The following is a 55,810-nucleotide window of genomic DNA, read 5'->3' as shown; positions in this document are numbered from 1 at the left end:
ACTTCAAGCAGAATGAACAGTCTTTCTGGGCTGAGGACTCATTTGGGACTTGTAAAACAGCTAGAAATTAGGAGGGAAATCTTAAGAGTTTTAGATATAAGCCCCAGGATATGCCTACAAATTTCTTTCAAATCCTTAGTGGACTCCAAAATTGTACCTGCGTAGTGTAATATTCAAAGGAACCTACCAGAAAGCAATAGTTGAAATCTAACGAACTGTAGAGGAACTGTATTCTGGGGGAATACAGAGTTTGAAATTCAAATTCCACTAAAAGGGGTTTAATAAATATGATGGGTTTTCCACTGAAACCCAAAAAGGACCATAATAAGGAAGAAGGACAACATCCTAGATGTAAGGGCCATACTTTAGTTAGGACTGTGGGCAAAAGGATAAACTCACTGTAACAAAGCTTAAAATCAAGTTTTCACAGCATCAAGATTATCCATTGTAATTTCACAGCTAGCCAGAAGAGAACACATTTTTTTAAAGATTTTATTTTATTTGACAGAGACTCAGCTAGAGAGGGAACACACGCAGGGTAATGGAAGAAGGAGAAGCAGGGTTTCCGCTGAGCAGGGAGCCCGATGCCGGGCTTGATCCCTGGACCCTGGATCATGACCTGAGTCGAAGGCACACACTTAATGACTGAGCCACCCAGGCACCCCAAGAACACATTTTTTTAGAAGAAAATAGAATCCAGAGTTTTCACAACACATCCACAAAGTCCAGTACACAATAAAAAAAATTACTAAACATACCATGAAGAAGTATATCCATAATCAATAGAAAACATGTAGAAGCAAATGCAGAGATGATTCACAAGTTGGAATTAACAAATTTTTTTTTTCAAAATTATTTTAAAACCGCTTTAAAACTTGTAAAACAATAGGAAAAAAAGATGAATGAACAGATTAGGATTTTTGGTGGAGAAACAGATACTGAAAACCAAAGGGAAAGTCTGGTAATGAAAAAAAACTGAAATGAAACATAGTATCTGAAATAAATTTCACTGGATGGGCTTCAGAGTGAACTGGACACAGCAGAGGAAAGACAACGGGAAGACAAGCTGATACAATTATCAAACTCAAGCACAGAGAGAAAGAAAAAATAGCAAAGGTTTGATACCTGTGGGAAAATACCAATCTAATTTACCTCTCGTTTGAGGCCCAAAAGGAGAGGAGAGGAGAAGAATGGGGGAAAATAAACATTTGATGCAGTAATGCCCAATGTTTCCCTTAAACTGTTGAAAGACATCAACTTACAGATCCAAAAAGTTCAGTAAACCCCAGGCATGATAAATACAGAAAAGACCATGTCTGGATACATCAGATTGCCAAAAAATAGAAAAGTGAAAAGAAAAATCTATAAGCAGTCAGAAAGGGGAAATGACATTATATTCAAACAAACAATCATTGACCTCAGAATATGGACTAATCAAAATGGTAAGTGGACAAGACAGGGAATGTCCTCACGGAGGCCCAGGGTAACTAAAGCAAAGCTTGACCAGTCACTTTTTTAACCATTGATTGCCAGTCTAATGGAACTTCCAACTGTTAGGCCTTAGGGCTTGCCTGAATTGAAGGTTTATCACGTTTATACTTAACATGTTTCCTTTGGAATGTTCCCTTATATATTAAATAGAAATAATACAATAGAAACAAAACAGAACAAGACTTTATAGTACAGATAAAGAATAGCAAAAGCAGCTGGAAGGAGAATAATGGCAAAAATACTTTCAAAATAAAAGTCTAATGATTTGGGCGCCTGGGTGGCTCAGTTGGTTAGGCGACTGCCTTCAGCTCAGGTCATGATCCTGGAGTCCTGGGATCGAGTCCCGCATCAGGCTCCCAGCTCCACGGGGAGTCTGCTTCTCCCTCTGACCTTCTCCTCGCTCATGCTCTCTCTCACTGTCTCTCTCTTCTCTCAAATAAATAAATAAAATGTTTAAAAAAAAAAAAAAAGTCTAATGATTTTACACAAAGATCTAGATCTAATTGCAAAACAGTATACTTCCAAGCTAAAAGGGCTAATTATTCAACATAAACCATTTCCGTGATTTTATTCCTACTTTGTTGAGTGTGGGTTTTGTTTTGCTTTGTTTTGTTTCCAAATAGGGGTGTTTGAGTTGTCAAATGCTTTTTCTGCATCTGTTGAGATGATCATGTGATTTTTCCCCTTTATCAATATGCTGTATTGCATTGTTTGATTTTCATTTGTTAAGCCCACTTTGCATTCCTGTGATAATTCACACTCATTCACGGTGTATGATTCCTTTTATATGTTGGTGGATTTTTTTTTTTTTTTTGTTGGGGTTTTTTTTTTTTTTTTTTTTTTTTTTGCATCCATATTCACATGGGATGTTGATCTGTAGTTTTCTTGTCTTTTTCTAGTTTTGGTATCAGGGTAATTCTTTGTAGACTGAATTGGAAAGTGTTCCCTCCTATTTTGGGGAAGAGTTTGTGAACAGTTGGTGCTAATTCTTTAAATGTTTGGCAGAATTCACAAGTAAAGAAGCCATCCTTGTCTGAGTTTTGCTTTGTGGAAAGTTTTTTTTTTTTTTTTTTTTTTTTTTTAAGATATTCTTTATTTATTTGTCAAAGAGAGAGAGCCCAGGCAGGCAGAGTGGCAGGCAGAGGCAGAGGGAGAGAAGCAAGCTCCCTGCCGAGCAAGGAGCCCAATGTGGGACTTGATCCCAGGATGCTGGGATCATGACCTGAACTGAACTGACTAAGCCACCCTGGCATTCCTGTGGAAAGTTTTTAAAATTTTTAAAAATATTTTATTTATTTATTTGACAGAGAGAGAGATCACAAGTAGGCAGAGAGGCAGGCAGAGAGAGGAAGGGAAGCAGGCTCCCCACTAAGCAGAGAGCCCAATGCGGTACTTAATCCCAGGACCCTGGAATCATGACCTGAGCCGAAGGCAGAGGCTTTAACCCACTGAGCCACCTAGGCACCCAAGTTTTTAAATTATAAATTCAATCTTTTGTTAAACATTTAGTCAGATATTCTATTTATACTTGAGTCAGTTTCAGTAGTTTGTGTCTTTATAGAAAAGAGTCTGTTTCATCTGTTATTTAATTTGTTGATATGCAATTGTTTATAATATTCCCTATCCTCCTTATATCTGTAAGACCAGCAGTAACTTGTCCTCTTCTTCCTTTCCTGATTTTAGTAATTTCAGTATTCTTTTTTTTTTTTTTAAAGATTTTGTTTATTTATTTGACAGAGAGAGATCACAAGCAGGCAGAGAGGCAGGCAGAGAGAGAGGAGGAAGCAGGCTCCCCACTGAGCAGAGAGCCCGACGCGGGGCTCCATCCCAGGACCCTGGGATCATGACCTGAGCTGAAGGCAGAGGCTTTAACCCACTGAGCCACCCAGGCGCCCCTCAACATTCTTTCTTATGTCGTCAGTAAAGCTTTGTCAATTTTGTTGAACTTTTCAAAGGGCCAATATTTGGTTTTGTGAATTTTTCTCTATTGTTTTCCTATTCCCCAATTCATTTATTTCCTCTCCAAGATTTATTACTTCCTTTGCTTGCTCTAGTTTGCTCTTTTTCTACTATGATGAAAGGTTAGGGGTGCCTGGGTGGCTCATATGGGTTAAAGCCTCTACCTTCGGCTCAGGCCATGATCCCAGGGTCCTGGGATTGAGCCCTGCATCGGGCTCTCTGCTCAGTGGGAAGCCTGCTTCCCACTCCTTCTCTGCCTGCCTCTCTGCCTACTTGTGATCTCTGTCTGTCAAATAAATAAATAAAATCTTAAAAAAAAAGATTATTGACTTGAGATCTTTCTTCCTTTTAAAATGTAGGCATTTATAGCTTAAATTTCTGCCTGCAGGTTTTGCTGTATCCAATAAGTTTTAGTATATTGAGTTTTCATTTTCATTCATCTTAATGTATTTTCAAAGTTCTGTTGGAATTTCTTCTTTGACCCACTGACTATTAAAGACTATGTTTTTTAATTTCCATAAAATTTGAAAATCCCAAATTTCCTTTAATTATGGATTTCTAATTTCATTCCAGTATGTTTGGAGAACATACTGTCTATGATTTTAATGCTTTCAAATTTACTGATGATTCTTTTATGACCTAACATATGTACTCTCCTGGAAAATGCTTCATGTGCACCTGAGAAGAATGTGTATTCTGCTGTTGGGTGGTATATTCTAGATATGTTAGGTGTAATAGGTATATAGTATTGTTCAAGTCTTCCTTTTGTTGATCTCCTCTGTAGTTGTTTCCTATCATTTTATATCCAATTGCCTGTAGTATTTTTTTTTTCTTAAAATAGCTTGAGAGATTTCTTTTTGATGTCTAAACCCTGTTACACTCATCAGTAAGGAATTATGTAAAGGCACATGCCTACAATTGAATTCTTTAAGGTCATTAAAACAACATTCTGGAAAAATTAAGATATAGGGAAAAGTTAGAATACACCCTTACATGAAGTAGGCGGACTACAGTATATACTATTTGATTCCAATTTTAAAAAGACTGTAAAGAAACTTCAAAAATCAGGAATGATTTGCTCCGGGTAAATAAGGCAATAATGTCCTAACCTATTGCTTCCAATCTTGTCCAGGAGTAGTAAGCACAGAGTAGCAGGTAAGGTTTTAGAATTAGGTTCTGTGACACAGAATTCCAGTTCTGCCATTAAGTAACTATGTGATGTTTGCATACAATTTTCCAAGCAGGGGCTAATAACAGTACCTATACCAAATGCCGGTTAGGAGGATTAAATAAGCTAGTCCATGTTAAACTCATAAAACGTGTCTACCATGTAAGTGCTTAGTAAATGTTCATTATTACTATCCACCTACAATCCATTCTCCATACCACCATGTAAAGGTCACTCCTTTGTTAAAACCCTCCACAGGCTTCCTGTCTCACTTAGAAAACAAAACAAAACAAAATCGGTCTCCTTACCCCTACATTAGAAATTCCTGTTTGAGCTGATCCATTTGCCATTTAGATCTCTTCATTAGATCTCCAGACACACTGCCTTCTTTGAGACCTTGAAACACTTCTGCTTGTTTTTGACTTACGTATTTGGATTGTTTATCTTGCCTGGAATAATTTTCACAGAAAAACTTTGTCATTCAGAAGTCAAATTTACTTTCCTTAGAGAAGCTTCTTGGACTACTATGAATTAGCAACCCAGTCACTCTCTGTAGCATAACATTTTCTACATGACACTATCAATATATTAAACATTTTTTTCCTCCCTACTTGTTTTCTGTCTCCTTTAAGTAATTAAAGTTTTCTGTCTCTAAGTAATTAATATTACTTCCATTACAAAATTAATTTCATGGGTATTTAGGTAGTGTTTTAGGATAGTACATGGTATTCTATATTTGGTCTCAGTTCAAATTCAGCTACTGTGGAGAACCAGCTGTATGCCTTTGGGCAAATTTCTTATTCTTCCTGCTTCCTCAAAAGGGAATACTATTTATTTCACAAAGTATGGCAGAAGTTTAAATCACACAACATAGGTAAATGCACTTCAGCACTAAATGAAATTTTCCTAACATTACAAATAAACCCTAACCAAATACAAATCAAAACCACAATGAGATACCACCTCACAAACCGAATGGCTAAAATTAACAATTCAGAACACACAGATGTTGCTAAGGATGTGGAGAAAGGGAGACCCTCCTACACGATTTGTGGGAATGCAAGCTGGTGTAGCCACTCTGGAAAACAGTATGGAGGTTCCTCAAAAAGTTGAAAATACAGCTACCCTACTAACCAGCAATTGCACTACTGGGTATTTACCCCAAGATGCAAATGTAGTGATCTGAAGGGGCACTGCACCCCAATGTTTATAGCAGCAATGTCCACAATGGCCAAACTATGGAAAGAACCTAGACGTCCATCAACAGAAGAATGGATAAAGGGGATGTGGTATGTATATATACAATGGAATACTACTCAGCCACCCAAGGGGAAAAAAAAATGAAATCTTGCCATTTGCAAAGAGGTGGATGGAACTAGAGGGTATTATATGAAGCGAAGAAACAAAGATAATTATCATGATCTCATATGTGGATTTTAAGAAACAAAATGGGATCCTAGGGGAAGGGAAGGGGGGAAAACCAAGATGAAATCAGAGAGGGAGACAAAACACAAGATACTTTTAATCATAGGAAACAAACTAAGGGTTGTTGCGGGGGGAGCAGGGCAGGTGAAGGGATAACTGGGTGATGGACATTAAAAAAGGCAGGTGATGTAATGAGCACTAGGTGTTGTATACAACTAATGAATGACCTCTACCTCTGAAACCAGTAATACATTATATGTGAATTAATTGAATTTACATAAAAAGACATCATACATTAAAAAACAAACAAACAAACAAACAAACAAACAAACCTAAGGGCTCCTTAACAAGGTCTCTAGCTCTCCACCTACCCCTCAAATGCCTCGGTGTGGTTGCCCTAGCCTCTCTGCCTTCACCTCTGTAGAACGCCGGGATAGCCGGAGAGAGGGCGGGAACAAGAGACAGCGCACGCATTTCCGCCCCCGCGTCTCTCTCCGCCAATCGGCTTCTGATGCCCCACCCCTTCCGCTCTAGGGAAAACCAGCTCCTAGAGCGTCTTCCGGCGGGAGCTGTGCCTCTCCTTATCATGGTGAGTTGGCTGCGGGTGTGAGGGGTTCTGTCCTAGGTGATTCGTCTTATCTTCTTTCATCCCATTGCGGCCTTGACAGGCCTCAGCTGCCCAGAGGTGAGGTCCTGGGAGTCGTGCTTGGCTCCCCACATCCCACAGGAGAAGCGGTGACGGCGGAAGCATTTTCCCCCCAGAGCTGATTCCCTCAGTCCCCTTCACCCGGTTGGTTAGATGCTGGGGATGCCGGCCCTGCTCGGAGCCGAGCTTTCACTTTTTAGCGAGCTTATGACTTCTCCCTTGCCGAGATTTACTTCATACCGAGATTTACTTCATACGGAGCTAAAAGTCTTGGCCGGCGTCAGCGTCTACACCCACGAAGGCTCTGAAAACAAGTCCACAGCGACAGCGACCGTAATTAGTGATGCTGACACGGGGGACAATACCGTTGGCGTTAATAAAGAGGGTTATGAGCGGGTTGTTGAGGTGAACGCCCCACACTGCGACCTGGCTTTATGGAGTGCCAGATAGCCTGACACGGCAGCGACGTTCAGAAGGCCAGTGACTGGAGAATGTCCAGGTGTTGGTAGAGCACCTTTGTTGCCTGTTTCTTCCTACTTTTGTAGAGCCCAGTATACCTTACGGTTTCGGGGATATGATGTTGAGCCTAAAGTTTTTTAGAGAAATTATTCTTTTTATGCTTTTACAGATCAGATGTATAGCTCTCCGAATCATATCAAAAGATAAGTTGATTGTAATTTTAGCGCAAAAGAGGTACCATTTTATCATAGAAGTTAATGGATCTCTTATTGATGGCCTACGTGTGAGAACAGGATCACGTTTCAGTTCCTAAGCCATTGTCACTCTAGTAGGTTTTTTTCCTTGAGTGGATATGGTCAAGAAAAATGTCCTATTTATGCTTTCTTTTTCTTTTGTAAATTTTCTGTAATCCGGATTTTGCACACAGAAAGTGGGTAAAAAGCCAGTTGGGGGGGGGGGGGCTGACCAAATAGCCTTCCAGCTACTTTCTTCAAAATATTCACCACTGTGTAGCCAGAATTAAATTTCTAAAATTGGGGACCATGGCACTCCCTTGCTCCCTTGCATAACCACCCCCGCCATCCACCCCCACCCACCCACCGCCCAACCACTCACACAGTCCTCAAGATAAAGTCCTATTTGGCATGGCATACGAAGCTATCTGTTGTCAAGCTGCTGCTGCTGCTGCTGCTTTTTGGGGGAGAGGGGGCCAAGCTTCTTTATAGCCTCTTATTTCACATACATACATTCATATTCAGTCAAAGTGAACACCTTGCACATGATGCTCTCAGGATTAGGCCTTTGCTCCTAATTTGTATATGCTGTTCTATCTGCCAAAACCAGTCCTCTCCTACCCCTCATCCTTATCAGTATAACCCTTAAACGCCCTTTAGTCTCTCATGAGCCTTCCTGCCCACCGGTGTCTCAAGATCCTGTTAGGTGCCTCCTTTGTGCTTGTGATATCTTGGTGTTATTTATCAATAACATATGTAGCCCGTACCAGACTATGTTAAAATTGTGTATTTACTTGTCTTTCTTACTTCCTAGACTGTAAGCTCTTTGAGAGCAGGACCTCTGTGTTCACTCTGGTATTCCCAGAGCCTTGTCCCTGGCTCAGAGAGGAGGTTTTCAATAAATACCTGTTTTATAAAACACCAAATAAATAGCTATGGCACTAAGTTTTTGTGCTTGAAACGTTAATAATACAGAAAAATAGTAGCATTTAAAGTTTATTTTAAAAGTTTTGGAGAAGAAAGGGTTTTCGAGTCCCTCTTGTTAAGGTGTTACATGCAACGCACAATGCTATCTTAGAAAATGTAAAGGAAATACAGCCCTTGTCATTAGTGATGTTACTAAAAAAATTGACTTAAAATGCATGATGATAGGGTGAGGAAGGCTGTCCTCTGGTTAATTACAAAGCAAGTGGCATAAAGAACAGTATAGTTTGGAATAATCTAGGAAGGCTTCACATAGAAGGTCAGCCATGAAACAGTATTTTCTCCCTACTCTATTACTCTTACTCTTACTATTCATTACTCTCATTCGGTTGAGAAAACAGAGGTCAAGTAATTTGTTAAGTATTACAGGGCTGTTAGAGCTTGGTTAGACAAGTCTGGCCTTTTCACTCTAGAGTGATATGATCATTAGGCCAGGGGTACACTAGTTTAGTTGGAGTTGATTCCCTGTGTGGAGCAAGAGATTAAACTGGAAAGAAACAGACTACATGATTGAAAGCATTGAATTTCAGGTTGCAAAATTAAGAGTTTATCATGATAGCAATGGAGGGCCAATATAATTTTGAAAAGTGACATGAACATTAGGATTTTTGTGGGTTTTTACTTCTTTTAACCAATATCAGAATGGCATCAGAAACGGCATTCTACCTTTTAGAAACCTTATTTTCTCAACCTGAAACTTAAAGTAACTTAAATCATTTAAAGTGGGATGAAGTTAGAAGATATCCAGGGATAACAGTATTAAGCAGAATTTATCTTTGGGACCAAATATCCCACACATAATTCATTAAGAATGGAATATATTTATTAATTGACCATTCATTAGCATCTCAGATGAAAACAGCATATTGTTCCTTCTCAACTGAATTAGCTTAGCAAAGCTTTAGGGTTACACACACACACACTGGTCTTTATTTGGATAGCAAAAATTAGTAACACTTTTTTCTAATGCTTTATTTTTATATTTACTTTTTAAGATTTTATTTATTTATTTGATAGAGATAGCAAGAGAGGGAGCACAAGCAGGGGGAGTGGGAGAGGGAGAAGCAGGCTTCTTGCTGAGCAGGGAACCTGACTCACGGCTCAATCCCAGGACCCTGGGATTATGACCTGAGCACAAGGCAGATGCTTCATGACTGAGCCACCCAGGTGCCCCTATTTTTATATTTTAAAGTATGTTTTACTTAAATTTTTTTTATTATGGAAATTTGCAAAAACAGGAAAGAAAGTAGAAAGAAATTCTACTGAGTATAATATAATAAGCGCCCATGTAGCCATCCCTTGGCCTCAACAATGATGAACATTCTGGTTTTAAATGCCAGATTTCTAATGTTCAACTTTATCTTCTGCCTTTTCTGAGTTTCATCTAATGAAACTAATGACATGTCTGAGCTTTGAAGAAATGGGATATACCTTTTTTATAGCTACTGAGATGTTCCTACTATTACTTAGGAAAATCAGACCTGTGCTGGAGTTGGATCTGAAAGTTTTCCTCATTTTTTATCTGTTGACACCCAGTTCCATGGCTTTCTGTGGAATTTAAGTGTTTAAGTCAAATTGGCCAACAGTAGTGAGGTAGAAATAGTTGTTATGGTGATTGTGGCCTTACTATCTAGGAAAGCATTTTGCTAAAATTAAAATCCAAATAAATATTTAAGTGCATGGCACTTAGCAATCAAGTTATTATATATGACCCGCTGATAATTGTGAAAGATTTTTTTCCCTAGAAACAATACATAGCTTTTGAAATAACAATTAAAATTCTTTTTTTCCCAGTTTATTTTCTCTCTGTAGGATTTTCTTTATTTTTGTCTGTTGTTGAGTATTATAGTCCCAAAATAGTAAAATTGATCAGTTTTTTCCTTTACAGCTTCTTGGTTTTATATCCTATTATGAAAAGTCTTTTCCAACTCCAAGATTATAAAATTGTGCATCCATAAATTTCTTCAAGTATTCAGTAGTTTTGTATTTTAGTTTTAACATAATAAAAAATTAGAGTAAGAAATATAGTAAAGATCCAACGTTACCTTTTCCAAAAACCATTTATTGGGTAACTCATATTTTCTCCTGCTGATGTTGGATATTGACTTAATCAAGCTAATTTCCCATATATACTTAAATTATCTTTTATTCTAAGATTTCATAAGCTTGAGTGGCAGATTCCTCTTTAGTCTCCACTTACATTTCTTCTCTTGTCAGTAACCCCACTATCATGCCCTTTCTCTGATGGTCCCATACGGTGTTCTAGCAAGGACTGCGGAGACTAGTGAGGATGTCTCTTGACTTTGAATGCTTAAGAGAGAACCTCAGAGATTTTACTATAATAATAGTTTCCAAACTTTTCACATATAAAACTTCTATTAAGTTAATTGTAGTATTTTATTTCCAGTAGGGCTATCTGGCAAATGGTTTGATTTTATGGTTCAAAATAATCTAAAATCCATTTAAAAATAGAATTGTGTAGCCAGGAGCTAAAATGCCTGGGTTTGGGGGCACCTGGGTGGCTTAGTCGGTTAAGTGTCTGCCTTCAGCTGGGGTCATGATCCCAGGGTTCTGGGAGTCTGGGAGTCTGCTTCTCCCTCTTCCTCTGCTGTTACCCCTGCTTGTCCTCTCTCATTCGCTCTCAAATAAATAAGTAAATAAATAAATAAAATCCTTAAAAAAATAAAATGGCTGGGTTTGAATTTCTGCTCCGCCATTTGTTAGCATTGTGCACTTGGACAATTAAAGATTGTTTCCAGGGTCTCCTGGGTGGCTTAGTGGGTTAAGCCTCTGCCTTCAGCTCAGGTCATGATCTTAGGGTCCTGGGATTGGGTCCTCCATCGGGCTTTCTGCTTGGTGAGGAGCCTGCTTCCCCCTCTCTCTCTGCCTGGCTCTCTGCCTTCTTGAGATCTCTCTCTCTGTCAAAAAATAAAAATCTTCAAAAAAAAAAAAAAGATTGTTTCCATCTCATAGATAATTGTGAGAAATAGATAAATATGCATAAGTATCTAGAATAATTGCTTGCCACATATTGAGCATTCAGTAAATGTTAGTTGTTACTATTGTATTACATCACAGGATATGAAAAAGATTAGATGCTTCAATGTTGATTTGTTTATTTTTTTGTTTATTTTTAAAGGGGACAATTCATCTCTTTAGAAAACCACAAAGATCTTTTTTTGGCAAGTTATTACAGGAATTTAGACTTGTAGCAGCAGACCGAAGGGTAAGTTATCTTTATTAACTCTAATCACTGTACTGACAACATTATGACATTGAAAAAGATAATTTTTAAGGCATTATAGAAATTACTTGTGATCCCACCATACACCTTTTGTTTTTAAGTAAACGCTCGCCCAACATGGGGCTTGAACTCACAACCCCAAGGTTAAGAGTTGCATACTCCACCAACTGAGCCAGCCAGGTGCTCCATGCCAACTGTTTTCATTTTTTGTTGTTGTTGTTGTTGGATAAGCAATTTTTTTTTTAAAGTAATCTCTGTGCCCAACATGGGGCTTGAACTCACTACACCAACATCAAGTAGCATGCTCTATTGACAGTGAGCCAGCATTTTAATGGAAAATTAAATTACATTGTAAATTTAATGTAAATTGTAATGTAAAAATTACTTTGATACGTAGTTATATTGCTTGGGAGGAAGCTAGGCTTTGGTTAAGATTTTTATTCTAATTCTAATGAGTTATAAAGAAAAATTATTTTACTATTGCCTTTTGTTACTTTTTTTTTACAAAGTTAATGGATGTAGTTTAAAGCCATGTTTTCTCATTTTTGGTGTAAGGAAGGAAAAACAACTTATGCTTTGAGGTCATGAATTCAAGCCCCACCCATGTTGGGCAAAGAGCTCACATTTAAAAAAAAAAGATAAATGGTATCCTTTTTGGTGACCAATATAGACCTTCTAGTTACTGTTCTATATTCATTGTTTTCATTATTATCTAAATTATACTATAAGCTCCCTGAAGACAGTGACTGAGTCTGTTTTGTTCACTTTTTAATAAAAGTACAAACTAAGTACCCAATAAATACATGATGAATTTTAAATAAACCTAGCTTCAGTGGAACATAAGTGTACCTATGACATTGGTCATGTATTATGTATGATACTAGATTAGAGGCTTTTGTTCTTTGTTTCTTATCACTATATTTCCTGTTGCTAAAACCTTGGAATATAGTCAGAACTGAGTAATTCTAGTATTTGAAAATAGTATCATGTCCTGGATGTTAAAGAGCCAAGAGTAGGAAATTCATCTGCTGCTTCTGTGTCTAGTCCACTTAGGATGATCTCTTGAGAACAGATAGATAGAACTTTATCATCTTGGTGGAAAACAACTACATTACAGAAGTAAACAGGAAATTCTTGAACCATAAGCTTTATTGAAGCACAATATACCACAGAATAGATAGTAGGAACAAAACTGGTATAAGAGCACCTGTGTTGTGCAGATACTGTCCATCATAATTTAAATCTTACAAGATGTGCCTAGCTCACCTCTCTTTACTACTACTCCTGTTTTGGTTCATGGTAATTCCTTACATCATGAGGAAAATCCCTACTTCTCAGTTCCTTACTTCCTTACCACAAATAATCTTGTCCTGCATCCCTTCCAATTGTCCACTCCTGTGACCATACCAACGCCATTATCATTCATAATTATATCTTCCCATTGTCTCAGTTTCAGTTATTTCACTCGTAGTCACCATCTCTTGTTATTCCAGTTCACTCCTTGTATTATCCCAATTCCAGTAATTCTTCAATCTTACTAGGATCTCCAATCCACTGACTATGCCGTATTTTCCCTGTTTTTCACCTCTTTTATCCTCATTTGCTTAATTATCCAATTTAGATTCTTTGGTCCATTATTACTGATTTCTTGCATATGTTTCAACTCCTTTGTGCCCTCCCACCCATCTGTAACTCTTCCTCTCATACTTCCATGGCAAATCCTTAACATCATTAAGTCAGCATTCCTGCTGTTCTGTACCTGCACCCAAGCAACTGAATGTAGCCTGAGAGAAACACAAAACCATGGTGACTGGTCTCACTTTAAATTCATGCCCAAGTGCGCCATTAGGCTGCCCATAGTATATCATTCAGTTCATTCAGTTTTCCATTTTTGTAGATGGCTATTTTATGCCATAGTCTTTCACTTCTGTCCTCAAACTTCCAAAATCTTTTTCATCCTCACTCTGACCTGTTGATCTTTCTTCCTGTTTCACTAAAGGAAAAGAAGTAATCAGAAAACACTTCCACATCCTGTCCTCTCCCAACATTCTGCCTTTGCTCCTGTTTCTATGAATTGGCTCTCTGCGCTTCTACTTGTTGCCTACTCAAAGACAAGCTTCCTACAGTTGTTCCTTCCTGCATCGTGAGCACATGCCGCATCTTCCACTTTGAACTACTGCCTCATTTCTCTGCTTCCTTTTATAGCAAAACTACTTAAACTAATTGTCTTTACTACCCATTCACTTTCTCTTCTCCTTGTCTCCACTAAACATATACCAGTCTGGTTGTAGCCCCCCACCAATCCACTGGAACAGCTTTAACAAAGTAACTGGTAAACACTGTGTTGCCAAAATCAATGGTCATCCTCATTTCCCATTTTACTTAACCTTCAATAACATTTAACAAAAATTTGTTACTTCTTCCTTAAAGCACTTTTTCATTTTGACTCTGAAATATCACTTTTGGTTTTCCTCCTACTTAGTTGGCCGTTGTTCATCACTTCCCTCTCATCTTCCTGATGTCTGAGTTTTAGAGAACACGTGCATTGTGCAGATACTCTCCGTCACTTAGAGCTAAGTGCTAAGCTCCAGCACTTAGAGCTCCAGCTTCTGTTGTTTCTGTTCATTACACCTAAGTGACGCTTTGCCACATGCTCATGACGTCATATTTACATCTCAGTCCATAACTTTTCCCCTCCTTCTAGATTCCTATACATATCATGGCTGTCTCAACATTTCCACTTGAATATCTAATAGGCATCTCAAATTTAATATGGTCAAATTTGAACTTTGATTTTTCTGTTCCTTCCTCACTAAATGGCCACTCTGTTCTTTTAGTGCACAGACCGAAAACCTTGGAGTCATTCTCCCTCTCTTTCTCTCATTCTTCATCCATTCTGTAAGTAAATCTTGCTGGTCTGTCTTCAATGTAACACACAGAATATGACTTTTTTAACACTTTCTTACCAACTTCAAAATCACCATTTCTCACATGGATTTCTGCAGTCACATTCTAAATGGTTTTCCTACTTCTGTCATTGCCCCTATTCAGTGTATTCTACAAAGAGAAGCCAAAATGATCTTTTAGAAATGAAAGCTAAGCTGCTTTCCATCTCGTTTGGAATAAATCCCATGTCTTTTATCTGAAACGCAAGAAATCCCTGATGGAGCCCTGGACTTCCTCTCGCCTCTCGTCTATCCGTCCTCAGCCAGGTCCTCTTCTATCTCAGGGCATTCACACTGTAGTTCCCGTTTTCTTTTCCCGATATCTGCATGCTTAGCACCTTTGCCTCTGTAAAATTTCTGGTTACATGTTACCTTACCAAGGGGATCTTTTTGACCACCTTGTGTGGCAGAGCACCCTTTCCATGTCTCCCATTACGGTGTTCTTACCGTACTTTATTTTTCCTTTGTAGCACTTACACCACCTGACCTTGCATATTTGCTAATTGTCTGTCACTCCTGTATCTCCTGTGCCTGGAAAAGCATCTTTTGCGAAATAGGTACTCAAGTATTTGTTGATAAATAACATGATTCCTCAGTAGAGCTGCAGAGAATGTCATTTTCAAATTACATGCCTTATCCTCCTTTTCTGACTATTCTTGAATCCCTATTCTGACTAGAGCCTGTGTCCAGTCACTTCATTAATGTCCTCACTATTAGAGTCCCTTGTCCCATTAACCTATCATATCAGCTCGGTCTCTGACATCGCTATCTCACCTGCTCCTCTGGTTTTGCTCCTGGGGGTAGAGGAAGATGCAGAATGCTGTCTACCCTAAATTCATGGTGGCCATTCTTGTTCTCCTCTGATGATTCAGATGTATGCTCACTAGAACTGCTGTTCTGCACATTCTCCTCTGGATTTAAGTTTCCAGTCCTATTTATTCTACCACATCCCTTAATTTTAGAAAGTGGCCTTGTTTCTTCTTTTCTAGAGATGTAGAGGCTAGTAGCTCTGTGCTGCTTTGCTGTCACTTCTTTCTAGTCACAGTTTCTCTGTCCCTTCAGTCAACCTTTTTACCCTTCTCACCTTTCTCAGAGAAGGTGTTCTTCATCCTAAATCTATACTCTGCATCTGCATTCTAAAGCCATCCTATCCCACACTTGACCTTTGGAATTATATCTTTAATTTTAACACCTTCAGTGAAAACTCCCTTTTCACTAATTTCCTTCACTTCTACTTTCACACAATTATAGGTCTCCCTTTGTAGGGAGTACAGTGGAATAAAAGTTTTAAAACACTTCACTTGATCTTTTATTCTTAGAATGCCCTTTCTGCTTCCTCTGACAAAATCCTCACTACTTGCATGGTGTATCTCAGGTCTACCAACTTCTAACCCATGGTATAGTCTTTTCCCCTTTTGCAGTCCTATTTCATATGACTTATTTGGTAAATAAGTAAGTGGAGCCCTTTTTGGTGAGAGAGGAAGAATAACTTATTTTGATATAATTTCAAGCTTATGGAAAAGTCACAAGATTAGTGTAAGGAACTCCTCTAAGCCCTTTACTCAGATTCACCAGTTGCTTTATATTTTGCCCCCTCTGCTATTGTTGTCTCTACGTATAGAAAGAAAATGATATTAAACTATATGCCTATTTTTCTCAACTGTTTGAGAGTTTATATGGCAGAATGTTCTTCTCTTGAGTTTGTCCTCTAGAACTACCTTTTTTTTAATTAATAAAATAATTTGGTTGATGGTAATTTTTGTAGATATAAGAAATATGACCTTTTGAAGGAATTTGTGCTTATTCCTTTGTTGAGTGGGAATTGCAGCAACTTGAACAGACCCAGTGAAGTTTATCAGCACTATGCAAATAAGAATGATTTTGTTTTTCACAGTCCTGGAAGATACTGCTCTTTGGTGCAATAAACTTAACATGTACTGGCTTCCTGCTTATGTGGTGCAGCTCCACTAACAGTATAGGTATGTCACCTTTCTAATTTTGTTGGAGTTAATCATTAGTTTCATATATATTGTTCTGATTTTTTTTTAAAGATTTATTTTTATTTATTTATTTATTTGACAGACAGAGATCACAAGTGGGCAGAAAGGCAGGCAGAGAGAGAGGGGGAAGCAGGCTCCCTGCTGAGCAGAGCCCCCCGATGCAGGCCTCGGTCCCAGGACCCTGGGATCATGACCTGAGCCTAAGGCAGAGGCTTTAACCCACTGAGCTACCCAGGTTCCCCTATTGTTCTGATTTTAAATAAAGATATATCTTTCTTTATGTGGAATATATTATCCTGAAATATAACTCAAGATTTATGAGAGACTCTATGTAAAAATGCCTTGTAAAGTTTGGTTCAGTTGTTAGCATTATCATTTTAAATGAGCTAATCATTTTTTTAAATAGCTTTAAATTTACTTGAAAGACTGATTCCTTTATAACGTGATAGATTAGCCATTCAATTTATGCCGTGTCTAAGTAAGATTTTGAGGTTTATATTTCTTGGATTTTCCTTGAAAAGGGAAGTCTATAATATTTTTCTTGTTTCTTGACCTATGCTTTTTAAATTTTTTATGTTATTTATTTATTTTTATTTTTGAAGAGAGAGAGTATGAGTGAGGGGAGGGGCAGAAAGAGAGGGAGAGAGAAAATTCCAAGCAGGCTCCACACTCAGTGCGGACCCTGATGTGGGGCTCCATCCCACAACCCTGACATCATGACCTGAATAGAAATCAAGAGCCAGACGCCTAACCAACTGAGCCACCGAGGTGCCTCATTTCTTGACCGCTTATGTTTTATGTACCGTTGTTTTCATCGTGCTATTTAAAGAATATATATATATTTTTTTAAGATTTTATTTATTTATTTGACAGAGAGTGATCACAAGTAGGCAGAGAGGCAGGCAGAGAGAGAGAAGGGGGGGAAGCAGGCTCCCTGCTGAGCAGAGAGCCCAATATGGGACTCAGTCCCAGGACCCTGAGATCATGACCCGAACCGAAGGCAGAGGCTTAACCCACTGAGCCACCCAGGTGCCCCAAGAATATATTTAAAATAGTACTTAGACGACAAGAAGGAAAAAAAAACCAAAACAATCATAGCACTTTTGGGTATGTGCTGCTTCCTTTGTCCTGATGGCAAAATCAGGTTCTAGTGCAAGCTTTCACACTTGCCAAACTTTTTTTTTTTTTTTTTTTTAATTACTAGGCTCTAATGCTGGGCTTGAACTCACAACCTTGAGATCAAGAGTCCACTACTCTATCAACCATGCTAGTCAGAAGTCTCTGTATTTACTACATTTGGCTACGAATATTAATCTAGGTAATTGCCAACATGTAAGGTCAATTAGTGACTCAGGTTTTCTTGCTAATGGATACTCCTGGTATGAACCATCATGGATTCAGCAACATTTTAATCACTTGTTCTGTTGTTTTGCAGCTTTAACTGCCTATACGTACTTGACCATTTTTGATCTTTTTAGGTAAGTTTTTAAAAGTCTCTTTACTATTTTGAATCTAAGGAATTTGTTGCACTGAATTTTGTTTTCTGTGCCTAAAGAAAAGTAATCTGTGAAATAAGTAAGATTATCAACATAGAACATATATACAAACAGTACTATTAGAAGATATACTGGAAGAAAATATCCCATTTATAGAGGAACAGAGAAAGTAATACCTAGGCATTAGATCATATGCCTTGGGTGCCTACCTATAGGTGAGTCACCTGTGGCCAGGATCAGGGTCAAGTAAGAACATACCATGTAGGTGGGCATTAATAACTAAGAAGTGATCAATTGTGAATAGGGAGACACCCTTTTGGCTCCCTGCTTTATAGGACCTTTCATATCACTATGTTAGGTTGCAAGATACTTGATGTCTTCAGGGTCCATGCCATAGGAGTATAAATATGTCTTTTCATCACTTCTGTAACTAAATCTACTTGACTCATCTAAAGCATACAGTTACCACCTGGATTTCACACTGTAGTAAGTTGTTTTAGAGTGAATCTTCACTGTACTCGGAAAATGAACATAATTTTATCCTATCCAGAATATTGTTGTTATTAATATTTAGTTTAACTTTTAACAAAGATTAGAGATTATCAGAGTTAAAGTTTATTGTCTGTGGCTAAAATAAAATATGTTACCTTTATTATTATTGTGTCACTTTTGCTTTCTCAGTTACGGAAACCATTTAGGGTAGATAACTTACTGAGTAGAGAAAGTATGGGTTTAGGTTCTATTTACTGACTTGATGGATCATGACTTTTTTCAGTTTCTCTGTATGTTAAAACTCATATATTAGGATGCTTGTGGTGATTAGATTACAGTTTATTAGAATAATTTATTAATTTAGTGTGAAAACACTGATAAATTTCAGCCAACTTAGGAATTCCAAAATCTCAATTTCTTTTTGTGTGTTCTCCTCTTGTTGTAGTTCTAAAGCTAAATTTATTTTCCTTTTTACTTAGTTTAATGACATGTTTGATAAGTTACTGGGTAATGATGAGGAAACCTAGCCCTGTCTATTCATTTGGGTAAGTTCAAGTCGTTTTATTTTTTGCTAACTTACTGCTATTAAAGTGGTAGTTATTATCAGGCAGTAAAGAGCTAGCTAGAGTGTTTGTAGAGAAGAAATGCTGTCTGCGTAGTGGGATGGGGGTCAAATAGTGAAAGTAGATTTAAAAAGATATCTTCCACAGGATTCTCGATAAGGAACATGAACATGTAAATTTAAATTATATTAAAATAAAATGTTCACATTAAGTTTTTTTCTGTTTTATAAAACAAATATTAACATAAAATGTTCACATTAAGTTCTTTAATATTTTGGTAATCCCTTAAGTTTTAGAGAAGGTACAAAGGATTCTCCTCTAGGTGTGTCCTGTAAATGTTAGAGTAAATGTGATATATTTTATCATTAATGTAGTGGTAGAGATGTATTTTTATCTTAAGACTGGATTTGTGATAGCAATAGACTAACAATTTGAGGTTTTGTTTCTGTAGTTTTAGAAATTACTAAAAGTTGGAAGTTGGAAGATAATCTTTTGTGTTAGAGGTTTTTATTAATGTATTAGAAAAAGTGAGCTCCTTTTTGGATTCCAGGAAAAAACTTGACAGAAGAATTTCTTTTTAAGTTTGTGGAGGGTTTTACTGTGATAAAATATATGTAACATAAAAGGTAACATTTTAACCATTTTCAAGTGTACAGTTCAGTGGCATTAAGTACCTTCACATTGTTCTGTGAGCACTGCTACTATTTCCAGAAATATTTCCCCTTCCGAAACAGAAACTCTGTACCCATTAAACAATAACTCCCTGTTCCCCTATCTCTCAGACCTTGGCAAGTGCCATTTTACTTTCTGTGTTTATGAATTTGCCTGTTCTGGTTATTCATATAAATGGAATCACACAATATTTATCTTCTGAGTATGGCCTATTTTACTTAATGTTTACAAATTTCATCTGTGGTTATAGCATATGTCAGAATTTCATTACTTTCTAAAGCGGAATTATTTTCTATTGTATGTATATATGATGTTTTGTTTATTCTTCTTTTGATGGGCATTTGGTTTGTTTTCACCTTTGGGCTATTGTAAGTAATGCTTTTATAAACATTGGTGTACAAGGATCTCTTTGAATCCCTGCTTTCAGCTCTTTTTGGTGTATACTGATTCCAGGATCATACTCTGTGATTCCATCTTTAACTTTTTGAGGAACCACTGTACCCAGCAGCAGCACCATTTTCCATTCCTGCCAGCATGCTTACCAACACTTGTCATTTTTTTTTTTTTAATTTTTAAAAATCCCCATAGAGTTAACATACAGTGTTATATTAGTTTCAGGTATACAATGTAGTGATTCATAATTCTATACATTACTAAGTGCTCATCACAATAAGTGTACTCTTAATCCCCTTCACCTATTTCAGCCATCCCCCCACCCAACCTCCCCTCTGATAACTACCTATTCTCCGTAGTTAAGAGTCTGGTTTTTGGCTTGTCTCTTTTTTTATTTTGTTTTGTTTCTTAAATTCCACATATGAGTGAGATTACGTGGTACTTGTCTTTCTCTGACTTACTTCATTTAGCATCATACCCTCGAGATCCATCTATGTTGTTGCAGATGGCAAGATTTCATTCTTTCTATGTTTGATTAATATTCCATATATATATATAGTTTTTATCCATTCGTCTGTTGATGGGCATTTGGGCTACTTCCATATTTTGACTATTGTAAACAATGCTACATTAATCATAGGGGTGCACATACCTTTTCAAATTAGTATTTCTGTGTTCTTTGAGTAAATACCCAGTAGTGGGATTACCAGATCATACGGTCATTCTATTTTTAATTTTTTAAGGAACTTCCATACTGTTTTCCATAGTGGCTGCACCACTTTGCATTCCCACCAACAGTGCACGAGGGTTCCTTTTTCTCTACAACCTCACCAATACCGGTTGTTTCTTATATTTTTTATTTTACCCATTCTGACAGGTTTTAGGTAATATCTCATTGTGGTTTTGATTTGCATTGCCTTGATGATAAATGGTGTGGAGCATCTCTTCATGTGTCTATTGCCATCTGTATGTCTTCTTTGGAGAAATGTCTGTTCGTGTCTTCTGTTCATTTTTAATTCGATTTTTTTTTTATTAAGTAGTATAAGTTCTTTATATATTTTGGATACTAACCCCTTATCAGATATATCATTTGCAAATATCTTCTCCCATTGAAAGAAGAATTTAACTTTGGCAAATAAACTTTTGAACCAAAATTAGTCTTTTGAACAAAATCAGGTTTTATTTACGTAAACAAGGAGGCAAAGTAAACATGAAATTTTAATGCAAAGAGAAGATATTCAAAAGTGTCACTGAGATTTGATACACTTGGACTGTTACTATGATAATTGGTTACAAGATACATATAGATACCTGTATATAGAAGTCTGTGAATCTGAGTTAAAGCTTTTGCTTGTAAGTGACAAAAATCCAACTCAAGCTAGTATGGGGAGAAAATGGGAACTCTTATAATTTTGTAATCAAAATGTGGGAAGACTGAAGTGACTGGCATAGGGACTAGTACACTCAGGCATTGTCTTTCTCTTCCCTCTCAGGCTGCTTTTCTCTGTATGTCAGGTTTAGTTTCTCAGACCACTTTTCCCTACCATCCTGGAATAACTCCTAGCAAGACCTTAACTGGAAACTTATTGTCTTCATTTTAGAGAAGGAAAACATTTTCCTCAACTCTAGTTAGGAAAATCATGAGAAAGAGGGGTGCCTGGGTGGCTCAGTCAGTTTAACATCTGCCTTCGGCTTAGGTCGTGATCCCAAGGTTCTGGGATCAAGCCCCACATCGAGCAGGGAGTCTGCTTCTCCTTCTGCCACTTCCCCTGCTTGTGTCCTTGCTCTCTCTCCCAAATAAATAAATTAATTTAATTTAATTAAATAAATTAAATTAAATTAAAATTAAATTAAAAATTAAATTAAATTAAAAAAAAATAAATTAAAGAGTCATGAGAAAGAACTATTGATTGGTTCAGCTTGAACAGTTATTAGTCTTTAGATTAGATATTATGGCCAGGAGACAAGATTAAGCAAGGACATGATGCTCCCATTTTGGCCTACTTAGAGTGAACAAGAAAGGAGGGAGCAATTAAACAATAAAATTAACCTCTGACTATAATTTCAGTCAGTCACATAGCTTGAAATATCATTTGTATTTAGTAATTTCAAACTCTAGTTCTTTAGCCCTGAGATCTGTCTTGTTTCAGACTGCCGCCTTTACAGCATCACATGGATGTATCTAATTGGTATCTTAAATATTGGCTAGAATTCTTGTTTTCTTCCCCTGAAACCTATTCCTCTCCAGTTTTCCCCATCTCAGTAAATACACCACCACTCAGTTGTTCAAGCAAAATCTTTTGTTATTTTCTCATTCCCCACATCTATCCATCAGCAGGTTACATCAGGGTAACCTACAAACACATCCAGAATCTGCCTCTCCCCCCATTTCTATCTCAACTACTAACTTCCTAATCAAGCTACCTTCATTTCTTGCCTTAATCCATCCTCCTAACTGCTTCTGCTCTTACCCCCTTGGCAGTCAGAATGTTCTTTTTTAAATCTGAGTCATACTTTAAGTCTCCTCCTTGAAACCACCCAGTTGTTTGTTGTCATACTTAGAATAAAATCCTGAGTCCTTTCTCTAATTTACAGAATTCTTATATAAACTGTTCTGTGCCGACTTCTCTTCAAGTTACCATTTTCATGCCCTCCATACCACACTTTTTTCCTGTAATTTGTATACAACTAATTTATTCCTGCATTAGGTTCTTTGTACAAGCTGTTGTCTTTCTTTAAAATGTTCTTCACATCACCTTTACAAGATGAGCTCCATCTTGTTATTCCAGTCCTAATATCACTAAATGCCAGTGTCATTAAGTGACTGGGCCCAATCTAAAATAGATTCTAAAATGAATCCTAGTTAGCCTCTTTTCACATCAGACTACTATAATTCTCTATATACAATTTACTAGAACTTATAAACTGTTATTCTTTCTCCCCCTTTAAAATACAAATTTCATGGTAGCAGGGCTATATCTCGTTCTGTCTTACATCCTTCTACAGTTCGGTGAATTTTATTTTATTTTATTTTTTTAAAGGTTTTATTTATTTATTTGACGGAGAGAGAGAGATCACAAGTAGGCAGAGAAGCAGGCAGAGGGGGAGGGGGAAACAGGTTCCCTGCTGAGCAGAGAGCCTGACGTGGGGCTCGATCCCAGGATCCTGGGATGAAGGCAGAGGCTTAACCCACTGAGCCACACAGGTGCCCCAGTGTTTGGTGACTTTTAATAAATGAATATACCTGTATAACTACTGTCTAGATCATGATATAAAACACCACAAGTCCTCCCCAAAAGTCTCCCTTTATTTTGAGTCTTAGTCCAAACCCAACAAAAGTAATCAGTGTTCTGACCACTATTCCTTGCAGATTGTTGTTGTCTGTTTTTGAAGGCACATAAATGGGATTACAGTGTATACTCTCCTCTAGCAGTAGTTCACTCTGGTCCATTGCTCTCATATTCCATTTTATGAATATACCATAATTTCTTTTTATGTTCAGCTGTTGAAGGGCACTTAGATGATCTTCAGCTTTTAGTTGTTATAAATAAAACTATTTATGAATATTCTTGTGCATGTCTTTTGGTGTACATGTTTATCCCTTTATGGTGGATACATATCTTTGAGTGAAGTTACTCAGTCATAGGATTTGCAGATGTTCATTGTTAGAAGATAAGAAAATACCAGTTCTCTTGAGTTTTACCAGTTTACTCTCCTACTGTCAATGTGTACAAGTTCTGGTTGTTTCATGCTTGTACCAACAGTTGATAATTGCCTTTTTTTTTTTTTTTTTTAAGCCGTTCTGGGGTGTGTAGATGTGTCTTGTGGTTTTAAATTATTTTCCTGATGACTAGTTGAATACTTTCTCATATTTTTTATTGATTTTTTTATATGCTTCTTAAATCATTCAGATTACCTACTTTGTGAAATGCTCATTAAAGTGTTTTACCCATTTTTAAATTGGATTATCTTTTTTCTTTTGTTATTGATATGTAAGAGTTCTTTATATATAAATATCTTTCCCATAAATGAAAAGTTTTTAATTTCAGTGATAAATTCAGTTTATCAGTCTTTTATGGTTAGTCCTTTTTGTGTACTTATCAAGAAATCTCGGCCACTCGTAGGTCATAAAGATACTCTGGTATTAGCCAGAGGTCTTGTTGTTTGACTTTTTACATTTAAGACCTGTAGTCAAACTGGAATTCATTTTTGTCTATGGGTTGAAGTAGAGGTTCAAGGCACATTTGTTTCTATCTAGTTTTTCAACTGATAAAACATATATTGGGAAAAAATTAATCCTTTTTCTACTGCTTTTTCTGCCTCTACCCTTTTCATAAATTAGGTGATTATGAATGTGTAATTCTATGTCTGGATTTTCTGTTCTGTTTAATCTTGCACATTTCTCTGTTCTTGCATTAGTACTATGCTGTGTTAACTATGATAGTTTTGAAATAAATCTTGACATTTGGCAGTATAAATCTTCCACCTTTGTTCTTCTTCAGATTATCTTTGCTTTCCTTCACTCTTTACATTTCCATATGCACTTTAATATCAGTTTATCAATTTCCACGAATAAGTTTGTTTCATGTACATACTGTTTTTATGCTTTTATAACTCATTCTTTTCACTTACATCTTTCCATGTCAATAAGTACATTTCTGTTATAAATTTTTTAAAGATTTATTTACTGATTTGAAAGAGAAAGAACATGCACTCAAGTAGGGGAAGGCACAGAGGGAGAGAATCTCCAAGCTGACTCTGCACTGAGCACAGAGCCCAATGTGGAGCTCAGTCTCACAACCCAGGAGATCATGACCTCAGCCAAAACCAAAAGTTGGAGGCTTAACTGTCTGTGCCACTCAGGCACCCCAGTTTCTGTTGTATTTTTAATTATATATATATGTTCTTTTGTTGATTTCAACATTTTTTCCTTTACAAACAGCAGTGTGATGCACATCCTTAATTATTTTATTATCTTTTCTGAAAATATGTAATTCCTCGAGAAAGTTCAAGCATTTATACATACCACAAATATTGAATGCCATTAAATTTATGTTGTGGAAAAAGGTAAGATGAATAGGACTACAGCCCCTGGCCTGCAGCTGACAGTTTAGGGATTATAAGACATATATGTAATTAACTGCAATTATGTGTAGCAGTGATAGACAGTATAATAAGTGGTTAAAATCATGAACTCTGGAGCTAGAGTGCCTAAGTTTGGAAACCTGACTCCTCCACTTGCTAGCTATATGACTCTAAACAGTTACTTTTCTTTTTTGTGTGTCAAGTTCCTTATCTCTTCTTTTCTAAAAAAGTGGATAAAGTAACCTTCCTAAGATGCTGGAAAGTTTAGAAGAGATAATATGGGGGTGCCTGGGTGGCTAAGTCAGTTAAGTATCTGACTTAGGCTCAGGTCATGATCTCAGGTTCCTGGGATTGAGCCCTGCCTCGGGCTCGACACCCTCTCCCTCTCCTGCTCCCTCTGATCATGTGCTCTCTCTCTCTCTCTCTCTCTCAAATAAATAAAATCTTTAAAAAGAGAGAGAGAGAGAGTGTTAAGCATTTATGTCTAACACAAGATGGGCCAATCCAGTGTTAGCTGTTAATTATGATAATAATTATTTCTAGAAAAATAAGAGCCATAATTGGGTCCTGGAATAGATGTTGTACAGATAGGCACTCTTTTTCTTAATCTGTGATGTTCTTTTTATCTTCATTCTAGAAAATCTGTAGTCTGTCCGAACAGTGTTTGGCTTATGGTAGGCACATTTGAAAATTGAGTAGTGAATAAATGAATGAAAATGTGTTCTGGAGATACTGGTTTATGAATTGTGCTGATCTAATTAATTTTCTGATTTCAGATTTGAAAGATTAGAAGTCTTAGCTGTATTTGCCTCCACAGTCTTGGCACAGTTGGGAGCTCTCTTTATATTAAAAGAAAGGTACATTTGTATACAATGTTACTGTCATTGTAAATTCTACATATGCCACCTTTGAGAACATGAATTCGTGAGACACTGGGTTGATTTGAAGATGAAATTAAGATGAACAGTACTGGAGTTTTGATAGTATGGCTTCCTAGTGTTTCAGACTTTTATCCCTTCTTTTCACTCTTCTTTTATTACTTAATTTTGATGCTACTAAATCCCGGGCAGGTGTGAAAGAAAGGGCTTCAGTCAGACATGTTTTAATGCTGAGTTACAAACCCACTGAAACAGGTTTTGTGGGGGGCCTGGATAGCTCAGTCGTTAAGCATCTGCCTTTGGCTCAGGTCATGATCCCAGAGTCCTGGGATCAGTCCCCATATTGGGCTCCCTGGTTGGCAGGAAGCCTGCTTTTCCCTTTCCTACTCCCCCTGCTTGTGTTCCCTCTCTCACTGTCTCTCTCTCTCTGTCAAATAAATAAAATCTTAAGAAAAAAGGAAGTTTTTTAGAGAAAATTGATATTACATATTAAGAATAATTTGTAAGTCTCTTTGCCTGATCTCTGCTAATAATCAGCAGTTGGATATCATATTAAAAGATTTTGTCCAGGACACCTGGCTTACTCAGTTGGAAGAGCGTGCAACTCTTGATCTTAGGGTCTTGAGTTTGAGCCCTATGTTGGATGTAGAAATTAATTAATTAATTAAAAAAATATTTTGTTCACTTATTGGATTAATTCTATATTTAATAAGGCTTTTTAATTTCATAATTTGTAGAACTAACCTAATACATTATTTCTTTCTTTTAGTGCAGAGCGCTTTTTGGAGCAGCCTGAGATACACACGTGAGATTTTGCTTTTGACATAATATATAACTATTATGTTTGATTCCCAGTTATTAAGTGGCATATTAGGAATAATGGTTACTTTAGCCAATGTCAGAGTTCAGAGTGTGGCAATATACATTTCACAGATACTTCACAAACAAAATTCCCAAATCCCAAGACAGCTTCTCACCCTTAACTATTCCTAAGCTCTTTCGTTTTATATTACACAAGAAAACCTTTGTACTCTGGCTTTAGGTCCCTCATTATTTCCAGGCCTAGGTCAACACACTAAACGAGCCCCATTGAGTTGCTATAATTTAAATTTTGATGCCCAAAAATCTTTTAGGAGCATCTTTAGAAAAGAGAATTGTTATTATCTACTACACATAATTGCCAAATATATGGACTTATCTATTTGATCAGTTTAATTCAGGATATCCTGACCTGTCTAGTATAATATAAACCAAAAACCATTGCATTTATATGGATTTATAACAGCAGATACCTGTGAGAAGATACTGTTAATGCTAAGAATCAGTTTTGGTTCTATGTAAGATGGAGCAATAGGACATGGATTATGGAGCTTGAAAGCAAGTTCAGAATGTGGCTCTGCAAATCCCAAACCACTGAAGCAGACCACTCTTCCTATCTTTTTGTCTGCATGCTAAAGTTGCATATTGGTATTAACAAGATAAAAGTAATGGTGGGGGGGACGCCTGGGTGGCTCAGTTGGTTTAGCAGCTGCCTTCGGCTCAGGTCATGATCCCAGCATCCTGGGATCGAGTCCCACATCGGGCTCCTTGCTCAGCGGGGAGCCTGCTTCTCCCTCTGCCTCTGCCTACCCCTCTGTCTGCCTGTGCTCATGCTCTCTCTCTCTCTCTCTCTCTCTCTAACAAATAAATAAATAAAATCTTTAAAAAAAAAAAAAAAAGTAATGGTGGGGGCACCTGGGTGGCTCAGTCATTAAGCATCTGCCATTGGTTCAGGTAATGATCCCGCCCCGCATAGGGCTCCCTGCTCAGTGGGAAGCCTGCTTCTCCCTCTCTGACTCCCCCTGCTTGTGTTCCCTCTCTCGCTGTGTCTCTCTGTCAAATAAATAAAATCTTTAAAAAAAAAAAAAAAAAAGTAATGGTGAATGTTATTATTCTTTCTAGGGGAAGATTATTAGTTGGTACTTTTGTGGCTCTTTCCTTCAACTTGTTCACAATGCTTTCTATTCGGAATAAACCTTTTGCTTATGTCTCTGAAGGTAAGATTTTTATTTACCATTAATTAAAAAATCCAATTAATCTCTTATAAAAACAAGTCTGTGCTTATTTCCTTAACTCATAAATCAATGAGAAAGTTTATCGTGAAGAGAGAACTACCCTAGAGGTTCTCAGGTCTTCTCTAAGTAGAGAATTATAAAACAAAATCTAATTATTTCAAACTTTAAAATAATGTATTACTTAAAAACAGGCAGAACTGACTTATATATTAAATTTATATGATGAAAAATTACATTTGCCAAAAAACACGAATGGGATTTTAGATGTATAACCTACCTACAAAAAGTCTATTGCAAGCATTTTGGAAGCATCAGTATACTTGAAATAGTTGATGTACTCTTTGCAAATAATTGTATTCTGTTAAATTCCCAGGAACTTCTTTTTGTCAGTGGTGGATGGGCGTATATTATAAAGTAGCATATATGTTTTGAAATACTCATTTGTTTTCAAGTCTTTAAAAATTCAGACTGATACTTCACTTCAGTGGTCAAAATTATTATCATTTTTCAGTCATTTCCATGTTCTGGAATTCCATTAACCCACTAAGTGTTAATCACTAATTGTTGGAGAAGTGAGGTAAAAAGAAAAGTGGGCTGTGTTCACAGACCCATACTTTGAAGCAAAGATTGGAGAGGGTCTTTTTAGGTCTCACTGATGTGAACACTAGGACAGCCAAGAGAAGAAAGCTCTCTGAGTTGCCCATTTAAATTTAAACAACTTTATGAATATTATGAAGCATGAGTTGTATTTATATGAATTAGAGTTTAAGAATTACTGCATGAACTAAAAAATTAAATAGTGATATTTGTAATGTCCAGAATTATTTTGAAAAAAATTACAAATTATTAAAATAGTATAACATTCATTCTAGAAATTTTAAGAAGGTACAGTGTTTTAGAAATGATATCTCTCCCTAAAGATCAGAAAGAGGTTTTCCTTTTATAAATAATGCTATAATCTGCTTTTTTATACCGAATATCTTGTATGCATCTCTGAGTCTTCTGTAGGATAAATTCCCAGAGAAGAAATTGTAAGTGGGTTGGAAATATATTTTAAGTCATTGATATATATTGTGCCAGACTTATTTCAGAAGGGTTATCTAATTTGTATTTTCATTAGCTGGATATTTGTGACATTAGTTGAAATTTGAGTGGAAGATAATACTGAACACTTCCTGTCTACCAGGCACTGTGCTAAATTCTTTATGTAGATTAACCCATTTAATTCTCCCTAAACCATACGAAGTAAACAATTTTATTATTCCTATTTTATACAGAGGCACTGAGAGATTAAATCACTTGCCCCAGGCGACACATTTAGCTAAGGCAGAGCTGGGTTTTAAGCCAGGTAGTCTAGCATCAGAGTCTTTTCTTAACTGCTCCACTATATGGCTTTTGTATAAAGTTTGCCGATCTTTTTAACATCATGTTACACATTAAAAAGTGAATATTTCTATAACCCTGAGATCAGTGTAAGAGGGTGCTTGAACCTGCAGGCTACTTATTCAGGGACAGTATCTGGCCGGTGTCTGCATGTCCCGGATCCCTACTTGCCCTTTGTGAGAGCTGAGAGAATTAATTGGTTTACCTATAACCCATTCTCAGCACACTGGTTAGGAAGTTCTGCTTTACATTTAAGGAGCCTTTAAAACTTAAAATTAATAGTAACAGTGGCATATGTAAGCTTACTAATTCCTTCAGGTCAGTGATACAAATAGTTGAAACTGCTTTTATTTTATTATCTTGAAGGCTTAAAAGAGAAAAAAGGTCCAGATTTGAATAGCATGTCCTTTTGTAAAATGTGATACAGTCATTGCCAAACTTATTTTTTAATTAAGGAAATAAAATATTTCTGATAGTGCTTTTTTTTCTATAGAGGTAATTTAAGTGTTTTCTTCTTAAAGCTGCTAGTACGAGTTGGCTTCAAGAGCATGTTGCGGATCTTAGTCGAAGGTAAGATGTTATGTATGGGGTTTCGTGATACACGTAATTTCAGAGGGATGCACAAGAAACTCATCTGTCATGGGAACTTAGATTATTTGTTACCGAAGTTACTACATGAATCTTACAGATCAGACTCTTATTCTCCTACTTTTTCTGACTTCTTTTTTTTAAGATTTTTATTTATTTTAGAGCAAGAGAGAGCACACGGTGTGGGCGAGGGGCAGGAGAAGGAGAAGCAGGCTCCCTGCCAAGCAGGGAGCTCAACATGGGTTCAGTGTGGGGCTGGGTCCCAGGACCCTGGGATCATGACCTGAGCTGAAGGCAGATGCCCCACTGAGTGAGCCACTTAGGCATTCCAATTACTTTTTAACTGATGATGTAGGAGACCTTTATGAGTGAGAGAGCTTTGTTCGCAAATCTTCTTTGCTTTCTGTAAAAGACGTATGTTAGTAAAATACAAGATTTTCATCAATGTTACATTGAGTTCTGCTAATGAATATTCTTTATTTCTTCATAGCTTGTGTGGAATTATTCCGGGACTTAGCAGTATCTTCCTTCCCCGGATGAATCCATTTGTTTTGATTGATCTCGCTGGAGCATTTGCTCTTTGTATTACATATATGCTAATTGAAATTAAGTAAGTATTTTTTATTACTGTCAAGTGGTTTCCGTTTGGGGTGCCTGACTTTTAAAGGCATCTGTGGGGTGGATAAGAATTGAGCTTAGAGCATGTTTGCTTATGGCCTGTGTAACTGTGGTTAAGTCTTGTCCTTAAGTGTCTTCATCTGAAAAATTAAGGGGGTTGGATTCATCACGTATTTTTCATCATAGTCTATAATTCAGACTAGAAAACTGTTTAAATTCCCTACTGCTGACCTAGTGAGTTGAAACAGAGATGTCAGTAAGAGAGAGATAAGCCATGGCTATTGTTGCTTAGAGAAGGAAGAGGATGTAGGTGTGAAACCATTTTTAAATGGCAAGCCTTTTAGGAAATATACTTTATAGCTGCTTTAAGCTTAGTGTTTTATAAGATTTTTTTACTACCTACCCTTTAAATATTAGTGTTTACTAGGATCTTTCCTTAATTATTCTTTTTCCTCTTTTACATACTCTCCTGGGAGATTACATTCTCTTACTTGTTTTTATTTATAACCTCTGAGTTTCCCAAACCTTTATTTCTAGTCTGGATGTCTGTTGAATTCCAAAAGGCGTATCCTACTGACTTCTATTCTTGTCTACAGCAGTTGAACTTATTTTCCCCATCCCCAAAGCTGTTTGTTCTTGTATTTCCCATCTCAGGGAATCCTACTGCCATCTATTGCATTGCATTGTTTTTTTTTAAATTGTGTTAAAACATATATAACATAAAACTAAAATTTTAACCAATTTTAAGCACACAGTTCAGTGACATTAAATACCTTCACATCATTGTATAAGTATCACCACGGTCCGTCTCCAGAACTTTTTTATCTTCCCTACCTGAAACTAAGTACCCATTAAATAGTAACTCCCCCTCTTCCTTGCCCCAACCCCTGTAGAAGAGAAGAACCACTCTTCTACTTTCTGTCTCTATGAATTTGATGAAGTCCTTCCTGTAAATGAAATCAGGCAATATTTGACCTTTTCTGTTTGGCTTATTTCACTAAGCATAATGTTTTCAGGATTCATCCATGTTTAGTATGTGTCAGAATTTTCTTCCTTCTTAAGGTTGAATAATATTCCATTGTACATAAAAACACATTTTGCCGACCTATCCATTGCTGGAGATTTGGATTATTGCCACATTTTCACTATTGTGACTAGTGCTGCTGTGAATGTGGGTCTACAATATCTGTTTGAGTCCCTGCTTTCAATTCTTGTGGGCAATTACCCAGAAGTAGAATTGCTGGATTATATGGTAATTCAGTGTTTAATTTTTTTAGGAACTCCAGTGCATTCTTAAATAACCTACTTCTCCCTCCTCCCCTCTCATCCCTCCCAAAGCCACTTCTAATTGGCCACCCAGTCTTGTGTTTGGTTTTTTGTTTTTTTTTTTTAAAGATTTTATTTATTTATTTGACCGACAGAGAGAGATCATAAGTAGGCAGAGAAGCAGGCAGAGAGAGAGGAGGAAACAGGCTCCCTGCCGAGCAGAGAGCCGGATGTGGGGCCCGATCCCAGGACCCTGAGATCATGACCCGAGCCGAAGGCAGAGGCTTTAACCCACTGAGCCACCCAGGCGCCCCTTGTGTTTGTTTTTTTTTAAGTTTTTATAGTCACTATGCTGTATATTACATCCTCAGAATTTACATGTCTCATAACTGCAAGTTTGTATCTTCTGATCACCTTCACCCATTTCTTCCCCCTCTTCCCCCCTGCATCTGACAGCCACCAAACTGTTCTGTTTCTTATGATTTTTAGATTGCACATATAAGGGAGATCGTAATAGTATTTATCTTTCTCTGTGGTGTTATTGTAAATGGCATGGTTTCCTTCCAGTTTTGTGTGTATGTCTTTGGGTGTGTACAACTCACATTTTTTATCCCTTCATCTGTCAGTGGATACTTAGGTTGTTTCCATGTCTTGGCTGTTGTAAATAACAGTCTTGTCAGCTAGTGTGATTAGATCTTTCTTTTTAATTTGTCTGCGCCTTCCCATTCTCCTTGCTGCTGCCCATATTGAGGCCTTACCATTTCCTTGATCTCATTAGAATAGTCTTCTGGTCTTCTATCATTCTCACACCTCTCTAGTTACCTCCCATTTTGCTGCTAACGTCATCATTCAAAATTGCAGTCTGACCTTAACATTTTCTTGTTTCAAAATCCTCTTCTTCACATACTTAAGAATATAAAAGTTGTTAGAATGATAAAGCCCCTGCCACCCTTACTGGCCATCCAGCTGTGTGTACTTACCTGCTCTTGTTTCAGTGCTGTATCAGGACTTTGTGCCTCTGCGCATGCTGCTTTCCCTGTCTGCGGCATCTTCCTCCCATCTGCTCGCTCATATTGGAGGAGTCAGCTCAGATGTCCCCTCTTTTTATATTGAGTCCTTCTGGATTATCCCTTTCTCAGGAGTCTTGTTGCTCACTCTGTGCATCCATGATACCCTATAGGACTACTTTGTTCCCACATTGCTTTATTTTCTTTACATGGGTATCTCCTGCTGTTTCAAAGGTAGGGACTATGTCTTACCTCCATTTTCTGTTCCCAGCATGTGGGGGAAAAGTAAAAAAAGAGTTCATGATCAGCTTGTAAACATTTTGGTCTGTCTTCTTAGTAAAACAGCCTGAGCTGCTGATGAGTGTTGTACTCTAGTGGCCAGTGTTCCTCTGACAGACTCCTGTGGAATCCCACTTTGTGTAATTCCTAGGGAGTTTCAAAAAAATTCTTAGTACTAATAATTGGAAAGGTGGTGCTTACAGGAAATTGCCAGAATCACTGATGAAATACATTAGTCTTCTCTGTATAAGAAATTACTAGGTGAAGGTTTTTATTTGTGGCAACAAGTGGATATATGTGAAATCTTTCTACCTGGCAAGTAGATTGAGAATACGTAATTGGAAAATATTCACATTTTTTTCTTTCACCATCTCTTCACACTGCTTAACATAATTATTATTTTCCATTAAACTTTGGCAGGAAGGATTCTGAAAACGTTTTGTTGTTGTTTTTTGTTTGGTTGGTTTTTTGGATGTTTTTTTTGGAGACACTCCCATTGCCAGTAGTGGCCATTATTGCTAAAACAGTCCTGTTGCTTTAGATAATTGATGTTTTGGAAGATTGAATTGTAAGTAGCCCAATGAGGCATACATTTAAAATTCGGAATTGTTTTTTCCTTTTAGCAATTATTTTGCTGTAGACACTGCTTCTGCCATAGCCATTGCTCTGATGACGTTTGGCACTATGTATCCCATGAGCGTGTACAGTGGCAAAGTGTTACTGCAGGTAAGGGTCTTCTTTCGATTACACGCTTAATATTAGTCACAGTTTTCTACCAGATTACAAAATTATATGTGCTTTTCTATCACATTGTGAAATTTTTAGCTACTGGAAGTCCCCATCAGAAATAGTCAAACAATAATCTCTGAAGTCTATATAGTAAGAACCAGATAATTCTGTTGGCCCATAAAATAGGCACAAATCTTTCCATATTTATAATACAAAATCATAAGCTAAAAATATTTCGCCTCTAATGTTTCAAGTGGAAACAATGTTAATTAGAAATTTTTTTTACATACTGATTTTCCCCCAGTAAATGTGCTTTATCTATTTTGTAATCTGGTTGTGATTGTTTTCTTATTTCCTGTCCTTGAATTAATGAGACTTTTCAATTTCAAACTTAAAATTCAAAATGACAGATTACTATATATTTAAACAATAAGAACACCTATAGACAAGCACCTGAACACAAAGGTAGTTTCCCAGGGGTGACATATTTGTAAGCACTGCTTTTCCTTCTGTCTTACCTCATGCCTTTTCTAAAACTTAGGGGTACTAGCTCCAGCTCCAGAAGCAGTAATAACAATAAGATAATAGTTGTATGGTACTATCCCATATACGAAAGATTTTTAGTTGGTTGCTTGATTCTTCAAAAGGGTTGTTTGGGTCTAGAGATAATGCTTCTCTGTGAGATGAAAAATAAGTATGAGCTGATTCTTGTTATTGCCCCACTAGGTGGAGCCTACTGAAACCTCTCTTCACTAAATCATGTTAGGGCACATGTCATACAGTGCAAAGTCTGGTATAAGCCAATCTGTTAGTTTTAGGACCACTATGCAAGAGAAATTTTTTTTAAAGATTTTATTCATTTATTTGACAGAGAGACAGCAAGAGAGGGAACACAAGCAGGGGGAGTGGGAGAGGGAGAAGCAGCCTTCCCACTGAGCAGGGAACCTGACGCTGGGCCAAGCCGAAGGTAGACGCTTAACGACTACTAAAAACAAAATTTTTTTTATGTGTTTTATTTTATTTTCTCTCTAGACAACACCACCCCATGTTATTGGCCAGTTGGACAAACTTATCAGAGAGGTAAGATGGAATAGTAAATAAAATCATTTTAATTTATACTTAGAGGATGGAAAGAGTGGGTACAAATAATATTTTATTCAGTCTTACCTACATTTTATTTTAGAGGAGTTTGTATTGTTTATAATAACATAGTAGGAGATAAAATACAGTGACAAAAGTAAAAAATTTGAAGAATTGCTCAGCCTGGAAGCTTGAAATAAATGTGTAAGGGAAGGTACTGGTCTAGAGACCATACTACTAGCTTTCTAAATGCTATAGTTTTTATGAGTCTATGTTCAAATCCAGGACTTTGATTAAGTCAAAGGCCACTATTACATGTTGATTGATTATTTCACCATGTAACATATTGATCTGTGAGTTTAGATTTTTTATTTTATAAATATCTACCTCTTTACTAATGAAGGAATAGATAATTAAATTATTTGGATTTTGAAATATTTGAAATACTTCAAACTATTGGTTGTTGGTATCACAAAGGCCACTTTTACCAATATAGCTGGCTACTTGTCTTAGTGAAGCCTGTGTCTTTATACCAGTGGGCCATACACGATATGTCTGGTCTTAGAATTTCTTTTTGGCCCACATTCAAATAACAGCCTCTGTTGTGCAGAAACTTGTTAAAAGGGAATGCAGAGAAAGAAATGATAGAGAACCCCCCCCCCAAAGGGAGAAAAATCTAACACTGCAAGTGCTGGATATAAATATATGACATATTGACAAAATGAAAAGAACCATACATTGCTGAACAAGGTGGTTCTGGGGGTAGGTGGTGAAGACCTGATTCTGAAGGGATTGGGCCAGACAAGAAACAGAATCCAAGGTTTTGGCTCACTACCAAACAAGTAGAAATGATGTTGTGAGTGGTCTGAGACTTCTCTTGGCTAATGGGTGTCCTCATGCAGAGTTTGACCATGTCATTTCTAGGCTTTGATCAAGTCCATAATGTGACTAACTGTGTTGGATATGTCAAATACAAACCTATTTCTTTGTTTTTGATTAGGTATCCACCCTGGATGGAGTTTTAGAAGTTCGAAATGAGCATTTTTGGACCCTAGGTTTTGGCTCATTGGTATGTTTTCCATATTAATTTAGATAATTTACAGTATAGTTTATAATTTTTAAAACTAAAAAAGCATTTCTTTAAATTTTTTATAGTCTTTGATTACCATTTCTGTTCAATAGAGTCTAAAATGTAGATGGATTCAGTAACCTAATTGAGATTAATTGAAGGATATTTTTCTTTTTTTTTTTCCTTTCAAACTACTATTAATGATCTTCATACTGGGTTGTCCAGATAAGACAACTCTCTAGTCACACATTTCTGGATATGAAAATATCTGAAAAGTAAAAGGTACAATTTTTTTAAATTGTGGTTCTGCTTTTGGAGATTTTCCTGAATATGTTAAATAGTTAAAATAACACAACTTGCTTCAACATAAAATTCCATATTTTTTATATTAACCTTAAAAAGAAAACCAGTTATTTTACTAGCAAAAAATGGATTTATTTGGGAATAGAGAATTGCAATTTGGCACAAGCAAGCTACAGCAAAACCATAGGCAAGTCTGAAGAACAAAAGAAAGAATGCTCTTTTATATAGAGGGAAGGGGGGAGTTATAAGTGAAAAATCCAGTGGAGGAAACTGAGAGTTCAAGTGTTGTGGCTTTCATTGCTGAGTTGCTCCAGTCTCTCATTGGCTGGGATGTTGTGGGGGATGAAGGAAAGCCTCCTTTGTCCTGCTGATGTAATAAAGTCATAGCTAAAGTAGTATGGACTTGACCTCTCTTCCTCTTGAGTGTGCAGTTGACTGAAGGCCGGTAGTGACTAGGGCCGATAGTGCCTCAAAGCCCCTCCCTTCTGGCTTCCCAACTCCCATTTTAGTAAGGTTTCTTTTAATTAATTTTCACAAATCCACTTTGGACCCATTACCAGAGAGACTATTATGGCATGGTTTCATTCCTGTCAGAAATAATGAGGAAAATACTGAAAAGTACTCAGAAAAAGACTTTTTTTCATCACTGTAATACTTTCATGTAGAGAAACCTGCCATGACATTTTCTTATTTATACCCATATATGTACTCTCCTTAGAAAATGAGACCATGCTGTTTATAATTTGTTCTTTTCATATAATATATCATGAACAGTTCTTCTGTGTCACTAAATATTACTATTGTGCTCAGATTTTTTTTTCTCTTAAATGTGACTTGATCTTTGCCTAAATGCCTAAAGGTTTTTGGGTGTTTTTTTTTTTTTTTAATCCCATAATTTCACTAGACTATGTTTTGGTGTTGGTCTTTCTGGGTTAGTTACTCTAAGTATGCAATATATCCTTTCAATAATTTTATTTCAAAAATTTTTTTTAACTTTCAGGGAAGTTTTGTAATATTTGTTCTCTTGGTTGTTGGTGTTTTTTTTTTGTTTTGTTTTATTTTTTGTCTTCTTTGGGAACTCCCATTTCTTTTTTTTTTTTTTTTTTTTTTTTTAGTTTTTTTTTTTTTATTTGACAGAGAGAAAGAATCATGACCTGAGCCAAAGGCAGAGGCTTAACCCACTGAGCCACCCAGGCGCCCCGAGAACTCCCATTTCTGAAGTGGTTGTTTTTTTTCTTGTATTTCTTACTGTCTCATTTCTGAGGTTTTCTAATGCTGATTTATGTTCTTGTTTTATGTCTTTCAGCTTGTTTTGAAAAAATTGGCTATAGTTCTTACTCGTTCTCTTTTTTCTTATAATAACTTTGTGCGTGATTTGGATTCAGTCCTTTTCTCTTGCTCCTTTTTATAAAAAATTGTATTTCTGAACTTTATTTTTTTTATTTAAATTCAATTAGCCAACATAGAGTACATCATTAGTTTCAGATGTAGTGTTCAGTGATTCATCAGTTGCATATCACCCCCCCGCCCCCGTGCTCATCACCACAGGCGTCCTCCTTAATCCATCATCCAGTTACCCCATCCCCCGTCCACTTCCCCTTTCCGCAACCACTCAGTTCGTTTCCCAGAGTCAAGAGTCTCTCGTGGGTTTTCTCCATTTGATCTCTCCCAATTTTCCCTCCCTTCCCCTATGATCCTCTGTGCTATTTCTTATGTTCCACCTATGAGTGAAACCGTATGATAATTGTCTTCCTCCGGTTGACTTATTTCACTTAGCATAGTACCCTCCAGTCCCACCCTCATCAATGTAAATGGTGGGGATTCTTCCTTTCTGATGCAGAACTTCAAAACTAGGAGTGGTTTAGAGTAGTGTGTTTGAATTTATGGTTCTAAAGCTCCCTCTTCTGATGAGTCTGTGAAGTGAAAATTTTCTTTCTCCTGGTTCTATTCCCCCTATTTGTATCTGAATTTGTTTCTACTGTGTTGCCCAGTTTGAATTCTTTATCTTTTGTTTCTGCTGTATTGCTCAATGGTATTGGATTGGTAGGTTCAGAAACAATCGTTTGTTCTTAACCTGGGGCTTTATAATGGGAGTTTTGCTTGGCTACTTTGGAGAGCTCACAGGGCTTAGGCTGCTCCACCTCTTCTTACTGCAGACTCCGTGTACTCACCCGCTATTGAAATGTGTAGAACCGGGGCCCTGGGTGGCTCAGTGGGTTAAAGCCTCTGCCTTTGGCTCAGGTCATGATCCCAGAGTCCTGGGATGGAGCCCCAAGTCAGGTTCTCTGCTCAGCAGGGAGCCTGCTTCCTCCTCTCTCTCTGCCTGCCTCTCTGCCTACTTGTGATCTCTGTCTGTCAAATAAATAAAATCTTAAAAAAAAAAAAAATGTGTAGAACCCTGCCCAGTTTCCCAGCTGCCTTTTTCAAATTTGCTGTCCTAGATTTCCATTAAGTACAGGTTAGCTGCTTTGAGGTTTTTAGGTCAGTCAGATTTCCTGTCACTTCCTCCTCCACAGACACTGATACCTTGCAGGTTTTAAGCCTTGTAATTCGGGTTCCTTAGGGAAACCATGTTATGTAGGGTTTTTTTATAGATACCGCCCAGAGGATTTTGGATTTAATATCTTAGTTTTTCTGTTTTTTTCTGGAGATATTTGGGGCATTTCAAAAAAATGCCACTACTACTGCTGTTTTTCAGGAATCCCAACATAATTTTTAGTGGCTTAAGTTTTGTTTTTTGGTTTTTTTTTAAGATTTTATTTATTTATTTGACAGAGATCACAAGTAGGCAGAGAGGCAGGTAGAGAGAGAGAGGAAGGGAAGCAGGCTCCCTGCCGAGCAGAGAGCCCGATGTGGGGCTCAATCCCAGGACCCTGGGACCATGACCCGAGCCGAAGGCAGAGGCTTTAACCCGCTGAGCCACCCAGGCACCCCTAATGGCTTCAGTTTTCACATTATATGAATATGCCATCATTTATTTAATCGTTCCCCAATGGACAAAGTATTATTCCATTTTTCCCATATAAAAAGAGCTGGGGTGAACATTTTTGTGGAATAGCCTTTGCACAAACTTGTGATTATTCCTTAAGATTAATTTTTTAGAAGTTGTTTTTTGAGTCAAATGATACTCGTGTTGGGGCACCTGGCTGGCATGTAGAGCATGCGACTCTTGATCTCGGGGTTGTGGGTTTGAGCCCCAGGTTGGGTGCAGAGATTACTTAAAAATAAAATCTTTTTTTAAAAAAGGGATATTCACATTTTTATACTTTTGATATAGCCAAAATCACTTTCCAAAAATGGCTATACCAGTTTACATTCCTTCAGAAATGTAGTTCATTTTTTTAAAAAATTTATTTATTTGAGAGAGAGAGAGATAGTGGGAGGGTGGGTGGAGGGAGGGAGAGTCCCCAGCAGACTCTGCGCTGAGCACAGAGCCCAACAAAGGGCTCAGTGTCGTGATTCTGAGATCACAGCCTGATCACAGCCTAGAGTCAGATGCTCAGTTGATTTCGCCACCCAGGCACCCCCAAACGTAGTTCATCTTCAATCATTCTTTTAATTTTACCAATCTTAATAAAGTAGTAGATAAGTGTTTATTTAGCAAGGTGGCCTATGAACACAAAGAATATAGTCACCCAGCTGCTCGGGATATGTCTGCCTAACCTGCGCCCGCGCAGGGCCTAAGTAAGACCGAGGACAGAATAAAACAAGCTTGTAAGCTGCTGAGAGTCGTTGTCACAAGAGCCATAAATTACTGCAAACACCACAGCCATAGCAGACTTTGTCCAAGCTCCTGCACGGAAATGGTTTTCACTTACTTTAATTGCTTTAATTTCCGTAGCCGACTGAAAGAGATCACGGTGTCTTTTATAGTTTTGTCTAGTGATGACTGTGAGATGGTAGGGGCCAAGAAAAGGGAGAAATCAGAGATGACTTCATTTCAAGACATGGTTTGTCTTTTTTTTTTTTTTTTCCAAAGATTTTATTTATTTATTTGACAGAGAGATCACAAGTAGGCAGAGAGGCAGGCAGAGAGAGAGGGGGAAGCAGGCTCCCCGCTGAGCAGAGAGCCTGATGCGGGGCTCGATCCCAGGACCCTGAGATCATGACCTGAGCCAAAGACAGAGGTTTAACCCACTGAGCCACCCAGGTGCCCCAGACATGGTTTATCTTACATAAAAATAATAAACTAGAAGTCAAATTGAGGATTATATTTTCTTCATCTTATGATTGACGGTAACTCTCTCACTACTGCTAAAGTCACAGATTCAGACATATTTTAACAAAATCAACTACTTGGCTAATTTATATGCACTTTATTCTTTGTTATAATTTTTTTTCTTTTTTGAAAATCTGAGATTTGAGTTTATCTAAAAGTCAACATTGAATGTCTGCTGGATTTTTTTTTTTTTTTTTTTTTTTTTTTTACAGCAAGAGAGAAAATGGGGAGGGGAGACACAGAGGGAGAAGGAGAGAATCCTAAGCAGGTTCCACACTCATCATGGAGCCTGATCTGGGGCTTGATCTAATAGCCCTGAGATCATGAACTTATTCAAAACCAAGAGTTGGACACTTAACTGAGTGAGCCACCCAGGTGCCTTTCTGGTGGACATTTTATTTAATTTTAGTTACTATATATTTTTCACATAAGTTTTATTATGCAAAGAGTACCTGATTCTTAGAAAAATTAAAACTTATAACTAAGTCAAAGAGAAGAGAATAAAAACCTTTAATAATTCCACCCTCTAGAGATAAGTGCTGTTACTCTTGGCTATTTTTCTGTCTCTGTGTGTTTTAAACAAAATAGGATCATTGTTGTACCTACTCTTTTATTACCTACTTTAAAAACATAAAATATGGGGCGCCTGGGTGGCTCAGTTGGTTAAGCGTCTGCCTTCAGCTCAGATCATGATCTAAGGGTCCTGGGATCAAGTCCTGCCTCGGGCTCCTTGCTTGGCAGGGAGTCTGCTTCTCCCTCTACCCTTCCCTCCTGTTCATGCTTTCTCTCTCCCTCAAATAAATAATAAACTCTTAAATATGTATATAAAAATTAAGAAAAACAATGTATGATAAATGTCTTTTCAGTAAATAGACTTCTAGCTATTATTATAATGCCTGGGGTTCTCTATCGTCATAGTAACCCAGGCTAGAAACTTTGAGATCATCTTTGATTAATTGGTCCATATCCCTCACCATTACATCCATTTGGGTATCAGGTTCCCACACATCTAACCCATGGGATATCATCAATCCATCTGTCCCTCTCTGAGCCCACTGTATTTGTCCTGTCTCAGTCCTCTTCATTTCTAACCTAGACTTGTACTCATTTCCTACCTAATTTCCAATCATTCATACCTATAGCTTTTCTGAATTTTGACTATTTTACTTCTGATTGATTGCTGCTATTCAAATTTGTGATTTTTAGAGTCCTCTGCTAGCATTTCTTTTAACCTTACTACCTGCTTATCTTTCTTTCCTTCTATATTCTTTCTTCTTTGTTTCCTCTTTCCTTCTTTCTTGTTTTTCTCTTTCATTCTTTTTCTGCCCCCTAAAATATTTGTACTTTTTAATTAATAGTAATACTGCTTATTCTTGTCCAAATATACCATGCATTTTAATTGCTATTCTCTCAGCTTAAAATGCCTGTCTCCACCTTTTGAAATTACATTTATCCATCAACCGTAGATCAAATGCCATCTTTTTTTGAAGTCTTCCTCAATTTGTTAGTAGTTACCTTTTCTATCCTTCCACTGCATTTTCTATGTACTTTATATTCTGCCTTAAGTTATAGCATGCCTGCCCTCCTCCTATTTGTATTTCTCTTTTTTATATATTTTTAAAAGTCACATTTTATTTAAAGAGACATAAAGAACTTCATTAACTCTTCACATTGATAATCATTACTGAGTAGTCTTTAAGGAATACTGAGATACTATATTTTCTCTTGTTTTTTAGAAAATATCGAGGGGTGCCTGGGTGGCTCAGTCAGTTAGGCATCTGCCTTTACCTGAAGTCGTGATCCCAGGGTCCCTGGATCAAGCCCCTCTTCGGGCTCCCTGCTCGGCAGGGTCTGCTTCTCCCTCTGCCCCTCACCCTGCTTGTGCTTGTTCTCTCTCCCTCACTCTCAAATAAATAAGTAAAATCTTTTAAAAAAGCTTTTTTAAATAAAGAAAAGACCAAGTGCAGTTACAACTAAATCATAAATGTTTATTTCTAATGGAATTTTCAGTGATATAATTTTAAGGATCTCTTTTCTATGATTTTGCCCCTTTTAGGCTGGATCAGTTCATGTAAGAATTCGACGAGATGCCAATGAACAAATGGTTCTTGCTCATGTGACCAACAGGCTATACACTCTAGTGTCTACCTTGACTGTTCAGATTTTCAAGGATGATTGGATTAGACCTGCCTTACTCTCTGGGCCTGTTGCAGCCAACGTCCTAAACTTTCCAGATCATCACATAATTCCAATGCCTCCTTCAAAGGGTGCTGATGATTCAAACCCTATCACATCGACTCCAGCTAAACCTAGTAGTCCACCTCCAGAATTTTCATTTAACACCCCTGGAAAAAACATAAACCCAGTTATTCTCCTAAATACCCAAACAAGACCTTATGGTTTGGGTCTTAATCATGGACACACACCTTATAGTAGCATGCTTAATCAAGGACTTGGAGTTCCAGGAATTGGAGCAACCCAAGGATTCAGGACTGGTTTTACAAATGTGCCAAGTAGATATGGAACTAACAATAGAATTGGACAACCAAGACCATGATGTACTGTAATTTAATTTATTTTTATGAGGAATATTGACTCCTTGACTTCCAATTTATTTACTAATCCAACTGTGCATTGACTGTTCAATCATTTACTCTAAATGCTAGAGAATAGTGGGTTTGTTCCCATTACATGAAACTGATGAAACTTTATTTTTTTAAAATGTATTTGGGACTGTGAGAACCTTCTAAATGTCATAGGGTTTAAATAGGCTTCCTATAGAAAGTGTGTTTCTCTAAATTTGAATTTTGCTATTTTTGGTTTTATAGTTGACTGCAGTGTGATAGACATCATCTTTACAATAAGAGAACCACTTAATGGAACAGATCTGTCACATGATTAAAAGTATAATGTTTTCTTCAGTGAAATTTATAAACATGCTTCTTTAATGATATACATTTTAGGAAAGGGAAAAAAATGTCCATTCCAAAAGCAGAAGTCTCTTTTATAGCTTTTCCAAACTTAATTGCTACATTTTTCTTTGAGGTCCTCTTGATTTATGTCTTGCAAAAGAAAAGCAGAATTTTTTATCAGAAATTTTAGACCATATTCTACTATCTAGCATAATTTGAAATATGTTTTTTATAGTTTTTCTCATTAAAATATTTCAGTACATTTATAAATAGTCCGTGGTTCTCAAAGTGTTTTATTTTGCTTAAATGAATACCAAATCCTTTGGTAATGTGAAATGAAGGAATCGCAGTTTTCTGACTTACATAAAACAAACAAAAAACACCAAACACCCAAATACTGACATAATGATGGAATTTATCTTGTCACCCTTTCATTGGTTGACTTTTTAATCTCTCATTAACAAGATATATCAAATATATTATAAAATTTGTGGAATTCCATGCATAATACGGGATTTGATATCTTTTCAAAGTTGCATAAACAATATGAGTTTATATTATATAATTTTACCAAAACATAATAGACCCTAGGTTATAGAATACAGTATTGTTAGGTGTGTAACAGGCAATTTCTAACTATTTTGATTTGCTTTGTCAAAATCATAAATTGTTAACTGTGCTGAAGTGTAAGAATCATATGGATTATATTATTTTTTTATTATTTTCCAAATGCAAATGTTAAGGACTTGCCAACATGGCAAGTACTACTTATAAAAAATATCACGAACAGCAAATGACAAAAATTACCTGAGGTGTTTTTTGTATTTTGTTTTTATCACAAGTTTTATAACTAGAGTTTTAAAAAAGGTATTTTGAGAGCGGATTCAACTTCTCCGGAATCTAGTAGTCTTGGAGACTTTCGGCTTTTCCAGCCATCAGCCAGCTATGTGGAGATTTTTGTTTTTTGAAGAATTTGCCAGTTTCTTCAGTCAACTCATCCTTTTTAAAATATGAACAACATTTCCAAATCGGATTTCATGGTGGATTCACAAACGTCCAAGAAGCCACCTCTGTCAAGCAGAATTACCATCATCCTATAATAAGTGACCGTGTCCCAGCTTTTGCATGGTGAAGAGTTGGTCATTGACTTTAATATCTGCAGTCCTGTTCAGGCATTTGACCTGCTGAAGAACTAGAGCACACACGACCTTGACTGCTGGGGAAAATGAAATGTCGTAAAATGTACTATGGCAACCAGTTCCTTCTCCTTTGTCTTATGTCCTCCAGCTATTAGTATACCTATTGGTCTACTATTACAGGGTGATTTTTCCTCCGTTGACCTCATCCAAGTGGGTCATACATGAAATTTGAAGAACTGTCATGTACTGAGTGGAGATTAAGAGGTCTGTGCTGCCATCCTTTGCATGTCTTTTCCATTCTTATGGGATTTTTAAAGTGTGCAGGAACTGAACACAATTTTGCATGATGTTAAATGCCTGTTTTCCTCAACACCTCTTCAGAGGCAACACCTGTGTAGTTGTCCCACCAAAGGTGCTTTGATCCCCACCTACACTAAGAAATTTCCTGTGGATTCTAAAGGAATTGGCTCTACTTGCTGAAATTCACCAATGCCAACTGCTGCAGGTGATATTGGTCCATGCATTATTATATAACAAAGTCTTATTTGCCAAGCTCTGCCCAGCATCTGGATGTGAAAACAAGAAACTTGGCCAACACAGGTCTAGAGGCAGTAGTCTTACTAATAAATCTTACCGGAGTCATGTGAAACTAAACAAAGAAAGAAGTTTAAATTGACTACTTGGCCCATGGCTTGTGATTAAGAGCAAGTTCCATGGAGTGTAATTAACCCTGTCTGAGAAAATGCCATAGTGTAATACACTGTAACGGAAAAAAACACTGGGTTAGAAGTCAAGAGATTTGGATTCTGAGCCCGATGCTGCCACTATGTAAGTAGTTTGGTTACCATGGACAAGTCATTTAACTTCTCTAAGCTTTATCATCTGTAAAGTTAGGGTGGGGAATGAATTAGTTGATCTGTAAACAATCAGCTCTACAATTTTATGACTAAATCTACAAACTATGCCCATTTTTGCTAAACAGTACTGTCCCCAGAACGCCCTTCCAGTGACTACCTCAGCATACAGGCCAAGTGTTCCCTCCACCAACACCCAAGCCGTTAATTTGAGGTGCCATGAGAATCGAGAAGGTGAACCGCAGGCTAACACCATTTAGGTTTTTGTTTATTTCAGACTTGCCTTGAGTTAAATCTGTTAAGATCAAACAGATTTTCCTTAGACATCTTTCTTTGTCGGGGAGGATTATTTTGGAGGGTGTTGGAGAAAAGTTTAGGACGGGGTACCCTTAGCTTCCTAGGGTACAAAAGAATGGGCTACATTTTTCTTCCTTAAGTCTCCGAAGATACAGTTGGAATTACATACATGTATCAGCAAATGGAGGAGTCCTGAGTTTCAAGCCTCTGATTTAGCTGCTCGTAAACTGCCAATTTTTTGCTGGACTAAGGTATGCTGATCTTTTCGGGAGTCTAATCCACTTCTTAGTGGAAAGGAAATTCTTTTTACATTCCAAATTGTTTGAACCACACTGTTTGAATAAAGACATACAGGGGTTTTTCTCCCTGATGTTAAATAATTTTGCCTTGTTTCTTTATTCAATAGCTATTTATTGGTCATTTCGTTTTATTCAGCAAATACTTATTGAGCATCCAGTACATGCCAGGCACTGTGCTAAGTAAATGTTAACACACAGTAGATCAATTTTTGTGACCTATTCTTGAGACCAAAGGGAACGTAAGGATAAACAAATGATCCCTTCAAGTACCTAGTAATCATACTTGTGATAAGACACAGAACTATTGCACATGTTGTCAGATGGAACTCCCTCCCACTTCCTCCTCTTCTTAGGTTTTATTTTTCCTGGCATCCTCCTTTTTTTTTTTTTTTTTCTGAATGATGAAACTAAGGAAGTAAATTTCCATGGAAAAGGACAGCTAGAGGTCATGATGTCACACATCATCCTCTTATCAGGAAAGGAAGAAAAAGTTTGGAAAGGGCAAGTTAGGCAGACACTGTTGAGAAAGGATCATTTTTAGGTTATCTAATGGATTGCTAAAGAGACTTTCAGACTCTTGCACTGGATGAGCAAAGATTATTAAGTCACCAGGCTAAAAGTAATGGGTTACCCAGAACATTCATGGGCTCATGATGGCCTTTATTTACTAGTGTTTTGTTTTTTTTTTTAAGATTTTATTTACTTATTTGGCAGACAGACACAGAGAGAGAGGGAACACAAGCAAGGGAAGTGGGAGAGGGAGGAGCAGGCTTCCCGCTGAGCAGGGAGACTGATGTGGGGCTTGATCTCAGGACCCTGGGATCATGACCTGAGCCAAAAGCAGATGCTTAACGAATGAGCCACCCAGGTGCCCCTAAGTTACTAGTTTAAAAGCACCTTTAGTAACACTAATATCGTCACCATCAAACTGCCACACAACGTGCCTAGCTTTTTGCACAAAAGTTAACTTTGATAACACATGGCTAAGTTTCCTGACTAATGCTGTACCAGGCAAAAATCTTGTAGTACTGAGGTTAAAAAAAAAAAAAACTAAACTAATTGCTTAAGATTCTGAAATACATTCATGAAGGCAAGCGATCTATCACTGCTCATATAATTTCCTGTCAAATCCAACTGCTGAAAGTTTTTCAAATGTTTCTTTTCAAAAATGAACCTAGATGAAAAAGTAGAAGTAAGCATGTTAGTTGGAAGTGAAACAATTTTTTTTTCTTTTTAAGAGAAATGGCTATGTTTGGACTGTGTTTTGCTTAAAGAAATCCTAGAATGCTCTCTAGGTAGGGCAATGATTGTGAGTCTGCTCCATTATATTTACAAGTTACATTTTTCCTAAAGTGTAAGAAAATCTGATAGTAATTGGTACCAGTATAGCAGACCAATATAAGCCAATTATATATTTTTTCACTTTTCCTGATTCCTCCAGGAAATGGAAGATGACTTTAAAATTGAGGTGTAAGAGATGCTGTTAAATATTTGTCACAGTTTTTCAAAACTGGAGTGAGACTTCATCAACCTTAGATCATTTCCTCTTCTTGAGAACCAAACACTATTGTTTCTTGGGTATGGCATATTCCTAACTGTAAACTTGAGTAAGTGAGCCTCTTTCAGACCTGGGTTTTTGGGGTTGTCTTTTTTTAATGCTTCCTAATGGAACTTCCTCCATTCCTTTCAGAATAGGGCACTCCTGCAAAGGGAAGATGGATATCCTAGGCATGAAGTCCAAGACAATAGCCTAAGGAATGGAGGGGTCCAAAAAGTAGGTTTCTCGGTGTGAAAGCTTGCACAGAACATCACCCACCTGCTTGGACTGCTCACTTCTGGACTGTTACAGAAGAGGGAAATAAAGTTCTGTCTTCTGTAAGTCATGGTGTGGGAGGGTCTCCTGTTATACCAGCTTAAGCTTGTGCCTAACCTAACTCATACCTAGGGCCTCTTTCCTCTCTTCCTCCTTCCCATAAGGAGCCCGTCTTTATTGGTTGTAAGCATTTTTCGCCCTGCTCTCTCAGACTCGCGTTTATATCCTTTCAGCCTCTGCCTCTTTTCCATTTGCTTCCTCGCATGGAATGCACTCAGCCACATCTCTTGTCTCTATGTAAGGCTCCTTCCCTAAAGGGCAGCTTTTCTCCTCTATTAGCAGCAGGTTTTGCCACCTCAAAGGAATTTAACAAAGAATTTAAAGCTGGAATTTTTTTTAAGTGCTGCATTATTTTACACTCCAACCACCAGGATATAAGGGTTCTAATTTGTCCAAGCCCTTGTTAACACTTGTTATTATCTGTCCTTTTTATTATAAACATTCCTAGTGGTTCAGAAGAGAGGTTTCATCATGGCTTTGATTTGCATTTCCCTGATGCCTGATGATTTTGAGCATCCTTTCTGGCTTATTGACGGTACACACACACACACACACACACACATATTTGCAGGTGATTTTTTTTTTAATTTAAATTCAATTAACATATATTATTCATTTCAGAGGTAGAGTTCAGTGATTCATCAGTCTTATATAACACCCAGTGCTCATTATATTACATGCCCTCCCTTAATGTCCATCTCCCAGGTACCACATTTCCCCGGCCAGCAGCCCTCACTTTGTTTCCTATGATTAAGAATCTTTTATGGTTTATATATATTCTTTGGAGAAATGTCTGTTCAGAACCTTTGCCTACTTAAAAAATTAAATTATTTATCTTTACATCAGTGAGTTGTAAGAGTTCTTTATCTAGAGAGTAGTCTTTTGTCAGATACAAAACTTGCCATCATGTAAAACTCTTCTGCCATTCTCTGGGTTCTTTTTTCACTTTCTTGATGATGCCCTTTAAAGCACAACAGTTTATAATCTTGATAAAGTCCAACTTATTTCTTATTTGTGTTGCTTGTCATAGCTAAGCTTTTGCCTAACCTGAAGTCATGAAGATTTACTCCTAGATTTTCTTCAAAATTTTTCGTTTCAGCTCCTACATTTATATCCTTGATGCATTTATTTAAATCTTTTTTTTTTTTAGAGAGAGATAGCACGAAAAAGAGGAGACAGAGAGAGAGGGAAAGAAGCAGACTCCCCACTGAGTAGGGAGCCATCCCAGGACCCTGAGATCATGACCTGAGCCAAAGCCAGACACATAACTGACTGAGCCACCCGGGTGCCCTGATTTTCTCCTAATTCTTAAATCAGTTTGGGAAATTATATTTTTCTAAAAACATGTTTTCTTTGTTTCAATTTTTTTGGTATCACAGTTGATGGATTTCCATATCTTTTAAACTTCTGATTAATCTAGAATATGACTCCTTTTTTGCCTTTGACCTTTGTAAAAAGATGTATTTGTTAACTTTAGGGAGAGAGTGGGTGGGAGGGGGCAGGGAAGAGAGAGTCTTAGACTCCATGCTGAGCTTAGAGCCTGATGCAGGGGTCCATCCCTAAGATCCCTAAGGACTTTAAGATTGTGACCTGAGCCAAAACCAGGAGTCACATGCTTAACCCTGTTGCACGACTCAGGTACCCTTGCCTTTGATGTTTTAAACAAACTCTCTTTTTTTAGAATGGTTTTAGATTTATGGGGAAATTGCAAACATAGTACGGAGTTGCTGTACACTCCACCCCTAGCTTCTGCTATTATTAACATCTTATATTTGCATGGCATATTCACTGCAATTAATAAACCAGTACTGATACCTGATTAAGTCTGTAGTGTACTGAGATTTCTTTAGTTTTTACCAGTTCCAGGATCTGTTCTAGGATTCCATCCAAGATACCACATTACATTTAATCATCATGTATCCTTACATTCCTCGTAGAACCTCTTGTCTTGTGACAATTTCTCAGATTCTTCTTGTTTTCGATTACCTGGACAGTTTTGAGGAGTATTGGTCAGGTATTTTGTAGGACTTGTCTGATGTTTTTCTGATTAGATTGGGGTTTTGCAATTGGGAGAGGAAGATCACGGAAGTGTAAAGTATAATTTTCCTTATATGTCCAGGGTACATACTATCAACACAGTCTGTCAAAGCTAATGTTGACCTTGATCACCTGGTTAAGGTGGTGTTCCATTTATCCTCTGTGAAATGTCTATACCAGCACTGAGGAAGTCACTATGGGCAGTCTACACTTAGGTAGTTGGAGTTAGGCTCCACTTTCTTGTGGGCAAAGTTATCTACATATTTGCAGCTTTGCATAGGAGATTTATCTCCCCCACTATTGTTCATTTATTCAACAATTTATATCAGTATGGATTCATGGATATTTATTTTATGCTTTGGAAAATAATCCAATGCTACTTTATTTATTTTATTGTTCCAGTTGCGCAGCTTTACTGTGAGCTCTTTTGGTTGGTTTCTGTGTCACTTTGACTTTCTCCTATTACTGTAGGTGTCTTTTGTTTGATTCTTTGTTTTGAGCCCTTCCTTACTTTTGTGGCACAGTATGATGCTCTAAGCTTATACATTTCCTGCCCTCGTCCTAGAATTAGCCATTTTGTCAAGTGCCCTGATTCCCTTTTATGTTTAAGATTTTATTTATTTGTCAGAGAGCACGAGCGGGGCGGGGGGAGCAGAGGGAGAAGGAGGCTCCCCGCTGAGCAAAGAGCCCAATGTGGGACTCGATCCCAGGACCTGGGGATCATGACCTGAGCCGAAGGCAGATGTTTAACTGACTGAGCCACCCAGCTGTCCCCCCTGGTTCCCTTTATTAGAGAATGGTATTAGAATCCAAAATCTGGGTACAGTGAGGGCTTCTTGCTTCCGAGGTGTCATTGCTTCTAAGTCCTCTCAGCTGACAGAGCAAAGAATATGTGTATGTACACATGTAAGAAAAACTCCATTCATGCTAGCTCCCATTCCTCCCCGTGTGTCTCCTTTAACTATGCATACAGAACACTCAGACACTTCTGGTCATCAAGTGTGTGAAAGCTTTTCCCCACATCATGCAATTCTGTGACACTAGGTGTATGTCCTACAAGTTAACTCGATTCTAGCACTATCAGCCTGGAAATCTTGTCCAGTTTCATAGGCCAAGGGCCCAGTCCCATTAGACTGCTTCCATCCCACTTCAGATTGCCAATCACAAGTGGTAGTCCCCGGGTTATCCACAACTTCTGTCTGATTAAGCTACAAATTGGAGGTTCCCGTGCCCTCCTCAAGTTTGATTAATTTGCTAGAGCGGCTACAGAACTCCAGGAATCACATTTGCCAGTTTATTGAAGAATACAGATGAACAACCAGATGCAGAGTTAACCTAAGGCAAGGTCTGGGAGGATCCCAAGCATAGGAGCTTCTGTCCCCATGGAGTTTGGGGTGTGCCACCCTCCCAGCATGATTTGTCTGCCAACTTGGAAGTTCCCTTCACCCTGTGCTGTTGGGGTTTTTGAAGGCTTCCTCATGTAGGCATGATCAACTCAGTTTCTAGCCCCTCTCTGTTCTTTGGAGGATGAGGGGTGAGAATGAAAATTCCAAGCTTCTAATTATGGCTTGGTCTCTCTGTGACCAGCCCCCATCCAGGAGCCATCAGGAGCCCACCCAGAGTCACCGCATTGGAACAAAAGATGCTCCTAGTGCTCTTATCACCTAGGAACTTACAGAGGTTTCAGGCATTGTGCCAGGAACTAGGGTAAGAGACCAATATTTCTTTTCTATTATCTCACAGTGTGTATGTATATGTGACCATAGATATTAAGTAAACATGAAATGAGTCCATACTGATGTCTCCAATTCTAATTTATACCACATGGATTTTCCAACCTCCTCCTCTTGCTATAAATTCCTACTCCAGCAATGAAAAACCCGGCTTCCACCATCTGCCATCCTTTTACTTAATTATTCCAGTGTAAATGTATACAGCAGTATCAATATCAACAGTTGTACCCCAACTGAATATAACTGTATCAGTTAGAGTATAGCACTTATGTATAGTTTATTTTGCCTTTAGTTTTACAGATCATTCATTGCCAAAGTTATTTAGGGCAGCATTTTCCCCCTCATCCTCTAGCGAGCTAGTTTCACAATTTTTAGTATAGTTATAATGTTCTGCATTCTTCATTCCATCTTCGGGTTTTCCAGACCTCCTAAATGATTTTTTTTTAAGATTTTGTTTATTTATTTGACAGAGAGAGCACAAGCAGGGGGAGCTGCAGGCAGAGGGAGAGGGAGAAGAAGGCTCCCCCCAGAGCAAGGAGGCCGATGCTAAGTGAGGCCTGCTCCCGGGACTGGGATCATGATATGAACCAAAGGCAGATGCTTAACCAGCTGAGCCACCCAGATACCCCTAAATGATTTTTTAAGTTGCTTTTTTTTTTTTTTTTTTTTTTTTTTAGTAATCTCTACACCCAACGTGGGCCACAAACTCATGACCCTGGGATCGAGAGTCTCATGCTCTTCTGACAGCCAGCCAGGCACCCGCTAAATGATTGCTTACTGTGCATACATTAAGACTCACTCTTTGCACTACAGAGTTCTGTGGGGTTCAACAAATGAATAGTGTCATGTATGCACAGTTACAGTATCATGAAGGATATTTGAACTGTCCTAAGAGAATGCTCAGTGCTGTACCTGTTCAACCCTTTCTTCCCTCCTCCTGAGCTCCTAACAACCATGGAACTTTTTTTAAATTGAAGTATAGCTGACATATTATATTATATTATATTGTATTATATTATATTATATTAGTTTCAGGTGTACAACATAGTGATTTGACAACTATATACATTGCACAATGTTCCTCATGACGAGAGTAGTTATTCTTTGTCACCTATAACTGACTGTATTCCCCACGCTGTACTTTTCATCCCCGTGACTTATTTATAACTGGAAGTTTGTTCCTCTAATCTCCTAAATCCCCTTCACCTATTTCACCTATCTTCCCACCTTACTCCCCTCTCATAATAACCACCAGTTCTCTGTATTTATGACTGTGTTTCTAATTTCATTGTTGTTTGTTTGTTCATTTGTTTCATTTTTCAGATTTTAGATCACTATTTTTGTGATTTTTGTTTCTCAGACTTATTTCAGTTAGCACAATACCTTTGAGGTCTGTCCATATTGCAAATGGCAAGATTTTGGTTTTTTATAGCTGAAAAATAGTCCACCGTGTATATATACCATCTTTATTCATTCATCCATCAGTAGACACTTGGGTTGCTTCCATATCTTAGCTATTGTAAAAAAATCCTGCAATAGACCTAGAGGTGCATATATCTGTCCAAATTAGTGTTTTTCTTTTCTTTGGGTAAATGCCCACAGTCACTGAACTTTTTACTGTCTCAATAGTTTTGCCTTTTTTGGAAATGCCATGTAATTGGTTTCATACCTTTTGTGGCCTTTTCAGACTTGCTTCTTTCACTTAGCAATATGTATTTTAGTTTCTTCTATGGCTTTTCATGGCTTCATAGCTTGTATCTTCTTACCACTGAATAATATACAATTTATGGCTATACCACAGTTTGTTTATCCGTTCACCTATTGACGGACATCTCCATTGCTTCCAGGTTTTAGTGATAATGAATAAAGCTACTACAAACATTCATGTGCCTGTCTCCATTTTGACTAATGAAATTATTTATGTCACTCTATCTTTTCTTGAGCAGTCTTGCTTTTTTTTTTTTTTTTAAGGAAACTCTGCATGGGACTTCAACTCACTACGCCAAGGTTGAGAGTCACATGTTCTACAGACTGAACCAGCCAAATGTTTCAGTCTTGCTTGACTTTTATTTATATCAACTTAAAGCTTTATTACTTTTTTTTGGTGTATTTTTATTTTTTGTGTCATTGACTTATTTTCTTATGTTTACTACCCTGGGGTTTACTCTGATGTTTTTCTGGCTGGACAACCTAGGCTTAGAATTTTGCCGGGAAAGTACATCCCAACTACTGTATCTAATTTCACACCTCGCATCCACATCTCATTTTCTCCCTGCATCTCATCAGGTAGTCTTTCTTTAATTAGAAAATCTGTCTCTCGTTACACTTTCTTCATTCCACTGTGGTGTCTATCACATATGTCCATCATTAAATGTTAATGCCTATGTGAAGTGTGTAAACCTGGCGATTCACAGACCTGTATCTGGGGCTAGTAATACATTATATGTTAATAAAAAAATTAAAAATATAAAAATAAAATCACAAACCACTCCCCCCCCCAAAAATGTTAATGCCTAAATTGGCTTGTGGTACTGGGGGCTGTGAGAGTGTCACAGGGGACTATAAGAGATGGAGATGGATGGCAACTGACCAGCAGCTGCAGCCTAAACTGGCAGAAACATTTCAACATCTCTTTGAGAGCTTGGAAGTGCCAATGTTACCTTTAACTAATCTGCTGCTCAGAACTATCACAATTATCCTTCACAATTACCCATAAGCACTCAGTAGACTTGCTATATCCACAATTATATGGGAGCCTTCTTGTAGACAGTACAAGTGACTGTTCTCCCCATCCAAATCACTTGGAGAAGGAGAAAGGAACCGCTGCAGAAGGCAAGGAGACCCAAATCCAGAGACACCCGGGAACAGAGAGTCAGAGCCAGAAGTGACCATGGAAACAAGCCCTGGATCTAGGCTGACATCCTGGTGGCATGTGGATTAGGGTACTGTTTTTTCTAAGCTGCAGGGTGTACCCTCCTTTAGAGGAACATGAAATAAATTTAATGGGTTGCAATCAGCATCTGTTTTAAGTGAAATAGGACAGAACAAATAGAAAATAACAGATTGTGTCATACAGAGCATAAGATAATTACTTTCTGTGAAATTTTTTAATGTGTATGTTTGTGTTAATATTAGATCATGAGATAAAATGTATTTTTAATGGAAGGTCATAGTAAAAAAAAGCTTGAAACACTCTAGACAAGAGGCTAAGTTACATATGGGGGTATGGAGGAGAGGGCATATGGAGGAGAGAGCATAGGAGGAGATATTTAAGTTAGGTCTTAAAGGGACCGTAAGAGAAGGCAAAGGACATTCTAGAGGAAGTGCACGTACAAAGGCATTTTTGGGAAACAGCAAGAAGTCCATGAGGGTGGAACCTCATGTAGGGAGGGAGGCATGGCAGAGATGAAGGTGGAGGGGCGCCTGGGTGGCTCAGTGGGTTAAGACCTCTGCCTTCCGCTCAGGTCATGATCTCAGGGTCCTGGGATTGAGCCCCATATCAGGCTCTCTCTGCTCAGTGGGGAGCCTGCTTCCCCCCGCCCCGCCTGCCTCTCTGCCTACTTGTGATCTCTGTCAAATAAATAAATAAAATCTTAAAAAAAAAAAAAGAAGATGAAGGTGGAGAGGAAGGTAAGCTGAGGTTTTATTGTGAAGAGTCTTAAACACAAAGTGAGAGGTTTTACTTTTATAAATTTTAGTTATATTACAAGATGAGAAAGGTTCTCTTCAAAAGGAAGATAAACCTAGTATTTGGTTCCCTTTGAAACCCACAGAAGAAAATAACAGTACCATTCATTGAGCATTTACAGTAGGTCGATGTTGAACTTCTTTCTATGCATTAGTTTAATTACCGATTAGCACAGTAACTACTTATATGGTTGGTATTAGAGTGACTTTCCTTTGACAGACGAGCAGACTGAGGCTTTTTTTTTTTTTTT

General features: G+C 37.5%; 1 protein-coding gene across 3 annotated transcripts; it reads left to right on the top strand.

The window, feature by feature from the left end:
* Window positions 1–6,584: 6,584 nt before the first annotated feature.
* LOC111154087 (solute carrier family 30 member 6) lies at window positions 6,585–48,029 on the top strand. Of its 3 annotated transcripts, none has more exons than XM_022513456.1 (14): window positions 6,585–6,632; window positions 11,505–11,591; window positions 16,449–16,533; window positions 17,990–18,032; window positions 19,022–19,087; window positions 26,032–26,112; window positions 26,903–26,938; window positions 28,075–28,169; window positions 30,092–30,140; window positions 30,649–30,768; window positions 33,952–34,054; window positions 35,090–35,137; window positions 36,138–36,206; window positions 42,785–46,232. In XM_022513456.1, exons 1-14 carry the CDS (start codon window positions 6,630–6,632, stop codon window positions 43,283–43,285), a joined length of 1,386 nt encoding a protein of 461 aa, XP_022369164.1. In that variant the 5' UTR covers window positions 6,585–6,629; the 3' UTR covers window positions 43,286–46,232. The 3 variants fall into 3 exon arrangements, 1 of the variants encoding a protein (XP_022369164.1); XR_002641062.1 differs by lacking the exon at window positions 6,585–6,632 and adding an exon at window positions 47,920–48,029 and having other exon boundaries at window positions 11,510–11,591; window positions 42,785–45,607; XR_002641063.1 differs by lacking the exon at window positions 6,585–6,632 and adding an exon at window positions 47,671–47,701 and having other exon boundaries at window positions 11,510–11,591; window positions 42,785–45,607.
* The last annotated feature ends 7,781 nt before the right edge of the window (window positions 48,030–55,810 follow it).

The sequence above is a fragment of the Enhydra lutris genome, unplaced genomic scaffold (assembly GCF_002288905.1).
Source record: "Enhydra lutris kenyoni isolate GAN:26980312 unplaced genomic scaffold, ASM228890v2 scaffoldscaffold35, whole genome shotgun sequence".
Classification (NCBI taxonomy): domain Eukaryota; kingdom Metazoa; phylum Chordata; class Mammalia; order Carnivora; family Mustelidae; genus Enhydra; species Enhydra lutris.
This window is presented reverse-complemented; position numbering and strand designations above follow the sequence as displayed.

Excerpts from the sequence above, each read along its gene's own strand:
- LOC111154087 (XM_022513456.1), top strand. Across the intron at positions 26,113-26,902 it reads CTCTTTATATTAAAAGAAAG|TGCAGAGCGCTTTTTGGAGC; the intron begins GTACATTTGTAT and ends TCTTTCTTTTAG. Across the intron at positions 30,141-30,648 it reads GTTGCGGATCTTAGTCGAAG|CTTGTGTGGAATTATTCCGG; the intron begins GTAAGATGTTAT and ends ATTTCTTCATAG.